The 72,089-nt window shown below is 35.3% G+C and overlaps 3 protein-coding genes across 4 annotated transcripts; 1 reads left to right on the top strand and 2 right to left on the bottom strand.

Annotated features, from left to right (window-relative positions):
* Positions 1–21,827: 21,827 nt before the first annotated feature.
* Positions 21,828–22,443, bottom strand: LOC133294310 (uncharacterized). The gene is made up of 2 exons (XM_061492967.1): positions 22,187–22,443; positions 21,828–22,077 (listed from the first exon to the last, which is right to left on the bottom strand). The coding sequence occupies exons 1-2, from the start codon at positions 22,296–22,298 to the stop codon at positions 21,950–21,952; spliced, it is 240 nt and encodes a 79-aa protein (XP_061348951.1). The 5' UTR covers positions 22,299–22,443; the 3' UTR covers positions 21,828–21,949.
* Positions 22,444–24,871: 2,428 nt separating this feature from the next.
* LOC133294308 (probable proteasome inhibitor) lies at positions 24,872–32,001 on the bottom strand. Its single transcript, XM_061492964.1, has 9 exons — positions 31,784–32,001; positions 31,508–31,679; positions 30,881–31,021; positions 30,228–30,317; positions 29,223–29,300; positions 29,056–29,090; positions 28,895–28,961; positions 26,014–26,091; positions 24,872–25,349 (listed from the first exon to the last, which is right to left on the bottom strand). Exons 1-9 carry the CDS (start codon positions 31,956–31,958, stop codon positions 25,271–25,273), a joined length of 915 nt encoding a protein of 304 aa, XP_061348948.1. The 5' UTR covers positions 31,959–32,001; the 3' UTR covers positions 24,872–25,270.
* Positions 32,002–56,195: 24,194 nt separating this feature from the next.
* Positions 56,196–68,375, top strand: LOC133294309 (protein NRT1/ PTR FAMILY 5.6-like). 2 transcript variants are annotated; one of them, XM_061492966.1, is made up of 5 exons: positions 56,196–56,219; positions 61,320–61,422; positions 65,420–65,637; positions 66,730–67,277; positions 67,369–68,375. In XM_061492966.1, exons 1-5 carry the CDS (start codon positions 56,196–56,198, stop codon positions 68,240–68,242), a joined length of 1,767 nt encoding a protein of 588 aa, XP_061348950.1. In that variant the 3' UTR covers positions 68,243–68,375. The 2 variants fall into 2 exon arrangements, with proteins under 2 accessions (XP_061348950.1, XP_061348949.1); XM_061492965.1 differs by lacking the exon at positions 56,196–56,219 and having other exon boundaries at positions 61,059–61,422.
* The last annotated feature ends 3,714 nt before the right edge of the window (positions 68,376–72,089 follow it).

The raw sequence follows: 72,089 nt of genomic DNA, 5'->3' as shown, positions 1-72,089 counted from the left end.
GTGAGTCCATTCTTGACTTTTCCTTCTTGAGGATTGGGTTTCTTGGCTCCTTCTGGTTTTTGTAGGTACACATTTTGGGAAGGACGTACCAAAGGATATATTATAGAGGAAAACCTCACCCATCATGACCTTATGCTATATGATCTTATCTTTTTATCTAGTCGGACCCAAACAAGAAGTGCTTCTTTGCTCTTCTTCGATCCCACCTTAAAATAGGTAGCTCAGATTTGTTGCTAAAGTTTCAAGTCATATAATAGGAAAAAGAGAATGGAATGATTCGAGAAAGGAAGCCATTTGGAGGAATTGAATAGACATGGACATCGAGTCTGCATTTGGAATTTGAAAAAGGCACACTAATAAGATAGACAAACGATAACATTGTTACCATATCAGATTTAGAGTTGTGTTGTCTTTTTGTTTATGTTCTTATGCAAATATAAATATTGTTACACATTTTTTATATGAACCTGATTCATTGTTTAATGTTGTGCATGAGAAAGTGATAAATTGTGAGATTTTTTTTTTCTCTTTTTCTATAGTACTAATCATCCAAACCTGTTTAACTAAGATTCTTGAAGCTCACATGTTAAGTTTCTCGAATAATTAATAATCACGTAAATAAATGGGAAAAGAAAAACATTATGATCTAGTCAAGCCCACTTTTTTTTTTTTCCTTCTTAACCAAAATCATCCTTTCGTTTCTATTATTTTTCTTCGTATAAGAAACAATGGCACAGTTTTAAGAGGGTTGATGTGCCCTTCAAAATCGTTCGTTGACAGGCAATAAGGTTCATACATGTTTTGGATAAGGAAACGGTGTCACATGATACACTAAATGAGTTAATCAAAGAATGGGAGCAGGTTTTGAAGAAGGAAGCTTTTTTCTTTTCTTTTCTTTTGTTTTTTTGTTGAATTTTGGATAAGGAGGTGAAAACATGTCATAGGTGACAAACTTCAGAAATTTAAATCGGGATAAGTATCGATACATGGGGCCAATTGGCAATAGAAGCAAACTCAATGCCAATAACACAAGATAGCAATGAGAAATGAGATATTTTGTTCAACAAATTCCTAAAAAGAGTGATAGTCAATGACTTGGTTGATTAATTAGAGTAAGCAAGGTTAATGGTGGAAAGGGGTCCCATTGGCACCGCATAGCAAATGGTGACACAAGGATACGTTAAATGAGTTAATCAAGAATGGGCCATGAAAAACAGGTTTTGGATAAGGAAGGGTTTTTTTGTTGTTGAATTTTTATAATGAGGCTAAAAGCATGTCATAAGAGACACACTAGTTGAGAAAATGAAATCGGGATAAGTATCATATATGGGGCCGATTGACAATAGAAGCAAATTTGATGTGAATAAAACAAGATAGATATGAGATATTTTACTCAACAAATTCCTAAAAAAAAGACAGTCAATGACATGGTTGATTAATTAGAGTAAGCAAGGTTAATGATGGGAAGGGACCCCCATTTGGCACCACATAGCAATTATGGTGACATAACAAAAGGGAAGATGGCAAAACAACGGTCCAAATTGGAGGCTTAGTCTCACAAGTACACTCACTACTCACTACTGAGGGTCGCCGCTTGCGATACGTGCTTTGCCAATTTTCCACTTCCTTTCCACATGGAGTGTCGCCAATCTTCATATCTGCACCACCATCATTTGAAATGCATTTTCAAAAAAAAATATAGCATAGAACAACAAAAACCAAATTCTGAAGCACTGGGTCACATAAGCTTTAATATCATATCATGCAACAAAATCAACCCAAAAATTTAAATTATTAAATGAAGATAAGTGAATAATTTTATATTATATTTCTAATTCATAACTTCTTAATTGTTTTATTAAATAATATCAAAGGGAAGTGATGCTAAACGATTCCTTAAGGAGCGTTTGGTAGAGGAGAAATTTCTTTTTATCCGGAAATTACGATTTTCAGGAATATGTTGAGAAAATGAGTTTTTTGAAAATATTACCAAAAAATTGTTTGGTAGACTAACATATTCCCGGAAATATTGGGTTAATTTTCTTGATTCTATGTTTAGTTATATTAAATTTTCTCTTGTCATAGAAATCTTAAAATACCACCTCCTAGATGGTATTCCTGGATGGTTTTTTCATAAAAATTTACACATAAAATAAAATTCTGAAAAAATCATATTTCCAAAAAAAATTTAAAAATCTTGTACCAAACATAAATAAATAAGATTATCATTTTTAGTTTTCCGAAAATCCTTAAAAAACCATCGTATCAAACGGCCCCTAAAGGAATAGGTTGAATTGACGCATTGATGACATGACGTATGTTTTGATGGCAGAAGTGGAATTCGGTAGAGGATGTGAAACTGTGAAAGGGAGTTGGATTTGGGATTTCAAGTTTAGTGGACCTGAGTTAACCTAGCGTTATTGGGCCTAGAAGACCGCTTCATTGTACACTTTCAACGTCTGTGAATTATTTGAGTTATAGGCATGTTTTCATCTAGAGATATAGTATGTCAATGTGACAGTGATTTAATGAAGTAGAATTATAGACCTAAACTTAATAAAAGAATCACCATAATTATTTTCTGACAAAAACTGAGAACCAATGGGGATATGTTGGGTGTAATGGCACTTATGGTTGTATTCGAGCAAAAGTAACAGCAAGGTGAATAGGTATATAGAAGGTATCTCTTCAATGATAGAAGCAGAATATATATAAATAAAAAAGATTTTTCAATCATAAAGAGTTATAACCATTTTGCTCTTATAGACCTCATTAGGTGTGAAGTAATTGTGTGCTTACTTTATGCATAAAGTGCATATACATAAAAACACAATTCAATGTAAATGAAGTAACATTTGTGTCACTTTAAGAATGCAGCTATGTAAGCCTTATATGAGTTGCAAAGACACACGCTTGGAAACTAATAGTTGGTTCTGTCTATTAAGATTTTGGATCTGTTCAGAATGATCAAATTATATCAGGTCTTGTTTTTACTTTTTCGATAATTTTAGATACCATTTTTAAAATTGGATTTTCTGTTATTTAAATCGCATACCTCCCTCAGATTTATCATTCAATGAATAACTGAAAAAAATGATTCACCGGTGTAATTCTAAAGTTTTTTATTTTTTAACAAAGTTCTAAACATTTAAAAATTAACTTTTTTTTTTCTACCGCCGGCTCAATAGAGGCCAGAACAGTTTATAAGTTTTTCTTTTCTTTGTAATTTTTTTTTAATAGAAATATAGTGAACATAACTTACTTTAATAGGCAGAATACAACCCGGACAGTACCTCTTCCCAATCATTCATTTCTGCTGCTAATGGTAGTACCTATTCTATAACTGGTAAAGGATCTCTTATCCTGTCTGAACATCTTCATTTGACTTCTGTTTTGGTTGTCCCTTCCCTTGAATATAACTTACTTTCTGTAGCACAACTTACTAATACCTTGAACTGTACTGTCATCTTTTGGCCCTCATTTTGTGTGTTCCAAGACATTTCCACTCGGAAGACTCTGTGGCTATGGTGTTAAGCGAGACAAACTTTATTATCTGGATGTCACCGGAAAGAGACAGAATAAATTAGGAGAGGTCAATCATGCTAGTGGTGAAGATAAGGCTCGGGAAACAATTTGGCTTTGGCATAAAAGACTAGGACATCTCTCTTTTGGCTATTTGAAAAAATTACATCCAAGATTATTTTCTAGTTTGAATATTGATGATTTCCATTGTGACACATATGAACTAGCAAAAAGCCATCGTATTTCCTATTATTCTAGTAGTAATAAAAGTTCAATTCCTTTTGAAGTTGTTCACTCGGATGTTTGGGGATCGGCTGGTGTCCCTTCCCTATCTAAAGCTCGATACTTTGTGACGTTTATAGATGAATGTACTCGAATGACATGGGTCATGTTGTTGCATAAGAAAAGTGATGTATTTACAGCCTTCCAAACCTTTCACCAAATGGTAGCCACTCAATTTCAATGCCAGATCCAAATTTTACAGTCTGATAATGGGACCGAATATACAGATAAATATTTTGCGCAGTTCTTGAATCACAAGGGAATTAGACATCAGACCTCTTGTACTTATACACCACAGCAAAATGGTTTGGCCGAAAGGAAGAATAGACAACTTATGGAGGTTGTTCGTGCTTCTCTCTTTGGCATGAATATGCCCCGTTTTTACTGGGGTGAAGCTGTTTGCTCTGTTGCTTATTTGATTAATCGTACCCCTTCTAGTGTCATCAACTTTGTAACTCTGCGACAGAAGTTTGAATCACTACTTTTAGTTCCCCATATTCCCAATCTTGAGCCTCGTGTGTTTGGTTGCACTGTTTATGTCCATATTCCCAAAGTACTGCGTAACAAACTAGATCCATGTGCTAAAAGGTGTGCGTTTGTTGGTTACTCTGATGTTCAGAAAGGATACCGGTGTTATGATCTCCAACAACAAAAAGTACATATCACTTTAGATGTCTCTTTTCGGGAATTTGAACCTTATTATTCAGGGGGAGTTTCTGGGTCTCCTCTTCAAGGGGAGAGTTACTATGAAGAGCAATACCAATTAGCCACCTTGAATGGAGGAGGAACTGAAGCAACATATACAGGTGTGGAGAATGTTGAAGTCTTACACTCTGACTCTCCGATAACAACAAAAATACCTTGTTTAACATCAAACACTGAGGGATCTCTCAGGGACCACCATAATCCAATAGAGGTAATTTCTAATCCTACTCCTCTTGAAGAAAATATCTTTCAGAATATTAATCTACCCACTGAAAGTGTCATTGTGTTTCCTGATATTTCTACTGAAACCATGATTGATTCTGGTGACGTAACTCTCAGAAGATCACATAGGATCAATAAGGATGTCCCAAAAGAACTGTATGAACCTGACCCCAATGCTAAAGCTAAATATCCTATTAGTAACTATGTGTCTAATCACAGGTTGTCTGAGTCATATGCTCTTGTTGTTGATCAATTGTCCAGTATATCTGTCCCTAGTAATGTGCAGGATGCATTGGAGGATCCGAATTGGAAGAAGGCAATGAATGATGAAATGGAGGCCTTGCAAAAGAACTCTACATGGGAGCTCGTGCCCTTACCGTATGGCAAAAGAACCATTGGATGTAGGTAGGTGTTTACTGTAAAGCTCAAGGCAGATAGAAGCATTGACAGGTACAAAGCTAGATTAATGGCAAAAGGATACTCGCAAAAGTATGGAGTAGACTACCAAGAAACCTTTGCACAAGTAGCTAAACTCAATACAATCCGGATAAGTATGTCCATAGCTACAAATAGAGATTGGCCACTACGACAATTTGATGTAAAGAATGCATTTTTAAATGGAGACCTCGAAGAAGAGGTGTACATAGAGATACCTCCAGGCGTCAAACAAAGTTCTTTTAGTGAGAATAAAGTTTGTAAATTGAAGAAAGCCTTATATGGACTTAAACAATCCCCTAGAGCATGGTTTGGGAGATTTTCTTCTGCAATAAGGAGATTCAGATATAAACAAAGTAATGCTGACCACACCTTGTTCATTAAACACAAGGAAGGAAAAGTGACCGTATTGATTGTCTATGTAGATGACATGGTCCTAACAGGAGATGACATATATGAGATGAAACTTCTGCAAAAGCAACTAGCAAGTGAATTCGAAATGAAAGATCTAAGAGACTTGAAATACTTCTTGGGAATTGAGATAGCAAGATCAAAACAAGGTATTTATCTTTCACAAAGGAAATATGTACTAGATCTCCTCACTGAGACTAGAATGCTCGCGTGTAAGCCAATAGAAACACCGATTGAGATGAATCATGTGCTTGGAATATTTTCGAATCAAAAACCAGCAAATATTAGTCAGTACCAAAGGTTGGTTGGAAGACTGATATACTTGTCTCATACGAGGCCAGATATTGCATATGTCGTAAGTGTTGTAAGTCGCTTTATGCACAAACCAAGCGTCGATCACATGAATGCAGTGTACCGATTTCTGAGGTACTTAAAGGGTGCCCCTGGCTGAGGATTGTTGTTCTCAAAAAACAATGTCACATGTGTTGAAGGTTACACTGACTCTGATTGGGCTGGAGATAAAACAACAAGGCATTCCACATCAGGCTATTTCACCTTCGTGGAAGGTAATTTAGTTACTTGGAAAAGCAAGAAACAGAAAGTAGTAGCAAGATCAAGTGCAGAAGATGAATTTCGAGGAATGGCTCAAGGAGTATGTGAGCTATTGTGGGTCAACAACATATTAAAAGACTTGGGAATTTGTTATGACAAACCAATGAATCTCCACAGCGATAACAAGGATGCCATTGAAATAGCAAATAATCCTGTGCAACATGACCGAACCAAACATGTGGAGATTGACCGACATTTTATCAAGGAGAAGCTAGATCAGAAAATTATACAGTTCCCATTTGTTAAATCTGAAGATCAATTAGCTGATATACTTACTAAAGCTGTTTCCGAGAGAGGTTTTCAAGGTGCAATTGACAAGTTGAACATGATTGACATCTATGCTCCAACTTGAGGGGGAGTGTTGAGTTGTATATTTTTTATAATTGGAAAGATTTAATTTCTGATTTGATTGACCAATTTATGTAGTAATTAAAGGGAATCCGTTACATGGAGTGATTGTAGGAATTATGTGGAGAGATTTTAGGAGTTTTAATTTCCTGATTATTTGTAATTTTCTTCCTTGATTTATGGCTGATTTGTAGCCTGATTTATGTCTAATTTGTAACTCTAGGACTTTTTATATAATGACCTCTATTGAGGTAGAAGAAATACAAATGAATTACTATTCTATAGAGTTCTTTGATTTCTAACAGGGTCTTTAGCCTCTTATTTATAAGTATTGCTTTTATAGAATTGGGCCTTTGAGATCTCCTAGTTAATATGAAACCTACCTTGATTGATTGGGATAAGGATCTTATCCCTTGATCATCTCTAAATTATATGGTTGTGATATCTCTATCCAATCTTGCTAGTAATAGAGTTGTTAGGATATAGATTTAGTCCATAACATTTGGATAAGTTGAAATTTTAGAAGGGGATATTTCCTCTAATTGCGTTCTTAATATGCCTAAATGGAATCTATTGAAGCATAATTTTCATGACTGATATTTTTCCAATAAAATGTCTTGGAACTAGTGAATCAATTTACTATTTTTTAAGGTATGGACGTTTTTTTAAAGATAAAACGTATTAAAAATAATTTTATTTCATAGTATTAACTCACATTCAATTTGATAAAAGAGATTTATATGGAATTATTTTTTTAGTGTTTGATCATCTCCAGTATTATCTTTGCGAGTTGTTTAAAACTTTAATTTTGAAATCCGCCCCGAATCAGATTAATCTTGAAGCGATAAATAGATTCGAATATCTATAAAAAAAATTATTTTTGGTATTTTTTTTAGCCCCGAAACTGAGTGCTATATAACTATTACAATATTATAATATATACTTTCTGAAGAAAAAAAATTATAATGTATACTGTGTGAGGATAGTGGAACTAGCAATTCGAGGGGTAGATAGGCTTACAGGTATTTGTGAGGATAACGATAGAGCGCCAATATCTTAATTTTATAGTTAGTCATATTATCTTGTCACGTAAGTCATATGCTATCTATGCTTTTTGAAACAAATGCAAAGTATATGTGAGTGGAGCAAAGTTGACGCACGTTCATGAGGCTTTTTAACGTAATTTTGTTTCTTTTAAAATTCCAAATTACCTTTTTTTCTATCATTTTTCAAAATAATCTTAAATTGCATTAACGAGTCGGTTCTTACCAAACTGTCGTCCAAATGCTTCTATTTCCTATTTTTATTTTTTGAAATGTCATTGGAAAATTAAACTAGGCTTATGTCAAGCATATCCTATCGGAATGAGAGTGCTTATTGATATAATTATATATAATAATAAAGAAAATAATAATCATATTAAATAGCAGTGGTAGATATCCGTGTTAGCAACTTGTTAAACCTTTTCATAAAGTTTTGTGCAATGTGTCATTATCCACTATCATGATATTGAAATTGCATTTTTTATGGACTAGCGGTCAGCATATGCTAGTTTACGGTGAGAGATGCATTCATTAATTACAAAGGAAGAATGATCCACTCTTGGCCATTTCACCCTCTATAATAGCAAAGCAATTGGGAGTAATGTTTTTCTTGCCATCTTGTGTAGTTCATAGTGTTTTATTATGGTACAGAAATATCTAATCGAAGATTAGTATATTAATCTTGGATTTAGGGTTTTTCAAGTATCTATAAAAAGATACTCTTGAAGTAGCATATCAGTGTGCACAGAGTAACGAAATAGCCAAAAAGGTAATGTGTGTGCACAGAGTAATGGTGTAACCAAAGTGGTGGTGTGTGAGCATAGAGACAACATATATAGGAGAAAGAGTAAGTGTCATGCCTATAAGTTTACATGTGGATAGTGAAATTCTAGATCTTTACTGCCTTTTCTAGGGGTCCGATGCTATGTCCATAACTGTCGTACTAGGATTAGTGTCGATCAACGATTCTTTTCTTTATTTCCTTTAATTTCCTCTTTCTGTTGCCCTTTTTTGGGCCTCCTAGAATATGTGTCTCTCATACTAGCCCAAAACATCTACCAATAGTGTTATTGTATATTTTTCATACAACCAAATATCGTCAAATTTACCAAGAAATGGTTTGCACTACTTAAGCATCCAAAATAGTCAATCAAATAATTTTTTTTTTAATTTCTCCAGCGCTTCATCGATTATTCGACTAATCCGGTCAAACCAAGTAGGACTACGAGATGAAAAAGCTCCCTGTTGGAAAGAATATCTTTATTATTTGTAAATATCTATTTTCTTATGTCATTATAATTTGGGTTAAGTCTGGGTTAAGCTCATTAGTGTTTATATATATATATATTGTATACTCCTGTATCAATTCAATGTACATATTTATTTTAATATTCCTTTCATCTCTTGTTATTGAACATGATATCTAGAGCCTAACGAGAAGAATCCTGATTTGTTTTTTTTTTTGTGAAACCACTGTTCATCGTCTTTTCCAAAAAAAATCAGATATTGTCTCCTTGTTAGTTTCCGGAGATCTATTTTGTTCTTGGATCGTCTGTGAACCTTTTTCTTTGTGAACCACCGTCGAAAAACCTTGACCGTAGCTCCTCCGCCGTTGACCACCACCGTCCAGTAGCTTTTTTTGGCGAGCCACCTACCGTTGTACTCGTCTTGTCCATGCACTGCCGTCTGTCTAGGTCTCGTCCCAAGAGCGTGTTCTTCTATCGCTGTTGCTTGGCACCTCCTTTCCGGCGGCGATCGATTGGGTTTTTCTCTAAGACGGTTCTGGATCTGGTCTTGTTTTGGAGTTTTGACCTCATTATTGGTGATGCACAGATCCCCTCCTTCCGATTAGTTTTGTGATCTGACTTTCTGATTTTTTGATCTTTTTTTTTCTTTTTTGGGTGATTATGGAATCTCCTACCTCTTCTATTTCAGGGTCTCTGGCGAGCCCCAAGTCGGAGTCTACTATTTTTACCAATTATATACTTGCTCTGCTGAGTGTGGATAAATTGGATGGGTCAAATTATGATTCTTGGTCGTCAGATCTACAACTTTGGTTGGATGGACATAATTATATGTCTCTCCCACTACTAACGTTGAATCTGTTGCGGCTAATGAGCGTACACGATGGAAGATGATTGATGTTCAGTTGTGTAGTCTCATCAAATCCACTCTTCTTCCTTCCATTAAGCAGATTTTTTGGCCTGCAAATACTTGTGAGACTGTTTAGAGTCAGGAAAAGGCTTTTGTACACAAATGATATGCAGCGACTCTGTGATGTGTGTCAGAAATTAACGTCTAGCTTTGCCCCTCGTGATTTTGATTGTCTTATGTTTGAGTACTTGGGGAAAGCTCAGAGTTTACTTCATGATCTCAATGAACTTCTGCCTCTTACTGGTGATGTTGATAAGGAGTGGGAGCAACATAGTACTCTTTTTATGCTATTAATTCTATATAGTTTACCTTCCCATTTGTCTGCCAATCGAGATCAGATTTTGGGATCTGCTACTGTTCCTACACTAGCTTCCGTGATGTCTATATTGCCTGGGATTTCACCTAAGCCCTCTGCATCAACAACAACTGTTATGCACCATGTTTCTCTGATTGACACCTCTGACTCTTCTGCCCTTGCTGCTCAGGGCTGTAGTCGTGGATGTAAACCCTTTAAGGGTCGGCTACTCTGCATTCATTGTAATCAAACCAATCATATTATTGGTCGTTGTTGGAAGCTCCATGGCAGGCCACCTCAGCCTCTTCAGAGTGCTCATGTTGCTCAGGCTCCATCTAGTGTTGTTGATCTAGGGTTACCTTTTGCTGCACAACCTCTTGCAGCTCTTCTTAATGAATTTGTGAATTGGTGGTTTGAGAAGCAATCATCTGGCATTACTACCTCCATTGCTTCAACTGGTAATTCTTTTGCTGGAATCTCTCAGTTACAATCTCTAGGCCCTTGGACTGTTGATTTTGGGGCTTCTGATAATATTTCTGGTAATAAGTCCTTATTCACCTCTCTTTGTTCTACTGGTTCCTTTGATACTATTACTATTGCCAATGGGTCTTTGGTCCAATCCCATGGAATCGGCACGGTTCTTCTCTTCCCCAATTTATCTCTGGATCATGTTCTCTATGTTTCAGATTCTCCTTTTAACTTACTTTCCATTAGCCGTTTGACCAAATCCATTAATTGTGTGGTTTCTTTTACTATAAATTTTGTCATATTGCAGGATCGAAGTTCGGGGAAGGAGACTACCAATGGATGTGAAACTCATAGCCTCTATAAAAAAATTTCTTCTTCTTTAGCCTGCTCTACTATGGATTCATCCCTCACTATCCATGCTCGTTTGGGTCATCCAAGTCTTACCAAGCTTCAGAAGATGGTTCCCCATTCATCGTTTCTTTCTAGTTTACATTGTGAGTCGTGTTAATTTGAGAAGCACACTCGTAGTACGTTCCCAAGTTGTCTTAGTCGTCAAGCTTTTTCTCCTTTTTTTGTGGACCGCTCTGATATTTGGGGGCCTAGTCGTCATCCTTCTACTTTAGGGTTTAAGTATTTTGTTACATTTATTGATGAATATTCTAGATGTACTAGGTTATTTTTAATAAAAAATCGTTTTGAGTTATTTTCTGTTTTTCAGCTATTTTATAATAAAATCAAAACTCAGTTTGGTGTTTCTATTCGTACTTTTCGTAGTAATAATGCTTGTGAGTATTTATCTCATCAATTTCAGCAATTCTTTTCGTCTAATGGCATTCTTCATTAAAAGTCTTGTCCTCACACACCCCAGCAAAATGGTGTAGCCGAATGCAAGAATCGTCACCTTGTTGAGACTACTCGTGCATTATTAATTGATGACAATGTTCCTTATAAATTTTGGGGTGCTGTTATTCTCACTGCATGCTATTTCATTAATCGCATGCCCTCTTTGGTTCTTCATAACCAGGTACCTCACTTTATTTTGTTCCCTTATCAACCTTTATATCCTTTGACCCCACATATCTTTGGTTCTTTGTGTTTTGATCATCATCTTGGTCCAGACTTGGATAAACTAGCTCCTAAGTCTCATACATGTGTTTTTCTTAGTTATCCTTGATCTCAAAAAGGTTACCATTGCTACTGTCTGACTTTACGTCGATACTTTATCTCGGCAGATTTCTTCTTCTTTGAATCAATCCCATTTTTTGGCTCCACTATTGCTCTTGTGGACCCTGATCAGTCTTCTCTCCCTGTCGACTCCTTTGAATACCTTCCGCCTCTTTCTGTCCCTATGTCTGACTTTCATTCCGTCAACTCTTCTCCTGATTATTTACAACATGTTTCACCTGATGTTTCTGTGGGCTCACATCCGAGTGCATCTCCTCCCTTAGCTTCGGTCCCATCTTCTGCTAGTGACCTTCCTATTGCTGTCCGAAAAAGTACCTGAAATATTCATCCTTCGGCCAGGTATTCAGTTAATATTAGTTACCATCGTCTATCTCTATCATATTTTGCATGTCTTTCCTCCTTGTCTTTTGTGTTTATTCCTAAAACTACAAGTGTAGCACTTTCACATTCAGGATGGCGACAAGCTATGATTATGGTATCAGAGCTGTTTCACCAGGACGTTCGTTCACTGATTTATTACTTAAGTGTTAACTACCTATAGATTGTTTCTTTGAGTGCTTTGATAATGCATATGTCATCACTTGTATGAGCGTAGCTAACTCATTCTGGGTGTAGTTGTGAGCAATTATCATGGCTCCTCAAAGAGGGACCCATCGGGTAGTTGAGGATCCAACACCGGATCCCGTAGCAGCTGCTCTAGCAGCTCTTCAACAGAATTTGAATACTGCCAGTGAAGCTGGTCTGCAGAGGTTGGCTGAGGCCAGAGAGAGAGACATGGAGCACATGAGGAAGACCGGTGAGGATCTCATGGCTCAGAACAGATTGGCGAACGTGGAGATGATGAGACTATTATTGGCTGAGTTCGAGCAAGACCTCCACTATCTCCACCACCACCACCACAGCAAGACATACAGGAGTATTATAGGACACGAGGTAAGGATACTGCAGGCAAGAGTCTCCATAGGAAGAGTACTCCCTGGAACAGGAAGAGCAAGGGCTTGCAGGTGAAGCATAACGGAAACAAGTCTAAGAGAAATAGGAACTTTAAGAAAGAAAATGGAAGAGCTGAGAATGGGAAGACTCCTACTTGTGCTAAGTGTGGGGTGTCTCATTTTGGTGTTTGCCGGATTAGGTGGAATGTATGTTACAATTATGGTCAAGTAGGACATTTTGCTAAAGAGGCCCGAGGAAAGGGGGACAAGTTGCGGCTATTCAGGCTGCTCTGATGTAGGCTATTCTGATTTCCACTACTATTCAGGAGCATCTAGTACCTTTAGTTACACGAGTTTATGCAGTTACCCAGCAGGACACAGAGAAATCTCCAAATTTGATCAAAGGTACAATTTTCGTTGATGGCCATGATTTTGATCCATTGTTTGACTCATGAGCCACCCACTCCTTTACTTCGAGTTTTGTTGTGAGTGGTTTGAACTTGCCTATGTATGCATTTACGCCTCATATGGTAGTGAAGACTGCCACAAGATACTTGGTTTCCACTTCTTTGATGTGTAAGGAAGTCAAGTTCAGTTATGAAGAGAAAGAGTATGCGGTTGATCTGATTGTGCTTGAGGGTATGAATCTGCTCATCATTCTAGGCATGGATTGGCTAGTCAGACATGGAGGTATGATTGATTGTTGTAGCAGGAAGAATTATAAGAAGAACTCCCCATATTTATCAGTGTTGCAGATGATTAAGGCTCTAAATGCAGGAGACGCATGATATATCATGTTAGGAGGATTGGTTGGTGTCTCTTAGGAGCCAACTTCTAGTATCCCGATTGTATGTGACTTTGAGGATGTATTTCCAGAAGAGATCCAACATTTTCCACCTGAGAGAGAGATTGAATTCTTAATTGACTTAGTACCTGGTGTGGGGCCTATCTCATTGGCTCCATATAGGATGTCACCAGTGGAGCTAGCAGAGCTGAAGAAGCAGTTAGAAGAATTGTCCCGTAAGAACTTTATCAGACCGAGTGTATCCCCTTGGGGTGCACCGGTAATCTTTGTGAAGAAGAAAGATGAGACTATGAGATTGTGCACTGATTACCGACAGTTAAACAAGGTGACAATGAAGAACAAATATCCTCTTCCACGCATTGATGATTTGTTGGATCAACTCAGAGGTGCTTCTGTGTTCTCGAAGATTGATCTTCGTTCCGGATATCACCAAATCCGAGTAAAGGCTAAGGATATCCCGAAGATGGCATTTCGATCCAGATATGGGCACTATCAGTATCTAGTGATCCCATTTGGGCTTACTAATGCCCCGGCCGTGTTCATGAGTTATATGAACCAGATTTTCAAACCACATTTAGATCAGTTTGTTGTGGTATTCATTGATGATATTCTGATCTACTCCAAAAGTAAAGAAGAACATGCAGAGCATTTGAGGATAGTTCTACAGATTTTAAGGGAGCATCAGTTATATGCCAAACCATCCAAGTGTGAGTTTTGGTTACATGAGATCCAGTTTCTTGACACATCATCTCATCTACAGGAGTGGCTGTTGATCCGAGTACAATTGAAGTTGTACTGGATTGGGAGAGACCCAAGAGTGTTACTGAGATCTGGAGTTTTTTGGGTTTAGCCGGATACTATAGGCGGTTTATTAATGGATTCTCCAGAATCGCCTTGCCGTTGACTAGGTTGACCCGAAAAGGGGTGCCATTTACATGGACCCTTAGGTGTGATATGAGCTTTCAAGATTTGAAGGATAAGTTGACTACCGTACCAGTTTTGATTCTTCCTGACCCGAAGTAGAGATTTGAGATCTATTGTGATGCATCCAAGTATGGATTAGGGTGCGTGTTGATGCAGGAGCGAAAGGTAATGGCCTATTCTTCTAGCCAGTTGAGACCCCATGAAGAGAACTATCCTACTCATGATCTTGAGTTAGCGGCTGTGGTTTTTGCCTTGAAGATATGGCGGCACTTCTTGTATGGTGCTACTTTCACAGTTTATAGTGACCACAAAAGCTTGAAGTACTTGTTCGATTAAAAGAGCTTAATATGAGGCAAATGAGATGGATGGAATTTATGAAGAATTATGAGTTTGACCTTCAGTATCACCCTAGAAAAGCCAATGTGGTGGCTGATGCTTTGAGCAGGAAGACTACGAGTGTGGCTAGCATGATGATTGCAGAGTATGAATTGATTGAGAAGTTCAGGGATTTGAGAATTTCAGTTACACCACTTGAGACTTCATACTTCATGGCTTTGGTTGAAGTCCAAAATTCAATGATAGAGAAAGTTAAAACGGCCCAAGGGCTTGATGAAAGGATCCAAATGATGAAAGAGCAAGATTTTGTGTTCACCGGTGCTTCTAATGTGAAATACTACAAAGATCGGTTAATTGTCCCAAAGGGGCCAATGGTAGAAGAAGTGTTAACAGAGAGCCATATGGGTAAGTACACCATTCACTCGGGTGCAACTAAGATGTACCAAGACTTGAAACAAAATTTTTGGTGGTCTGAGATGAAGAAAGACATAGCCCAGTTTGTGAATAAGTGCCTTATTTGTCAGAATGTAAAAATTGAGCATCAGAAGCCTTCTGGTTTGTTACAACCATTAGATACTCCGGAGTGGAAGTGGACGAGTATATCCATGGACTTTGTTGTTGGATTACCGAGAAGTCTGGCTGGATTTGATTCCATATGGGTTGTGGTTGATAGGTTGACTAAATCTGCCCATTTCATTCCAGTCAAGACGACTTTCTCCACAGAGCAGCTAGCCAGACTATATGTCAGAGAGATTGTGAAGCTTCATGGCATTCCCGAAAGCATAGTCAGTGATCGGGATCCGAAGTTTACTTCACGCTTCTGGGAAGCGTTACATGAGGTAGTTGGTACTCAATTGAGATTGAGTACTGCATATCACCCGCAGATAGATGGTCAGACAGAGAGGACCATTCAGACACTGGAGGACATACTGAGAGCATGTGTGCTTGAGCAGGGTAATGCTTGGGACAAGTACCTGCCGCTGGTTGAGTTCTCGTACAACAACAGTTATCATGTCAGTTTGGGCATGGCTCCTTATGAGGCCTTGTATGGATGTAGGTGCAGAGCACCTACTTGTTGGACAGAGATTGGAGAAAGACAATTATTGGGGCAAAACATGGTCCAAGAGACTACAGAGCAGATTGAGATGATCAGAGATAGGTTGAAGAAAGCCCAGAGTCGTCAAAAGAGTTACTATGATACCAAGCACAGACCCCTTGAGTTTTCTGAAGGAGATCATGTATTCATCCGACTATCACCTACTACAGGTGTTGGGCGTGCCTTGAGAGTGAGAAAGTTGAGCCCACGGTTCATTGGGCCCTACCAGATAATAAAGAGGGTCGGACCGGTGGCATATCAACTTGCTCTACCTCCCAACTTGGCGAATTTACATGACGTCTTTCATGTGAGTCAGATCCGCAGATATATATCTGATGTTTCAGACATTGTACATCATGATGACATAGAGATTAAGAAGGATTTGAAGTTCGTTGTTGGACCTTCTAAGGTTCTTGCTCGAGATGAGAAACGGCTTCGAAATAGGGTCATTCCCATGATCAAGATTCAATGGGAAGGATTGACACCTGAGGATGCCACATGGGAGCGGGAGGATGATATTCTCCGGCGATATCCCGACTTTGATATCAGGTATGATCCGATTTTGAGGACAAAAACTTTTTAAAAGGTGTGGTGAATATAATAACCCTAAATATATAATTTTTAAATTAGAGGGTTATGATGAGGACCTTATGGTCATAAATTAAATGAGGATGAGATTCTAAGAATTTTGATACCCATATTGAGGGTATTATGCATAGATGAATTTTATACTGTTAATTTTGACTGGTGACGTAATAACAGTCAATAGAATAGCTCCAAGTTAGCAAATTATATTTAGAGAGCTAATCTAATGATATAAACATCATGAATGAGGTTAGGATATGATTAGATGAAGATTGATACCCATATTGGGGTATTTTTGAAAAGTCACTTCTGCCGGGTATTTTGTACTGTTGTAGCAGCAATCGGTAGAATCCCGGAAAGGGAAAAAGATGAGAAAATAGAAATAAAGACCAATATATGCCTAACAATTCGTAATTAGACCAAAAATGTTAAAGTTAAGAAGATTATGAAATTCGGGTACAGTTAAGAATATCGGTAAAGACTACAGTGCAATTAAACAACTGTTAGTAGATCTGTGATCTACTAATCAAATTTTTAAGTTATGAACATGATAATTAGACAAAATTAATTTTAAGTACTTAAAGTTAGAGTCTTGGAGGTTTTTGGATAAAAATTTGACGACGGTGCAGATAAAAATTATACCGGGTCTCACTAAAGGACGAATGGTCACTTAGTGACATGGCACCCCCACATTAGGGCACCACCTTCCCTTGGCTGACCAGAATTTGCAGCCCCCCTTCTCTTCCTTCTCTTTAAAATTCAACTTTTGAAGACTCTCTCTCTTCTCTCTAAGATTCCATCACCTAAACCTCTCCAAAACACAAAACCTCCTTCATCAAAGTTGTTCCTCTCACTCTCCTCTTCAAAACCATACCATTTTTATGGTGTGAAGCCAAAATTTCGTGGTCCTTAACCCTTGGTACAGCCACGGTTTTGAGTGGATTGAAGGCCATGGAGTTGTGTTCTTGAGCTTCCTTGAAGAACCACATTTGCTTGCTTGGTTCCTTTGATTTTTGGATAAGTCCTCTTGATTTTTTTTCATAAAAAACCTCATCTTTCTTCTTGTGTTCTTGAGCCTAACTCATGAGCATGTTCATGAAGGTTTGTCCTTGCTTAAAGGAGGGTTCTTGGTGGAAAAAGGTGGAGACTTGAGCTAAAGGAGGAACCTTGAACATGTAAGCTCCCATTTGGGAAACATGAACCAAAAAGCCTCCCTTTTTCTTGTTGAGTGCCTCGGTTTTGATATGTTCATGAGGATAATGTTGTTTAAAATTTTGTAAAGTAGTGGTTTGATGAAGATCTTTAAGGGTGTTTTGTTTTGAACCATGGAATCATGGATTTGATGAGTAAAGGTGCCACCTTTGGACTTTTGTGTGTTGTTCATGTAAAAAGATGAACATGAACCCTATATAGACCCTTGATGATTCAGCCATGTCATGTAATAAAAAGGTTTGATGACAAAAAAAATGTGATTAAGTTGTTAAGTGTGGAAAAATGATTAAAAAGATTAACTAGGTGAGTTAACTCTAAGTAAAACTCACTAATCATGATTAATAATGACTAAAAACCCTAATTAAAATAGCTCATCAAATATGCCCCATAAAGTATATAAGGGTTTAGTTGTGTTAAAATTAAGGAGATGATGAATTAAGGGATTAATTAAGGGTAGGATTAATTAACAAAAGTAATTAAGGATCTAACTCTAACATTGGACTAAAGTAGGGTTTAGGTACATTAATTAAGTAATTAGTAAAATTTAAGTATCATGACATAATGGGACTAAGGATATCTCATAATGTGACTTAATAATAGAAAAATTCAAGAATTAATGGGAATTAGGATTTATAATCAAAAGTAATTAATATTTGTTAAGTAAACACATTTAAGGCTAAGTAACTAGTTTTTAGGCGAAATTGGAGAGAGCATATCTTCCTCCACAGAAGTCATATAGGGATGTGACTTATATCAAATTGAATCTTGAGATGTTAGCTATGTGGTGTCAAAATTTGGTATCAATTGAAGATGTATTCCATTTTTTATGTTCGTTTGAGTGAAGACTGCACAGGGAGGCCATGTGGAGGGGCTGTACATGGCTGAAACTTCCACAAATTGTTTCTCCCTATGTGCTTACTCAAATTAGGCTTATAATATGTATAATTAAAGATAAATGTTTCTAGTTGTCTGCATAAAATTTGAGAGCAATTGGTTTAATAGAGTTTCCAGAATTTCAGAAATGGTAAAGGATGTTTAGGGCCATGATCGGAGTTGGCAAACAGCTTTGCTTGTCCAACTTCAAATGGTGATAACCGGAGCTAGGAAACTCCAAATGAGGCATGTGATACCTTTTTGGAAAGGTAATTGAGTCTAGATTAACATACTAAAATATGAAAATTTTATAAGAAGTGAGTCGTTCCTAGTAAATAGAAAATAGAAGCATGTACAATTATGGAAAAACCGTAAAAGTGATATTTAAGCAAAGTGGGCTTATGGGAACCCTTAGTAACTTATAATAACCATAAATATGGCTTGGATGAGTTGAAAATAATCAAAGTTACCTAAGTGAGCCTTGCATGCGATTTTAAGCTATGTAAGTAATTGAAGATTAAAGTGGCTTGTAATAATGCACTAAAATATGTAATAAGTAATAATTGGTCTAGACTTGTAATGGGCATATTATTGGCATATGAGTATAAAAAGTGGAATCATTAAATGATTAAGTCGTGGATATGACTTGATTAATTAATATGTAATTAATAATGTGAATGGTTCCTACTCTATGTGTGCCTAGAGAACCGTGCACTTGAGGACTTTGTTGGAGCATACGTATTATATTGGAGTGTGGGATTGTGCTAAGCTCCCTAAGGTAAGCTCCTAGTTCTAGTTGACTCCTCTCTCTTGTGGTCCCACCATGATGTTGGGCATTATGGATGTATTGTATGAAAGTATATGGTATGATGTATATGTGCATTCATTCACATTCATATAGATGTTATATGATCTTGATGTTATGATGATGCACTGATGATATATATTATGAGGATCCTAGCCAGTGATCATGGTATGTAGGCTGCCTATGACTTGACTCTGGGAGCTATTTCATACTGAGGTTGTGTTGACTGTCTATGGTTTGACCCTGGAAGTCACACATGTGTAACCGTCTATGGCTTTGACCCTGGGGTTACACAAGGATGATATGATGATGCTATGTTTATGTTGTATGCTTGTATTATATGCTTTATATCTTTGTCATGCAAGAAGTGGGCTCAGGGGATTAGAGGATCCTCTATGAACCTTGAGCTTACTGAGATGTTGTTATCTCACCCCGTTTGGGGACATCATTTCAGGTACCCAGAGTAGTGGTAATGCCTCTAGGGGCAAGGCCCCCGCATTGGAGTAGTTGATGATGCAGCTGATGATTTTATATTATGTTTAGACTTGATGTTGGCATGTAGACTTGTTAACCTGCTTAATTATTTTATGGAGATTATTGTATGTGCTTATTTAGGATCATGATGGTATCCTTAGAGCCATGGATTATTTACTGATGCTTTTATACTTTGAATTAATATAGACTTGATGCATGTATTCAGTTAATTTGGGCATGGAGTCTTATCGTTTGTATTGATCCATTGAGGGGATTGGAGTCCGTGTGGGACCCATGTTCCCAGTTATCCGAAATACAGTCATTATGCTGTCCATAAGACTCCGTCAGGAATGACACTTGATGTCATATCTTGATGGTCAATGGCCACTAATACTGGCTCATGGGATTAATTAGTAGTTGTATGTTTAGATTTACGCTTTCGCAATATCTCACGTGAACGTTTTTAGAAATATTTTCAGAAAATATTTTGGAAAAAGTTTATTCGTATTTTCACAAGACTTTTCTTTAATTATTTAATCAAATCTTCCGCTGTGTACGCTGTAATATCATGAGGTTAACAACCGGAGTACTACGGGGTATTACAACATTCAGGATGGAGACAAGCTATGATTGATGAAATAAGTGCTCTTCAGCACAATGGCACATGGGATGTGGTCCCTCTTTCATCTGGAAAATCTGTTGTTGGTTGTCGCTGGATTTATACTATTAAGGTTGGTCCTAATGGTCAAGTGGATCGTCTTAAGGCTCACTTGAGGGTTTCGCTCAAGTATTTGGACTGGATTTTGGTGACACTTTTTCTTCTCTGAAGATGTCTACTGTTCACCTCTTTATTGCCATGGTTGCTATCCGTCATTAGCCCCTCTTTCAACTTGATATTAAGAATGATTTTCTTCATGGTGATCTTGCGAAGGAAGTTTATTTTAATGTTCCTTTCGTCTATTGTTATTTAACACTCCCTAACAAGTTTTTATCACAATTGCATATTCAAGACTCAAATTCCTCATTATCAATTAAGCTCAAACAACTTTGTGCTAATTCATCAACATACTTATATTCAATCAAATATTCTTTTAGCTTGATGAGTTGTGATCTCAACGTATCAGTAACCAAATGTTGCATTGCGAGCACCCATCTTAATAAATCATTTTATGAATGTTCCTAATAGGCAAAGTTACTTTGAATTGCCTTCCATTTTTGCAATTTATGCTTTCTTATAAGAACTTTTTATCTGTAAAACCAAAACAGAGATATAAATCGATTGATCTGCTTACACTAAAGGCAAAAGTAAGTGCAGATTAAGTTTGAATCAAGCTTGCACTTATTCAAGGAGATCATTGAGAATGGGCATTTATGTGACCCTTTTAACTTTTGATATTTTTATTTGTAGTTCTTCTTTGTGAAAAAAATATAAAATCATTGATATAGTCTTAGTACGGTGTTATTTGCCAAAACTAGTTTCTAAGGCATTGTTGTCTTTTTTCTCCAGATTGTTTGTAAGCAATGAAAGTGCAAGAAAAATCTCAAACATAAAGTTTCTCTGATCCTTTCAAAATATAGAAAATGATCAAAAAAATTTCCACTTGCTTCAAATACCATATCTTCATTCAATATGCATAACAAATCATCCTCTATCCCAAAGATCATGTGTGATTTAACACATACTGAAAAAACTTCAAACCAAAAGTTTGCAGACTTTTATCTATAGAGTTACATTTTATTTCGCCTAAGAAAGGAAATAGAAGGTTTATACTTTATAGTTATACATATTTTCATTCAATCGCAAACTAAGGAAATTATTATCATTTCATTACCAAATTGAAAATCTATTTTCTTCCCAACAATTTTTGCTATTTCCACTTGTCATAGTCAGGATAGTAAAATACATTTTTCAATGAAAGCCTCCTTCCCTTATTCTTCTATATATTAAAGTCAACCATAACTACACTACAATTATTTATTTTGGAGTTAATTTTAAAGTACAAATAACAAATAACAATGGACATGCAGTCATCATATATATATTCATACATTATTGCTATAGACTAGCATATTTCAAATGAAGAACTATGGATACTTCTAAAAGTTCATCACAAATTCAAACTGTTCACATTACACAGAACACAGATTACAAACTGTTTAATTTTATATGATTTTCTAAACTTAGTATACAGCAAATTGAAGACTAGAAAAGATAGAGAAGACAACTAGTGTGATTTCCAAGGAAAACACTGCAGGTTATTGCAAGATTCTGTCCATGTACTAGTGCAGGTACCTCCAACTCCATCACAACACTTGCAAACAACTCCAAGGGTTGCAAAAATCTTCTTGTACCCTGCAAATATTGCATCATATACAAAAGAACAAGAAAGAAGCACACAATAAAATAAGCAAATATATAAACAGAACCTTTGGGAGGAAGAAAAATTCTGAATACTAATTACCTTGATCAGATATTAAGGAAAGTGTCCTTCCTTCTATAACTGATGGTTTCTCTGCAATTGAAACAACCATGATGATTAGTAGCATGAACACATGATGTTTGTTCATACCCATATCATGTAGCTTGACCCAAACTCTTTTTAAGTGCTTAATCTGGTGAGCTTCTAAAACCTCAGAGTTAGAGGTTCAAGAGCTATGGAGCATTGCAGAGTTGGGAGCATTAAAGGACTAAACTTGCAGGATGGGGTGTTTCCTAGAAAGTATGTGAGCCATATGATTGTTATCATTATATTCTTAAAATATGAAAATGAAAAATAAAAAGTGAAAGTGACATCCATAGTTTTGTAACTTTTTATTAATGTGCTGTGGGAAAGAAAAATTGGTTTTGGAATTTTATTTTATTTGGATTGGACGATAGCTTGGGAGAAGACGTGTTCAAATATTCTATCTTCTTATATAATTCGAGACTTTCATTAACATATAATATATGACACAAAATATCAGTATACATGTCATTGTATCATGTGTAATATATGGGGCAGGTTATATTTATAAATTTTTTTGTTTACAAACTACATTAAGTACAATTGGTTATACTTTAATCATGCAGTGTACGACCGGTCATACTTAGTATAATTTACAAAAAAAGTTTGTAAACGGATCTTATCTCATTATATAATAATATTTAAATTAAATGTAAACTGTTGAAAACATTAATATAAGAATAGAAATTATGGGTATGTTTGAATTTTGTTTTTAACAAATATTTTAAATTTTAGAATAAAAAAATAAAAAACTTATTTAATAAGTTCTATTTTTATAAAAATAGTTCTAAATATTATAACTAGGAAAAACTTTAAAATATTCTCTGAGTTTTCCTAATTCTCACTTAACCCCCTCACAAATTTTTTGAATCATTTATATCCTTATTTAGATTTTTTTTATCACTTACCCCATGACTTAAAGTTTCTTTATCATTTACAGTAAGAGGTTAAATGATAAAAAAACTTTAAGTCAGGAGATAAATAATTCAAAATTTTGGGGAAGGGGTAAATGATTCAAAACTTTAATTTTTAGAATCAAATTTAAAAATCATATATTAGTTTGTTTTTTTTGACTTTTAACTTTCAAAATAAATAAATAAAACACAAAAAACACTTATTTCATTAACTATTCTATAAGATAGTTTTAAGAATAAAAAAAATAATATAAAAAAACATAATCTGTACCTCTCTGTTCTTAGTTCATAATAATTTTATTTTTTTTGAACAGCTAGTTAATAGTATTTTGTACTCTTGATTAACAGTATTTTAATAAGAAGACATGAAAGTTGCTGGAAGAAGACACACAGCATACCACACGTCTTCCGCTTTGTTACGTCTCTTTGGGGGCTCAGAAGTGAGAAATCGGATGCCACTTTCCTTTGTTACCTTTTGGTTTTAGTCCACATTGAAGTCAATTTGTGTCTTTTTTTTGTTCTGGATAAAGGACAAAACTTATAAGATTGTTCTTTAGCTCTCTAAATGTTGAAATTTTGATATTGTTTTGCATTTTCACACTTTCCACGTAGCACGACCACTCCAAACAAAATGAAATGTTACTAAGTAACATCCTAGAGGTTTCTTTTTTCTTTCTTTTTTTCTTTCGAATCAGCGCGAGTATAAGTGAAAATGAATAAATGATAAGAGAAAATGAAAATCGATGAGAACCTGTAAATGAGGACTAATCTATCTGTTGATATACTATATGAGCTACTCTTTTTCCTAACATTTTCTTTAAATATTCCTGTATTTATCTTAATTAAATTATTTTTCATTAATTTACTTTAATTGATCTCTTTCTCACATAAAATAATAAAATCTTCCAAAAATCAGACATCACTTTAATTTATTAATTATAGAAAGTAACATTAATTCAATTTATATATATATATATAAAACACCAATTTAGTCGTCTAATCATTAAAAGTACTATTTGTTTAATTCCAAGTTTTATAGTCCTCTATACAAAAATAATTTTACTGTTAGTTTCTATAATTAAAATACTAAATTAATGTTCAATTTTTTTCACAAGATAAAAGTGATAACAGTTAATACTTTTTTTTTTTGTAAACATAACAGTTAATACTTTAATTAAAAAGGAAGGTTACTATAATTGATATTTTACCTACATATTAATAATACGCATAAAAACCCTAATACTAAATAGAAGTTACGAAGCAAGATTTTCAGAATATTTCCTCGTTTGACGCCTAATATACTTTCTGAAATTGATTTTTATTTGACTTTTAAACTTTTATTTTAAATTAAAAATTAACATCAAATAAACAGATGTCATTTTATTTAAGAGGTACGTTCATCTTCAAGTAGACGTCGTTGAACACCTCAAAGACGAGAAAATTTAGTCCAAGAATGATTACGTCAAGCGTGTGAAAGCATCACATCACATATAAATTAAACGCATACTTATAGTTAATTATTTTAAAAAAAAATGTAAAACCGAAATGCTAAATAAGTAATTAAGTATGTAAGATCATAGAAACCAATACTAAAAGAAAAAACAAGTATCAAAACCTAAATAAATAAAACCAAAAATTTAAACAAATAGAATGATCCGAAAACATTTTTTTCTTTCAAAATTTCCCTAAAAAAATCTGGTTAATAGTTTTTTTTTTTGCCACAAAATAAACTGATCCAAATATATACTAAATACATTTTTTTTTTTTACAAATTTACAATCATCCGATTAACATATCAGCAATCATCAAACTAATAATCCTCAGATACGCAGGGAGAACTTATTAACACATTAGATTCAAGAGGTGACAAAAATGAAAAACCTTAGCAAGGGCAACTCAAAACCACTCCATGTGCATAGCATTTTGGTATTTTCACTTCTAAGTTTACAACAATATCTTGAGGACATTTACATGATCCAAATCCACTTCTCCAGGGAGCACGTAGTGATGCATAACACCAAGAACAATATGATTGAGCAGAACTTGCTCAATGTTCATTATTTTTCCCCGAGAAAAGGGAATATTGACAGAACAGGGGAAGGAAAGCAAGGTGGTGATATCATTACAACTATATGTAATCTGAGTCACCATCTCTCCGGAAATGTTGCAAATCTGGATGAGGGTCATATCCTGGCCTCCGAGGATTCCTGCAAGACGTAAGAGAAAAAAAAAGAGTCTGTTTATTTCATGTTATATTTCACAACTCATTTACCTTTGAAAAAACTGCAGTCTAAGACCACTTTCTTAGTTATTTGGGCACCAATTTTACATCACCAATTATATAATTTATTATCAAATCATACCCACATCTATCACATATATATTCATTAAATGAATTCCTAAAACAAATTATGCAAGAGTTGTTTACAAAATATGATGTAAAACTATTTACCCTATATTGAAATATCCTGATCAAATATACAAGCAGGAATGGTATCCATTTCAAGCAATTGAGTAGAGACATCAAATTATGCTCTAAGCATAATAATTTTACCAGCTAAATATCAATACCTTAAAGCCATAGCTAACATTTGAAATCATTATTTTCAAGACCTATCCATATAGTTTACCGTAGAAAAATGTGCTGCTTTTTTTTTTTTTTCCTTCTACCTTGATCACTACCCCTTTAACATTAATCCAAGTTTAGACTTACACCCCATTTCGCTTTCAGCATCCTACGTTAACAAAGACATAAAAAGAGAAATATGAAGAAATGCAAGAAAATGATAGGTAAAAAACAAGGGTCAAACATATAAATGACAGAATTGCTGCAACATACTGTATGACTATATGATGTCTTTTCCACCATACCTTGCAAATCTGTTGGGTTCAAAACCAGGAACACCAGGCGGACCATAGGGATCAAATCGAGCACCCGGAGGAACACCCCTGTTTAGATAGATTCATACCCAAATATAAGCTTCAAAATTAGCCACACAACGTAATCAAAGGAAAAAGGCACCCTTAAGGGCCAAAAGAGACTAGGAGTTCTTGATGCCTTGAGGCAAGAGGCGCAAAAAGCCAAATATCCCACTGAAGATAGACGCTAATAATAAAGCAAGAGTAAAATAAAAATTGTGCCACCCCCTATTTACACATTTCTCTTCTCCATTCTTTTGCAGCACTACTACTGCTGCCATTTTTGTTTGGAAAATATTTTTATAAATTGTTATTTTAAATTAAAAAAATGTACAAAACACATGCAGATTGATAGAAACGTGGTTCCAAATACAGCTCAGAATGCGGAGACCAAGCCAAAGAAGGCGGCCTTACAAGTATATTCTAGAAGGCCTACTCAAAGCCTAAATGTAGTAGGATGGAAGGTATGTGTCGAGCACGTGAGGGGAGGGACAGTTAGTTATGGTGGGACAAATTGGATCTGACAAAAGGGAAATATTTCCCTTAAGAGGTCATTTGGTTTTATAGTTTTTGAGCTTACGGCTTGGGAAGGCCTAGGAAGTTATAGCAGTAGCTCCAGAGCTAATGCTATTATATTTTGTGTATTCCAGTCCTCAATTTCCGCTAATACAATTTCCTAATAGTTTTGGCTCCCATCAATTTGCTGTTTTCATTGAGAATCTTCTTGGGAGAATGAAGATAGTGCATGCGAATCAAAATGACATCCCAGAGATTAGACGCCATCAATGAGCGTGTAGGTGCTGTTGAGTCCTCTCTCAGAAATCAGGAAGCATTGCTGGTGAATCAGGATCAACTAGTGAGGTCACATGACACAACACTGAAGGAGCATGCAGCAAAACTGGTTGACCGTTCAGCAAAGCTCAGCTCCTTGATTCTGAGGTCGTAAACATCACCAAGTCTATTGCAGCAATGCTCACCAGAGATGAGAGAAGGATTCCAGCGCCAACAGCAATCTCCAGGGTCACCATTCAACGTGTCTGGAAGCGACAGAGTGCAGAACCACGATAACACCGAGATTCAACTGTCGCACATCGATGACTATCATCTTACTGCGAAGCGTGTTGTGTTACCGACCTTCTCCGGTAACAATCCCTCTAGGTAGGTGATGGGCCTTTGCAGTTTGTATATCAGATAAGGAAGCCAAAGAAAAAGGTCCATGACGAAATGATCGTTGTGGAGGTTGTAACAAGGATAACAGAAATGAGGAAGTGGAAGGGAGAGAAAATGAGTAAGTTATGGGAGATTACAGGTGGCAAGCTGTGAATGGAGAGAGGAAGTTAGCTGGTAGTGGAATTGAGAGTGGAGTTGATTATAGTGTGGAAGGGTATGCAGGAATTGAGTCGATTCTGGAATAGGGAATTGGGAACTCTTGGGTGAGTTTGTACACTTTTAGAGAAATATAAAACTATTAATGTAGCCTCACTCGTCAACTTAAAGTTTTTTGGGTTGAAATGATTCTTTACATAGTATCAGAGCCAACATGACTATTCGATCCGCACCGCCCCCATTTAATTAATAAATATTTAAGTATTATAGAGTTTCTAATTACAGGTAGGTGAACTTGTGCGTTGTCCATCCCTTTAAGCTCAATGGGCTTTCGTGTGAAACGGCATGTTAGAGAAATATAAAATCATTAATGTAGCCTGTTTGAACTCCTAATTGCAGGACGGATTAGCCTCCCTTAAGGAGGATAGACCTATTCCAAGTCATCCAAAGCATACAAATCTAGGCCAACTGATTCTGTAGTTCGTGCAAAGTCCCTTGGATGGCAAAATAGGCTTCAGCTTTGGAGACATACTGATGGTACCAGATATGTATACTACTAAGAACGAGGCAACTAGAGACTAGCTCCTTTCAAGATTCAATACAATAAAAAAAAAAAAAAAATACTCCCCATTAAACCCGACTAGCGAGTGTGGGTGGAAGCAATCCGTGTACGCAGCCTTACCCTTGCATAATTGCAAAGAGACTGTTTTCTAGATTTGAACGCAAGACCTTTTAGTCATGAAAGAACAGCTTTACTACTATTCCGGTTCACCTCCCTTTCTCAGGATTCAATACAATACAGAGGAAAAATAAGCACTAAATTCAGAGACTACCAATTCGACAGAAAAACAAATGTGCAGGGTTCTTCATGGAGAGACTAAAAGAGGAGATAAGGTTGGAGGTTTATGCCATAGAGCCACCTAACTGTTACAAGATGATCTCCATTAGAAAGACAGAGAGGAAGGTAGTTAGGGAAGGTTCGACCAGGACCCCAATCACGTGGTGGAGGCAGTTCTTCCTCATGAGATGGACATAGAGGACCCAAATCCAATCAAACCAGAGGCTATCTTGGCTACTCATGAAGTCACAAACAAGGCCAGCAGGTGACAGAAAGGCTAATTATGTGGAAGTCCAAGCCTATTGAGGAGGCCACATGTGAAGAAGAGAGCAGCATTAGAGCCCAATTCCCCACCTTCTGCCTTGAGGACTAGACAGTTCTTAACAAGGGAGGTTGTGCTAGAACAGTGGTTCCAAATACAGCATTTGTTACATAACTTTAACCATTGTATTTTACATGAAAGCTGATGCTTTTTATGCGCTGGGGTCTGTCAAGCCCAGTACTTATTAGTCAGGCGCTCTTGAAGAAAAAGCATCCATGAGAAGCTTGACAATTACCCTCCCTTCCCTCACCTTAGAGCCCAAGGCATGCCTTGTGGGTTGTTGTGGCTTTGACTACATTGATCAGTCAAAGAGCAATAATGAAAAGAAAGAGATGTAAACAACTTACGGCAATCCTCCAGGAAAAGCAGGCTCTCCACCAATACCACCACCAAACCAACGGGGGTCATTAGGCCCTGCTTCCAAGTGTTGAACTCAGCATCAACAAATTTGGTACAGCAAAAATGATGCACGCTTACATATCATTAAATTGGAACATGTTAAACATACCTACAAGCATGCTCCCACCAAAGCCATGATCACCCCTGCAACCCAGTGAGGAAAGTTTCAAAGGATATAATTGGTTTTTTATTTTAAACACAAAGGATATATTTGTTAAAATAGGGAATTAACAACTGTGCTAAGAGACTGAAAAAGTAATATAAGGAAAAATATACCTTGAAGGATACACTCCCGCAGCAGGCCCAGGAACAAGATCACTACCAGAACCAATGGGAACTGGAGGGAAAATAATTCTTAAAAAAGAAAGACAAAAATATTAAAACTCAATTAATTAGTACAAAAGCAAAAGTACTTATATGCACACAAAATTAAAGAGAGCGATCATAAAGACAGCATTACATACACGCAACTGGTTGCTCCATTTTACAAGAAGAATCAGCAAAAACAGTTCTTATGAAGACCATACAGATCAAAAGTTAGACACATACTGAGGTTAAGTAACAGTACATAATTCCTTTCTACAATGTGGGAAGAAATAGTTGAATTCACCATTTTCCAAAGACTGGTCACATTAGCCCCAAAAAGTATGCTCATTACTCAAAATACTCAAAATTCACAATGAAGAAATTCACCTTTCATCATGAGAGATAAATATGGTATTTTTTTATCGTATACAGTTTTTCTTTTTTTAAATATCTAAGCAGAGCAGGCAACTAGGCATGGGGTACATGTGAGGGCATCCTTATAGAACATCATTATTTAAAGTCTGTTAGGTATCTGAAACTAAATCTGTATTATTTATGTATAAATTGTCTATATGTGAGCTCTGGCACTGTTACACAACAAGATATTGGTCAAGAGACAAAGTACAGATTCACGAAAATAAGAAAATACAAGACACTTCATAAACTTCAAGGGACCTGCTTCTGCCCACCCCAAAACCAACCTTACTTTTCTCCAACTCCCACATCCATCCACACCAACTCCCACCACACAGCAACACACACATACATACAGACTGCCTTCATAATTTCCAAACAAGGACCATCAACTATGTAACACCTTGATATTTATATCAGTGAACCTTGATGCTCAAAATAGCAAACAATAAGAGCGTGTAAAATCACAAAATTGCCAATCAATTCACCGAGCAGCATCAAAATGTGTTCAACAAATCTCATTGAAATGGTCAGACAAACATAGCAATAGGGAACCCTTACCCAGAAGGATGATTTGGAGGACCAGCGGGTTCACCAAATGCAGCACCAGGCCTATATATCCCTTGCCTTGTTCTGTCACTTGTTTCTGAGCTGTAAAAAAGCAATGTAACAATTTTGTAAAGAGGGTCCTAGTTCATAAAACCTTATGGCACAAAAACCTTCATATACAGGCAGTGCCATAGCACTATAGCAGTTCATCGCAACTACCCAAAATTAAAACAAATGTAAGCGCCAAATTTTCTCATATAACATTACTATAATATGAACCAAACAGGAAGCTGCACATAGATCCTTCAAAATATTTAATCACATAAAAACTAGTTCATCTCGCTATACTCTATAGTAGTACTACACTACTACTAACAAACATTATCCACAAAAATGATCGTGAGATTATATATTCATCTACTATCAGTTTCAGTTGAACAGTTCTTATATAATCACTAAATCACGCATTTCCACATAATTGAGTGAAAGTATCAAAAACTTTAAACTGATAATTTTCATCCACTATCAGCGTAAAAGTTTTAAACTCTTAAAGTTATATAATGGCCCGATTCATAAAGTTTCAATCATTTAATCTCAAATTATTTAAGGTCTGCATTTCCAGATTACATTGAAAAGGACACAGAGTTCATAAAATCCAAATTTACCTATTACTTGACGAGCTGGCATTGGCAGAACCATCTAATTTAGACAAGATATCCCCATCCATACTCTTCACAAGCTTCTCCAAATTCTTGAACTGCTGAGAATAATTGCTGCTCCCATCCTCTCCAGCATAGTCTCCAACACTGCACATGAAACAAAATACACCCATAACCCCGTTTTCGAAGTGAGCATTATTCAACACAACAAAGAAAACCCAATTGCAAAAATCCAAACTTTACCACACAACAACGCAATTTTTTTTTTCCAAAAACATAAAACAAATCCTTTACTTTAACTCAACGGTGTACAGGCTCCAAATACCCTCCAGACCATAACCCCATTTTTCCAAAGTAACACAATTTAAAGCAACAACTAAAACCCAGTTGCAAAAATCCAAAATTCTCAACACATCATCTAAAAAGAGTAAAATTTTCAACCAAAAAAAAAAAAAAGAACAAAGAATTTACAGCATAAAAATAAAAAACAAAAACAAACCCAACATCCCCATTTTCCAAATTAGCACAATTCAACACAAGGAAGAAAACCCAGTTGCGAAAATCCAAAGAACATCAAATAATTAAAATTTCAAACCAGTAATACTAATAATAATAATAATAATAACCAATTACTTAATCTCAAGGTGTAGAGGCTCCGAAGACCCTTCAGACAAAGCATGAACGAGCAACTTCTCGTTCATCACGAGGCACTTGACAAGCACTTTCTTCGAACCCTTTTCTGGGTTTGTGTAAACGAACGCATACTCATCGTTTAGCTCGTTCCAGTGATCAACGGATACCTCATCTACACACAAAACGCAGTACATGAATAAATATCGAAAAATTAAGCAAAAAATTAAAAAAAAAAAAAAGTAGAAAAAGCAAATGGAAAGAGGGTATTTTTATAACCATTGGAGGAGATTGAAAACGCATTGTCGGAGAGGGCCTCGGGGCCCGTGGCGATGAGGATATAGCCGGAAGCGAGGAAGGAGGAGTGAACGGCAAAGGCAATTTTGTCGTTTTGGTTGCGGAAGGTTGGCCTCGCAGCCCTGATCACCGCCAGCACCGACTTGTCACTCGCCATCGTCGTTTACGATTTTAGAACTAGACCACCGTCTTAAAGAAACCTGTAGAGAATTATGTATTTTTAAAATATATAATGAGATATGCATGATGAATTTAAAACAATTTAAATTTACAATTTAAAAAGAAAACTAATTAAAAATGACACAACTCATTCTTTAAAAGAGAAGAAAGAAAGAGACAAAATTAGAACTTACTTTAATACTTTAATGCACTAATATTGCTTATATTATAGGAGATAATATTATATATTAATTCTTATTTTTTGTGTGGATAAATCCTTTCTTTAATTCAATATATAGAACTGAATTAAATTTAAGAGTCTAATTTTCTATACTTTCTCTATTGTTCTAGAATCCTTTAATTATTGAATGTGATTTAATTTCAATAAGGCTCTTCTAGATTTTAGTAAATCTAATTTTGGATAAATTGTCTCTTTAGGCGTATCTCTAAAACTTATTTCAAATTAAATCAAATTTTTCAAAATTACACATGAAAAAAAGGAAACTATAAAATTTAAAAGGAAAAGATAAAATACGAAAAATTTAGACAAAATTAGTTAAATCGAGAAAAACAAGTAAAAATCTTGATGATAAAAATACGAGATAAGTTATTCTTTCTACTATTTTTTCTGCTTACTACTCTCCAATACTATTAGATTAGAATTATAACTAACATTTATCTTTCCCTCTCTTCTTGAGATTCTGATCTAACGGTATTGGAGAGTGGTAGGCAAAGGTAGGCAAAAAAATGGTAGAATAACATATCCCTAAAAATATACCATATGTTTTAATTTTTTTTTTTTTTGTATATAACCATATGTTTTAATTTCGTAACACATAATGCATTTCTTTTTTAGTTTTATTAGTCTCCTTTCACATAAGATAGTTATCTTATGTTGTAGAGATAAAATATGTGGGTTCCACCATTACAAGAAAAAAGAAATAGGTGTCTCCAAGAAAAGCATATTTCAAGGTATGAGGTAATTACTTCAATTCTACTTTCGATGCTCCAAGGGTTGCATCATCACTCTTCTTTACTATCTCTTCAGTCGATGGCTTCGCGTCTTCATTTGTAACTACTGCATTGGTTTCATGAATGACTTCTTGTAATAAATTTCCTTCCAATGACTCTAATTCCATTAAGGGAGAGCTTGCTTCCTCAATTGCTTCGTCTACAACATCTTGGATAACATCAATCTTGAAGCAATCTCCTCCGTCGGCAGGATGTTTCATAGCTTCAAAAACATCAATGGTCATCTTCTCATCATCTACTCTTAGCATCAATTTTCCTTCTTCAACATTAATCAAAGCTCTTGCAGTAGCTAAGAAGGGTCTTCCAAGAAGTAGAGGCATCTCAACGTCTTCCTCCATGTTTAATATCACGAAATCTGCGAGAAAGATAAACTTGTAATGCCTGACGACTTTCATGATCAGTGACTGTTTCCACAAATTAACAGAAGACTTTTTAGCATGTTTTATCCTCACTTACACATTTCTTGAGAAACTTCTCAGGAAGTCATTCATCCCATAATTGCTCCAAGTCAAGAACGCTTAACTATGGAGTTCTTCTGTTATGGGCTACCGAAAAGTAAATGTATCTTGTTAGTATAGGTAGCACATATTAATTCTTATAAGTCATTCTTAACTGTACAATCCCATACTGACCAGTCTCCGGATCCCTCTAATTCGGGTGTTGATTCGATTCATTCATGTACCTCTCCCGCTGAAACATTATAGTTAGCTCTTCCACTAACAATACATTTGATTGCACATTAGTTCTTCCACTAACCTACAATCATCAGCGTCCAGATGTTTCATAATATGTAGTAAAGTTTGTGAGAATTGTATTATCTAAAGTAAGGGTAGCAAACACACCCAAAAGTTTTTAAAAAGGAGTAATTTGGGCAATTCTTAAAAAGTATTTCAAAAGGTGATTCCTTATTAAGAGTTAGTAAAGGTAATTGATTTATGATGAAGGTAACAGAGAGGAAGGTGTCTCTATATACATATATATGTATATATGTGTATACATACACGTGTGTGTGTGTCTATATATATATATATATATATATATATATATATATATATATATATGTATTTTATATTCTACGGGTAGTACATAGTGTATTTCAAAAATTGACTATGTATTACGGGTAGTACATGATTTCTGAAGAGAGAAAAAAACATGTACTATCCTTAGTACATAGTTAATTTCTGAAATATACTATGTACTATTCGTAGTACATAATTATAATTTTTTGATCGACCCAATCTTTATATACAGTGATATTATACATCATTTTTCCTATATATATATATATATATATATATATATATATATATATATATATATATATAAAATAGGTAAAATTATTTTTCCAGCTGCTTGACGACTTGCTTCTCAATCTTCAAATCCTCCAAAAGTTTCCAAATTTCATCTTCAGGAATTGGACGTTTCAGCTGAACTTTTTCATAAATAGTAGTACTTTCTCTAAGAGCTGCAATACCCTCTCTAAGAGCTCCAACAATACCTTGGAGTGCCACTTTTATCCCTTCAACTTCTTTATCCTTTGACCTTTTAGCCCTTTTAGATTTAACCTCCTGACTGCGAGTATCTTGTACTTCAGGTGATGTAACTTCATTTTCATTGCCAACCTCTTGAGCACTCTCAAAGGTCACCTCGATGGTTTCTATTGACTCAGATTCTCTAGGAAATGACTGTTTGTTTGTAATGTCTTTGGCAGTCTCAACATGTTGTCCAGTGACTCTATCTCCTCCACACATGATCATCAACTTGTCTTAATTATGTTTCGACTATCCCATTCACTCTTTTGCTTCAGGCTTAGCCTATAAAATAATAATTATTGAACAAATATTATTAAGCTAAAACATGAAAGGGATGAAAAAAAAAAGTTCATAATGTACCTCAATTAGCTTTTGCCAAACTTCAAGCTCAGCGCACCATTTTTTTGTAATTGGGTCCCAAGCAAATCCACTCAAGCCATTCTTGAACAAGTCATAACACTTGGAAAAACATCTCTTTACTAATTTCCAACAACACTTCACTTTTTTTTTTTCTCAAATGGGCTTCCATGTTGCAACTCCTTTGTGATGGTTTCATAAGCTTTAGAAGTGAAGGAACCACTAACTTTATTTCCATCATTCTGTTAATGCAAAAAAGCATCAACAAGAGAATCATCCATCTCTTGTATCCATGTCTCTCGCCTAGTCTCCGACTTAGACATGATTCCTAAATAAAACTTTAGCAGTATAGCAATTGAACATTAAGCATATGTAAAATTCAGCATTACGTAGAATCAGTGGCTATAGGGCCAGAATTGAAGCTCTCAATTTCTAACATCATGTGTTAGAATATAAAGGGTTTTGGCAACTTGTTCCTCTATACTTACACATTGGGTTGATTAGAGACCAACCTCTCGTTTTAACATTGCACACAAGTTCAAAAATGCTATAGACCCCATTCTTATTATCTTTCAACCTTCACTACTAATAATTCACTTCATTATTTTTTCGCGTTCTCTCTCCTTCTCCAAAATCAACATACGATCAACTATCATGCTTTGAGAATGAATTTTAATCATGTAGTAATAAACTACAATGCATATAACATGAACAATAGCCATTCGACGTCTTTCTCTCCATATAAACAATGCAAGATTTATCTTTTCTCCTGGATTATCGATCTTTAGTGGAAATTGAGCACTCTACATGTAGCAACAATGCTGATGTAAGTATGAAAGATAAACCTTTTAATTCAACTCTACATAGTTATACCAACAATTAATGGCAGCATATTCCTCCTAGTCACTTTACTACCTATTTTCAACCTTTCATAGGCCTAAGCATTTGGCAAAACTTTGGTCATATAGTCCTATACTCAAAATTTGTAGCTTAAAGACAAAATTATCGTCGATCTAAGGCATAACTAATAACAAGCCAGTAAAATTGATAATGACATGGTTATTGGAGAAGCTGCTCAATGGGTGGGCTTGGCCAGAAAAGGGCTATGAAAGCATGAAACAGTGATGGGAATTGTGCAAGCATTGCATACTTCAGTGGTGCAACAAATTAGTAAATAAATTTTTACTAATTTATGCTAATTAAGTGGACTTAAAAATTAATGGGTATTATAGCATGAATTATAAATCAGTGAAATTGATGGCACAGTGTGTTGGTGATTCAGAAGCTTGTGAATGTATATGTTTTGTTTTTCACTAAATTGTAACAAAATATATGGGTAGTTGCAGTAGTTTTGAATCAGTATAGTAAAAGTTGGTATATCAAACTATATACTTCTTTCTTTTTAACTTGTGTTTGTTTCGGTTATTTTTCCATTACAATTCTCAACTAAAAAATGGCAACTGGGTTCTCTGCTGTATGCACAGTTTGGTTTATTTTATGAATGATGTATCAGGATCACCCTTGCTTTTTTGATCTCACTTTTATCACCCCAAAATTAAAAACCAAAATAGAATATGAGTGAAAATTTGACAAGTCAATAAATAGTTTAATTCATCTCAAAAAACTCGAAACTGAACTTCCCTAGATGGGAGACTGTACCTTTCAGTCCAATATAACTCGTGAACTCATAAACTGGGCCTCCCAAATTTAAGGCTATGTACCCCTAAACCGAGTAATACTAGGCCCAACAAGCCAAATGGAGAGCTCGATCTACACCAGTTTAACCTAGATTCTACTTGGCCTAAGGTGGTGCCTATGTGTCTTGCATAGAAATTAAACTATTCATATTAAACTATTCAAGAAATAAAATGATACAAGTGAAATACAAGAAGTAGGAGTTGGGCCATTGGCTGAAACAAGAATTGAGGCCCAAGGAGAAGAGGAGAATAACAATGCAACAGATGACAACATTGCTGGAAGGAAAATCCAAGAGATTCACATGTACTGAGGTGTAATTGGTTGTGGTTCAAAGATAGTCAAAGGAGACCATGTTAGTTAGTAGTTAGTGTCACCCACATTGGGTAAGAAACAGAACATGTATAAATAGGAATCCTTGTAACTAAGATGGGTTGTTGAATAAAGATTGTTTTCTTTTCTCATCTCTTTCTCTCGAATTCCTTTCTCTCTTCCCTGTTCGAATCTATATCTCGAATAGGTTCAACCTATCATAAAACTACATGAAACGGAAGGACAAAATCTAGCTAGATAAATTAAGAGATGTAGAAGTATGGTTATCATCATATGCATACGTATATACAATGGCGGACCCAAATTTTTTTATTTATATCTGTATAATTAGTGATTGGGTTCGGGGGAAGCGTCCCTGATTCTTTTTTAAAATACTATGAATAGTTTTGTATATTGTAATTTTTTTTAATAACCATAAAAGTAAGCTGCTTCTAAAGGGAATTTTTTTGGTGCTCCAGGTCTCATGTGATCCTTCCATTTAAGGAGTGCTATTTGGACAAAAAATTATTTTTTATTTCTCCTCTCTTATCTCTCCTCAATAATTATCTGATTTTGATTGATCCGGACTACTGAGTTAACGGTGGTCCGTGAGCATCAAAATTTCTCTCCTTCTAAAGTTCTAGTTATAGTTTTGCATCTCCTTTAAAATGTTAAATTTTTAACTAGTGATTTGTTGTTGTGATATTTAGCCAAATCGAGATGATAAATAGGCAAGAATTGAAGCAGCTGGAGGAAAAGTGATACAATGGAATGACCATTCACTAACTATTTTTTTTTTTTCATAAACTTGCAACAATATAGCTCCCAATTGATACAGCAACAAAATGATGCTGCCACTCTTTAAAATTCATATAGTAATGGATTTTATTGCAATGGGCAAGAGTGAATGACAACCACAAATTGATTACATCTATAGTAATGGATCCCAATTCTTATGTTCCTGACCAAGTATATCATCCAGTTCCAGAAAATCATCCCTAACGAAGTTATTAGTGCTCCGGGTAAATAAAATAAATGATGTATCAGGATACCTTTTCAGTATATATAAATGTATTTCAAACCTCACCCCAAAATCAGTGGAATAACAATTCCAATATACTATTTACTAATTACTGGTGATTAGTAATTCATATACATTCAATTCTATTGCAATGTCCCCGTTCTGTGAATACTATTCCAAACCTCACCCCTAACATCAATTATATTGCAAAAAAAATAGAATTGCTTCTATTATGTGAATACTAGAACCATCCATAACAGTTAAAAAATCAATCATCAATAAGATGGGATCAGCTAGGTTCTCCAAAATTTAAAAAAGATTTTTTTTTTTTTTATTTTACAAACCTCCAACTGCAAGTCATAACATTCATAGTGCTTCACCGAGAAGAAGTTAATTCCTATGATAGATTGATTTGGCACCGCATGCATTTTCCAATTAAACTGTATTTGAATTTAATTTTCAAATAGATGAACAAATCACATTGAACATGTAAAACACAAAAGCAGAGCAATAATAAAAGACTAAGGATTGGTAAAATTTTAAAAGCAAATGCAAACACAAAAGATGGTCTAAGGAAAAATAGCAGTATAGTATAGCACTCACATATATGAAATTGTTCTACGCGCTAGGTTTCAATTGTCAAACACTGTTATTATCAAAATCCACATCACATTTTTACCATCCCTAAAAATTTACACACGATATTGAGCGAGTGAGGGTGAAGGTGTTTTGATTTTAATGGAAATGATAAATAAGTAAATTTGAATATTTTACATCTTTAAACCCCCTAAAATGGGAACTTAAATTTTAAGAACAATAAGAGTTTTGGAAGATTTTGTAAAAATCCTCAATTGCTTCCTTCACTTTTTTAAAACAATAAACAAAGAAAGAGATTAATAAAATCTTTCTTTTCCTTCTTTATTTTTCTCCCTAAGGGGCCGTTTGGTACACGGATTTTTTCCGGATTTCCGGAAAATTAAAATTTTTAAAATTTTAAATTTGTAGATATTATAGTAAACTGAATGTAAAAATCATATTTTTGAAAATCGAGATTCCTGAACAAATAAAAATTTCTCTTGTACCAAACGCCCCCTAAAATTAACTCCTAAACAAGCCCTAAAAGATACTTTTCTGGATGCAATTAATTAACAAGTACTTTTAAGAAAGCTGAAACTGACATGTTTATGCGTTTAGTTGCTGTTAAAGTAAAATATGATAGATATAATTCATTTGTTGTAGTGGCAAGGTGGGTCAATCGGACTTTAGCTCATTGCTGCTATGTTCCATAGCTAACAGCTAAGGTGCAAAATATCAAATAGCAAAAATGCTGATAACTAAATTGATCTTATCTTCAGAATCTCATTGGTGGGGCTAGAAGATCTAACACGGTAACCCAGCCGTAGGGAGCATATCTTACAATAGAGAAGTACTTTAAACAAAAGATTTTTCTTTTTTTCTTTTTCTTTGGAGATTGAAAAGCATTCTGGAAATGATAACAATGTCATAAACGGGTTAAATTCACTCTCCAAAAGCTTTTTAGTGTCACGAGTCAGCATATTTAAGAACTCAATTACAAAAAGAAGAAAAGGTGCTGAAGGACAAGGGAATATACAATGGATTCGTACCAATTTTTCTGTGTTTTCAACTCAAAACTAACATTCATATGTAAGTTCACTTCCCAGGATATGTCCTTGTGTCAACTGGTTGAAAGGCTGTCTACACATTTGCCTCTTATAATGGAGCAATTAGACGTTCAGCGTTCTCATGTCTGAAGCAATCTAAACTTTTTGCTTCTTCTTTTTTAGGAAATATTTATTTTTGTCCATCAACTGTAAATATATGATCCATCATAATGAAATGTGTTTAAAAACAAACGACTAACCTGATATAATATATATTTTTGAAAGATCTAAACCGATATTAACTTAAACTCAGTTTTAGCATCACATCAAAACTCTTCTTCATAAACTTATAATATGCCCCAGAAATTCATAAGTAATTTTGCACATTTATTATCTCTATTTTTTTTTGTAACAATTATCTCTATTTATTTTCTCTTTTGAATGCTGTTTAATTGTACTATCCCAGATTCCAGTGTCAATTATTTAAAAAAGAAAATTGTATTGATTGACATGTAAGGGAAAAAATGAGAGAATAAAAGCGGATGAATAATATAAAATTGAGAAAAAGAGATCTAATGTTATTTTAGACAATCTGTGTCTAATGTTCACTTAAACAACGTCATTTTGGATTTGTAAAATAAAAAAAATTAGAATCATAAAGACTATTATAACCCAGAAATAAATTAAAATTACAAACACACCATAATTTTCGTCCTAAAACGACATCGTTTCGGTGAACATTAGACAAAGTTATCTAAAGTAACTTTAGAAAAAATGAACCATGTATTACATGTATATTGATTTAATCTGTTATGATGTAATTAGATGTGATATATATAACCTACAAAACACTAATTCCTAATTATATTAATATGAAACTCTAAATTTTAAAATTAAATAAGAAAATAAATTATAAAATCTAAAAAAATAAGTAAACTATATCATAAGGGATCATAAGTTATTCAAAACTATTCTAAAATACAATCATAATTTTAATACTCTCGCTCAAGCTAAAATTTACAAATTTTTAATTAAATAAAAGAAAAAGCGTGTATAATTTTAAAGTATGTAAAATTGTATCATTTTAAGTGAGAGAAAAAAATAGATAAAGGAGGAGAGAGTGAACAAAAAAAATAAAGTTGTGGATCTCACCTCTTTGTGAGAGTAAAATGACACAAGTTGTGTCATTTAAAAAGACAAATACTTTTCCCTTAAATAAATTCTCTGGAAAAGAAAAAATAATCAAATAATATAATCAGGCGTGCATTAAACATGGTTATGGGATGCGTAACATGTGGGTATTGAAGAACTATGATTAAAACTAAACAATGGGTCAAGAGTGATTGGTCGCAATGAAGATGGCCACAAAACTGTGCGATGAAGGCACTTAGGGTCCAGTAATATAGGCTGACAACCTTGAAATCCAACAATGAATATTGGTTTCAAATCTATGCGATGAAGGCGCCTAGGGTTCAATAATGAAAGTTGGTGAATTAGCCATGAAGGCTGACAACAACAGAAAAGAGTCCCTATATTGGGAACTCAAAATGCGTTTGGGACAAATAATGACAAAGCCAGATTGCATGTGGCTATGTAGGTTATTGACAAATATTATAATTTCATGTCGAAATTATAGTGATCTAAGCAGCGAAGGAAGTAAAAGGAGAATAAAGACTAAATTAATAATATGAAATTGCTATTGATTTGATGTACTATGATATGAAATATATACAAATTATTAAGTACTACTCCCTATTTATATTAATATTAGACTCAAAGTTTTAATTAAATAAGAAACTAAATAATAATTTATTTTTTAAAAAAATGTAAGAAATTAATCATTCCTAATTTTTATTGCAATTTTGGTTTCCTTCGTCTTTATATTTTTCGTGTTTTTATCTAGATTTCTCTTCTTTTATATATGATAGATTTTATCTTCATATATATTTGTCTTTCTCTAGTCCCTTTGTTACTTTTTCTGATTCTATAGAACTCTTGCAAGTACAGGAGATATTTAGATCAAGGGAAATATTACTCTCATTTCACATGAGACATCTTATCTCATTTTCTCTCACTTCTATTTTCACACCCCACCTTTTTCTTTTTCTTTTTCTTTTTTCTTACAATGGTAGGACCCACCCATTTTCTCTCTACAACATAAGATAATTATCTTATGTAAAAGAAGATTAATAAAACCCTTAGATCAATTATGTAATGGTCAGACACCATTTTCAAGCTATTACACTGTTGATGTTTGTTTCAGTTGGGATAGATGCTTAACCATCGTTAATATTCAAGCCAAGAACAGAGTTTTTTTTTATTTCTAGATTTCAATTCAAAGTATGGACCATAATTGTTTCTTTCTTTTACTAAATTTGGTGTTTCTTAATCAATTTAATTATAAGTGTTGTTAACCTTTTATCAATGTGATAATTTATTTTCACCATCAAACAACAAAAAGCAAATATTGCAAATAAAGTGTAGACCACATAGATTATCTTTCCTCACGTTTTTAAAAAGCACATATTCATATGAAATTGTGGTCGGCTAAATATTTCAAAGTCAATAGCCGTAAAGCAGCAGACAAATTATAGTTTCAACGATGAATTGAAATTTACCCACTATAAAAATAATAATGTGATTGTATATATGATGCATGCCCTTTGAATATATACGCCCCACTGGTCCAATCACAGTGGTTAGAGATGGCAAACTGGACGGCCCGCCCCGCCCTGTCTCACCCCGCTATCAATCCGTCAAAAAATGAGCTAGCCCACCTCGCCTCGCTTTTGAAAGTGGGTTGAAAAACTCAGCCCGCCCCGTCCCGTTTGGCGGGTTGGCTCACCAGCCCGAGCCTATTTTACACTGACCCGCCTCAACCCACCTATGTCCGCCATCAACCCGCCAAAAAATGAGCCCGCCCCGCCCCGCTTTTCAGATGGGTTAAAAAACTCAACCCGCCCCGTTCCGTTTAGTGGGTGGGGCGAGTTGGCCGGCCGAGCCGAGCCCGTTTTACCATATCTAATAGTGGTAAATAATGCAAGCCACAAAGCATAGGAATAGTAAAGAAAAGTGTAAGAACCCGCACCGTTAATTAAGGTATTTAATTAATTAATTATGCAAAAATAAGAAATGATTCCATAATTGACCTTTTCCCTTTCATTTCCCCCACTTCTTCTTGTCCCTTTATTTTTTACTTTTATTTATTTATATATACATATATTGTTATTTTATTTTATCTTATTTTATATTTTTATTTTATTTGTTTATTTTTATTTATTTATTTTTGGCTTTTTTACTTTTTTACTTTTTTTATTTTTTTTATTTTTTATTTTTTTTTATTTTTTATTTTTTATTTTATTTTTTAACTTTTTTTCAACCGTTTTGTATCTTTCATGTGGATTCATCTACCACCGACCCCAATTAATTTGGGATAAAGGTGTTGTTGATGTTGTTGATGTTGAATAATCATAATAAGTGATTAAGAATGCTGAAAGTCGCTTTTCGGAAGAAAAGTGCAGATACTGGTTCTGCTAGTCGGTATAATTGTGTACCAAAAAAGTATCCCGGAAAATTAATGTAAGTGCATGAAAATTACTAGGATAATATGTAGGACTTTTAAAACGAGTTTCAAGTCCAAATAATGAGAACTGGTGCTAGAAACCGGTACTGACTTGGAAAAGCGCGTACCGAAAAGTTGCTCAGAAAATTATAAGAAAAATATGATAATTCTTAGAAAATTATGTAGTTTCAGAATCCTAAGTTTGGGATTAAAATTCTAAGCGTAGAAATTAAAGTTAATACTGTGTGTTTAAGTGTGTTTGGGCTATAAATACTCCTATTATGGGCACAAAACCCTAGACTCTTTCATTCCTGCGTGAGTGAGCTGATCAGCTTGGGAGGGAGCACTGTTCCATTGCTTTCTTCTCTTGTTCTTGACCAAAACTCAACCTTGAACCCATTTTCTTGGTTGTTTCATCATCCTAAACACTTGGTGTGAGTGAGAGACATCATTGTGGGTGGGTGAGGGTGTTCTTCAGTGGTACTCCAGCTGCTGTTGGTGAGAGTTTTGGGGCTGACTTGGTTGGCTTGTTGGTGGAAGCTTGAGTTGGGCATTTTGTTGCTTAAAGAAGCAACCTTTGGGTAGAAAGGTCAAGTCTTGGTGTAGCATTTTCGTACACCATATTTTCAGTAGTTGTTGAAGCTGTTTTGGGAGCTTCTTGAGAAGTTGAACCTCTGTTTTGGCCTTTGGTATGTTGTACCAACCTTTAACTTGAGTGTTAAGGCTTAAAAATGGTAGCTTGATGCATGTTAAGGTTAAAAGATGATAACTTGTTGTTGGGTAATGTTGAACACGCCTAGAAATGCATGATTAGGTGTTTAAAATCGGTAAAAGGGAACCTTTAAGGGATATCTTCACGAAAATGCAGAAACTGCATTTTGCCCGTGGAATATCCGGATATGGGATATCCGGATATGAAATCCGGATATGTGTATTCGGATATGGGGTTTTGGGATATCTGGATATTGTTTATTCGGATATGGGATTCTGGATATCCGGATATTGAATATCCGGATATGTACAGTGAGATATCCGGATATTGCATATCCGGATATGGTCCCGAGGAATATCCGGATATCCTGGGATTTCGCAGAACAGTAGTTGTGCTGTGCATACAGTAGGCTACTGGGGGTTTGTAGACCCTAGATTGATGAAGTTGAACTTCTGTATTTAATGGACTAAGCCAGAATCATGGGATTAAGGGCTTGTGGCTTTGTTAGAAGCTTTAAAACTTGAAAACGTAATGAAAAGGCGTTGTCTTTAATTTGTATGCATGTGGTACATGTTTATTGATTTATGTTTGGTCCATATCAGATTGTGATCTGCTGTGATTGGACTTTGAGCTTGTTGCATTGGATAGCTAGCTTAGAGGTAAGCTTTCGTGTCCTCGGTTTAGCCATGTTGTGGTTCCACCATGTCCCATGGGGATATGGTATATGCATGCTGTGTTACATGCTTTTGATGTTTTGGAAATGCTGTTGAGCTATTATATGTTAGTGCCTTGTTGATATGCATGGAGGTGTTCCACCTATACGGTAAGTCTGAGTATGTAGAACATACAAGAGGGTGAGGCTGTGGGTGAGGTGCAAGCGGTGTTCCTTGTACTACATGTAGGGAATAGACGTATTCCTACATTTCTTGGCCAGTAGATAGTGATTACACATGCCATAGATATCTGTTGCACTACATAGTTTTGGAACTGATAATGATATAAATGCTCTTTGAACTTATATTGCACATGTAAGTGAGCTTGGGGTGGAATATCCTTGAGGACCCCTTGTCTTACTGAGATTTATAGTTTAGAGATCTCACCCCACGTTTGGGGAATGCTTATTTCAGGGTCAGGTAATGTTGAGACCTCAGGCGGCAGGAGGCCGGAGCTGAGTTAGATTGCTGTTATATTATGCTGCCATGATTGGATGCTGGATTTGCATGCTGCTTATGCTTATAGCTTCAGTTTATGTTTATGGAGTTTTATGTTGAGACTTGTTGTTTACTATGTTATTTGGTGAGCATGGGGATTGTCCATGACACATAGTATTTTTATGTCTTGGTTATGTGAGTCTTTTGGAGTTGTAATAATGTACCAGGATATTGTCCGGATTATTTGATGTAATGCCGTGATTTAGATACACACTTTATCTATATATTAAGGTATTTCAGTAGATGTCTTATTGCAATTTACATACAGGCGATATTTTATGAAATTGATTAAGTAATCAAGTTGGTAATTGATAATGACGTCATAATTGAAAAGAAAAAGAATATTCCGCATTTTTAATTAAGCACCGCTTAATACGATGTAATGTTAATATTCCGGGTATACACGAGGTGTTACAAAAAGTAATATTAAAGATGGATTCAGATTTTTCTAAACCTTTAAAGTGCTTAGCTTTGCATTAATATTACACCTTAGAGCATGTCTCATTGCTTTCATAACCCACATTTACGATCCTCATGAAATAACCGGAACTAACCCAGTTTTCATATTCAATTTCTTTCTTATGAATAGAACGTTGGGGTAGTTCCTCCATTAATACTAGTGTAACACCTCGTGTATACCAGGATTGTTATCATGATACGATATTAAGCGCAGCTCAATTAAATGTGGAAGCTAACTTTTCCTTTTCAGTTATGACGTCATTATTATTAACCAAGTTGATTACTTAATCCTTTTCAAAATATTGCTTGTATGTAAATTGCAATAAAAGCTAACTACACTGAATAACTTCATAATATAATTAAGTGTGTATCTAGTCACGGAACTACAACACGTAGACCGGACAATATCCTGATACAATTATACAACTCAAATCTAAATAGACATGGTCAAGTCAATGTGGCATGGACAACCCCCATGCTCACCAAATAAACAACATACTCATCAAGTCTCAACATAATAGTCATAGTAGAAAAGTCAGACATAATCATATAAGGTAACTAAATCATCAAGTATGTACTAGTCAGCTCAGCTCCGGCCTCCTGTCGCCTAAGGTCTCAACCACCAACGTACCTGAACCTGAAATGTGCCCCAAACTTGGGGTGCGATCTCTAAAAAGAAATCTCAGTAAGACAAAGGGTCCTCAAAGATCTCTCCACCCCAAGCTCACTTACATGTGCAATATAAGTTCTAAAACAGTAAACAATATAAGTTCCAAAAATCTGTGCAATGCAGCATATAATCATGTCATGTGTGTCAGAATCATACTGGCCAGAGAACATGTAGGAATTACATACGTCTACAATCCACAATAGTACAAGACACTACTTGTACTCCACCCACAGAATCACCATCTTGTATGACGCTACATACACAGGCTTACCGTCTAGGTGGAACACTACATACATATCATAAGGCATTTGCACATAACAACTCAATAGCATTTCAACAACAATAACTTAACGAAAACACATGCATATAAACCATCCCTCCATGAGGTATGGTGGAACCAACAATAGGCAAAACCGAGGACACAAAAGCTTACCTCTCAAGCTATCAATCCAAAATGAGTCCACCAGCCCACGACACCAAACAACTCACTCACAGTCTATTTATAATAGAAACATTATCAACATTCCACCTCTAGAATTTCATTGCATTACGATAACGTTCCTTTTTCGTTTATATCTTTTCTAGTTCATAATCATCAAGCATTAAGCCCCACAATTAAAGGTATTACTGTTTCCCAACAGTAACACTGACTTCCTAGGGCATCATGCCCAAATGGGGACTTTCCCACGCATTAAAATTGGTTTCTGTTCATTCTGACAGGTGGTAATCGATTACCAAACACTTGGTAATCGATTACTGCATATGGTAACCGATTACCCAAAACAGAGTAATCGATTACTGCACATGTTAATCAATTACCAAGTGAAAGGTAATCGATTACTACGCGGACAGGTCAGCAAACTGTAGAATTTTCCTGCATAATCCGAAGTGGTAATGGATTCTCATTATCCAAGGTTCGGTTTTGTCACAAAATAGATGTTCATTATCACTTATTAATCCTAGATTAACAACCCTTAGCTTGAATGATTAAAGTTATCTCTTTTCATGACACAAACAAGCTATTTTCATGAAATTTCAAAAGGAATGTTCAAGGTATACCTATGGAGTACTTGAACTCAGAAAAGGAAGAGCCTTTGATGATCAATGAAGTGCCCTAAGCCTTTGTCTTAGTGATGCACGAAAATCACCACTCAAAGGTAAGTTCTTTCCCTCCAAAGCTTCGTTCTTTAAGCTCCAATGGAGGTGGAATACACTCACACTCCCATAACCAAGGAGGCAGCCCCCACACTCAGAAAAATAGAACCCAAGCTCCCATGATCACTCTCCCCACACCTCCAATGCTTGCTACAAGTCTACACAATGATGGGAAAGGATTTTCAAGAGGAAAATGTGGAGTCTTGGGCTTTGAAATGGAGAAAAGCTCCAACTTTGCAAGGAAGAAGAAGGTGGCAACCAAGAGGGTCAGAAATCCCACGTAGAAGAAATGAAATTCTGACCTAGGGTTTTGTGCCCTGGTATTTATAGTCCACTTAAGTTTAATCTTACTGTATTAGCACTAATAGCTAAGCTTATCATTTTAATCTCAAATTTCATATTCCGAATGTAAGAACTTTCACCGTTAATTTAAGAAATTAATTAAATAAATCTGAGAATTAGAAAATAATTATATAATTGATCCTAATAATTATGAGAAGGCTTAAATAATTATAGTAAGTGTTTAAGAATGCTGAAAGTCGCTTTTCTGACGAAAGGTGCAGATACCGGTTCTGCTCCACGGTATAAATGCGTACCGATGAATTATCCTGAAAAATTATGAAAATTATGTATATGTCACTAGAAAAATATATAGGACTGGAATAACAAGTTTCAGGTCAAAATAATGAGAACTTGTGCCAGAACTGATACTGGCTATGTAAAAGTGCGTACCGAAAAGGTGCTGCGAAAAATAAAATAAAAATATGATAAATCTTAGAAAAATGAGTAGGTTCAGAATCCTAAGTTTGGAATTAAAATGCTAAGCATAGCTATTAGTGCTAATACAGTGCAATTAAGACATAAGTGGGTTATATAAGGGCGTGACACACACTTCTAGGTCAGATTCTTGTGCCTCCTACGTGTAGTTTTTGAAGGAGCTACTGCCACCTTCTTCCATGGCCTCCCTTGCATGAAAAACTCTCCAAGTTACCACTTTTTCCTTGATTTCTTCATCTTTAAACTAGTATACACTTGAGAGCTAGCATTGTGAGGAGGTGTGAGTGCATATTCTGAGTCTTTAGCCACTGTGTGAGGTGTGGAGGGCTATTAACTTTGGTTGTGGGGTTGGAAAACCATTTTCTTTGGCCTTTGAAGCTCTAAGGAGCTACCTTGTGGAGTAAAAGTCCAACCTTGAAGCTCTTTTTCGTGCCCTTGTGGAAACTGAACCTTTGGAGTTGATTGGTGAGCTCCAAGAGCCATCGTTGATGTGTTTTGAGCTTGGGTAAGTGTCATCAACCTTGAGCATGAGTTTTCTTAGTTAAAAATGAAGTCTTGATGCATGTAACAAGCTTAAGATAATAACTTGAGGTTGAGTAAGGTTAAACACACTTAAAAATGCATGTTTACGCTTATGGAATCGCTAAAAGAGCAACCTTTGGGAAGGAAATCTCGCGAAATGCAGAACTACATTCTGTCGCGAAATATCCGGATATGATATCCGGATATTGATATTCGAATATGATATCCGGATATTGGTATCCGAATATGGGCTCTGTAGATATCCGAATATGGATATCTGAATATGACATCCGGATATGATATCCGGATATGGATATCCGGATATAGCCCGACATATATCCGGATATTCTGGGTTTTCGAGAATAGTAACGGTACTGTTTATACAGAATGCTATTTTGGGTTTGTGGACCCCAGATTGGTTAAGTTAAACCTCTGTAATGAATAACTAAGTTAGAATCTAAGTGATTAAGGACTTGGGACTTTGTGAGAAGCCTAAAGACATGAAAAGTAAAGGAAAATCGTTGTATTTTGTCGCATGCTTATAGAGTATGAATATTAATATGATTGTTGGTCTAAAACAGATTGTGATCTTGCTGTTTGTGGACTTGAGCTTGTGTGGACTCTTGGCTTGGATAGTTAGCTTCCAAGGTAAGCTTTTGTGTCCTCGGTTTTGCCATTGTTGGTTCCACCATATCCCATGGGGGAATAGTTTATATACATGATGTGTTTTCATGTATTGTTTTACTGAAATGCTATTGAGCGGTTAAGTGCAAATGCCTTATGACATGTATGTGGTGTTCGCGTAGACGGGATGTGATCCTGTGGGCAGGTATGACATGGGCGTGTACCGTGTGGGTAATAGACGTATTCCTGCATCTCTCTGGCCAGTAGATTAGTTATAACATACATGACATGATTATCTGCTACATTGCACTGGTTTTGGAACTTATACTGTTAAACTGCTTTTGGAACTTATATTGCACATGTAAGTGAGCTTGGGGTGGAAGATCCTTGAGGACCCCTTGTCTTACTGAGATTTCTGTTTAGAGATCTCACCCCACGTTTGGGGCACCATTTTCAGGTTCAGGTAACTCAGGGGTTGAGACCTCGGGCGGTAGGAGGCCGAAGCTTAGTTGAATGATGTTTATCTGCTTATGCTGATTATGCTTGGATGCTGGGTTATGTCTGTTGCTATTATGTGTTTAGCTTCATCTTATGGATTATTGTGTGGAGACTCTGTTGGGCTTGTGCCTATTTGGGGAGCATAGGGATTGTCCATGCCACATTGACTTGACTTTATGCTTTAGATTCGAGTTATATAATTGTATCAGAGTTATGTCCGGTCTACGTGTTGTAGTTTCCTGACTTAGATACTCACTTATTATATATGAGGTTATTTAGTGTAGATACATGTCTTTTGCAATTTACATATGATATGCCTTCAGCATATGGGTAAAGTCAAGCCAAAAAGAAGAAGATTATTGGCTAATCCTGAGTAAAAAGGCAACGTTTATAGTTGCTTTGCTGAAATTCCAAATCCAGGATTGTTCAACTGACTTTATGCTGATTTTGTAGGAAAAGCAGACAAAACTGGAGTAAAATGGAGACTTGCCAAAATGAAGATCCACGCTCATAACGTGGATTTCACGCTGATGGCGTGAAGAACCATAAACTCCCACGCTCATAGCGTGGAGTTCACACTGATGGCGTGAAACCATTCTTTCTCCCACGCTTATAACGTTGATTTCACACTGATGGTGTGAAGATTCAGAGGCAGCCACGCTCTTGGCGTGGATCTGACGCTGAGAGCGCCAGATTGCGAAATCACAGACCGTGCTTCATAAAGGGTAATTTTGGAAGATGAAAATGAAGATTATAAAAAGGAGGCTCAGCACAGAATTAGGTATTCTGGACCTAAGGAGACCGTCGTGCGCCAGAAGGAGAGCTTCGGAGAGAAATTCTTGAACTTCTTCTTCTTATTCTTCTCTTTTACTTTATGTTTTTATGAATATTGGATTTTTAGCCTTGATTATGTTTGGCTAGTTTACTTTTTATTGTAGTTAGGGTCACAAACCCTATGTGAACCCTTGTTACGACGGATTGGTTTATTTCTACTCGTTAATATAAAGTTCTTTATCTTTACCTTGTGCGAAATTTATATTCTCTTTATTAGAATTGATCAATCTGATAGTTGAGGATAGTTTGAGGGTTAGAACCTTAAATAGGAATATTGGGGTTTTCATCCTGAAAGGGGGTAGGATAACAGTTTGTATGCATGCTAGGAATAGATGTGTATTGAATTGCAGATGTTTGAATTATCGTGTTCATTGCTTAATTCTCATGACAGGTTGCTAAGGGATTAGGATTCCAATTGAGATTAAAGGGTTAAATTGCCAAGGGATTGTAATTTAACTAATTAATTTTAGATGATAATTATCTGAGTATCTATATAATTGAATATTTTTAAATCAATCCAAAATAATAAGTGGGGATCATAAGGTGAGTGCGCTCTAGCTACAATTCTTTTCTCACATTTACAAAAATCAATTCTCAATTTATTGTTCTATTTCTCATAAACAAAATTACAAAAAAAACAAGTCTTTATAATTAGTTCTCACTTTTACACAAATCGACAATATTTGTCAGAAACCATTGGAACTCATCCATTCTTGAAAGGAATATTAATTGATATTCGACCCAATCCCTGTGGAGACGATACTCTACTTACTTTCTATATTACTTGTGCGATCGGTATACTTGCCGGAGAGCATCAACATACATGTGATGAATTTATGAAAATGATTAAGTAATCAACTTGGCTAAGGATAATGGCGTCATAATTGAAAGTAAAAAGTTATTCCGCATTTCTAATTAAGCGTGGCTTAATACGATGACATGTTAACAAACCGGGTATACACGGGGTTTTCAACTGAACCTAGCCATTTTTCTAAGATTTGTCATATTTTTATTTTAATTTTTCGCAACACTTTTTCGGTACGCGTTTTCACTCTGTCAGTATTAGTTCTGACGTCAGTTCTCATTATTTTGACTCCAAACTTGATATACTAGTCCTAGATATTATTATAGTAATATATACATACTTTTTTATAATTTTTCGGGATACTTCACTGGTACGCACATATACTGTGAAGCAAAATCGGTATCTGTACTTTTCATCAGAAAAGCGACTTTCAACATTATTAGGCCTTTATATTAATTATTTAAGTCTCCTCATAATTATTCTAGGTCAATTATGAAATTATCTCCTAATTTCATAATTAAATCATTTAAATTCCCAATTTAACGGTGCGAGTTCTTACATTCACCCCACCGTTTAAGAATTTGCTCCACAAAATTAGAGACATACTTGTCCCTAAACTCGGGGTATTGCAGGAGAAACTCGTCCTTCCTCTGCCAAGTACACTGCTCTGGAGTCCTTCCTTCCCATTGCACCTTGACCATGGGAATGACTGTGCTTTGTAGCTTCTTCTCGTCACGATCAAGAATCTTGAGTGGTCCGACGGGAGTCTTTAAGTTCTCCCGAACCTCCACATCATCAGGTTTCACCACTTGCGAAGGATCTGCTATGTATCTCTAAAGCTGAGACACGTGAAACACGTCGTGGATGTTGATCAAGTTCGGAGGCAAGGCAAGCCGGTAGGCAACAGGCCCTACCCTACCAAGAATCTGGTATGACCCTATGAATCTCGGGCTAAGCTTCCTCACTCTAAGGGCCCAACCAACATCGGTGACAGGTGATAGTCTCACAAACACGTACTCACGCTCACAGAACTCCAGTGGCTGATGCTTAACATCATAATAACTCTTCTGGCGATTCTGTGTCTGCTTCAGCTTCTCCCTAATCATCTGGATCTGCTGGGTGGTCTCTTGAATAAAGTCCAAGCCAAATAATTCTCTATCTCCAATCTCAGACCAACAGGTAAGAGTCCGACACCTCCTACCATACAACGCCTCGTAGGGTGCCATGTCCAGGCTAGCATGGAAGCTGTTGTTGTACGAGAACTCAATCAATGGTAGACACTGATCCCATGCTGAGCCCTGCTCCAATATGCAAGCCTTCAACATGTTCTCCAATGTCTGGATGGTCCGCTCAGTCTGTCCATCAGTCTGAGGGTGATAGGTTGTACTCAATCTCAACTGAGTACCAAAAGCTCCCTGCAGCGCCTCCCAGAACCGAGATGTGAACTTCGGGTCCCTATCACTAATGATACTCTCGGGCACCTCGTGAAGCCTCATAATCTCGCGAACATATAGTCTGGCTAATTGCTCAGTAGTGAAGCTCACCTTTACCGGAAGAAAATGGGCAGACTTAGTCAATCCTGTCCATAATGACCCAGATAGAGTCACAACCAGCCTGAGTCTTAGGAAATCCCACCACGAAGTCTATGAAAATGCTCTCCTATTTCCACTGCGGTATCTCAAGAGGTTGAAGCTTACCAGACGGCTTCTGGTGTTCAATCTTCACTTTTTGGCATATCAAATACTTGGACACATAAACAACTGTCTTTCTTCATGCCCGACCACCAGAAATTTCTCTTCAAGTCTTGGTACATCTTTGTAGCACCAGGGTGGACAGTGAATTAGCCCTTATGAGCCTCTGCCATCACCTTTTCAGTCAAAGGACCTCGAGAAATCACAATCCTCTTCTGGAACATCAGTAATCCGTCCTCATTCCAAGACACTCCCTCTTGGTTCTTCACATAATCAAGGCATCTCTTTGCACCTGTGCCTCTTTGATCTTCACCATCAGCTCTTTTTCCACTTGCACCGTCTCCCTTTCAAGAAGTGCACCCCCAAATAAAGAGGTCACTGTCAGATCTTGAAATTTCTCAATCACATCATAGTCACCCATCGTCAAACTGGATAAACTCATAATTTTCCGACTCAAAGCATCAGATATACCATATTGGCCTTGCTAGAATGGTACTTCAACTCAAAGTCGTAGTCCTTTAGAAACTCCATCCATCTATGTTGCCTCATGTTCAGCTCCTTCTGATCAAAAAAATACTTCAAACTCTTGTGGTCAATGAACACGGTAAACTTCATGCCATAAAGACAATGCCTCCAAATCTTGAAGGCAAACGCAATAGCAGCCAACTCCAAATCATGAGTCGGGTAATTCTCCTCATGAGGCTTCAACTGCCTCGAAGCATAAGCAATCACTCTATCAGTCTACATCAATACACAGCCCAGCCCCTTTCTGAAAGCGTCACAATATAGCTCAATCCGCTCCGAAGGATAAGGAAGGACCAACACTGGTGTAGTCGTCAATCTCTCCTTCAACTCCTGGAAGCATTTCTCACACTCGTGAGTCCACACAAATAGGGATGGTAAAGTGGGCATCCCGTCCCGCCCCACCCCACCCCACCCCGCCAAAAAATGAGTTAGCCGCCCCGCCCCGCCCCGCTTTTGAAAGTGGACTGAAAAACTCAGCCCACCCCGCCCCGTTTGGCGGGTTGGCCCGCCATCCCGAGCCTATTTTACACTGACCCGCCTCAGCCTGCCTATGCCCGCCATCAACCCGCCAAAAAATGAGCCCGCCTCGCCCCTCCCTACTTTTCAGATGGGTTGAAAAACTCAGCCCGCCCCGCCCCGTTTAGCGGGTGGGGCGGGTTGGCCCACCGAGCCAAGCCTGTTTTTCCATCTCTACACACAAACGGAGTCTCCTTCCGGGTAAGGAGAGTCAATGGCAACACCATCTTGGAGAATCCCTCAATGAACCTCCTATAGTAACCAGTCAAACCCAAGAAACTCCTTACTTCAGTAACTGTTTTGGGCCTCTCCCAATGCAACACAGCCTCAATCTTGTTCGGATTCACAACAACTCCTTATGCAGAAATCACATGCCCAAGGAATTTCACTGACTTGAGCCAAAACTTACACTTTGAAGGTTTAGCATAAAGTTTTTTCTCCTTCAGCACCTGCAACACAATCCTCAAGTGCTCCGCATACTCCTCCTCCGTCTTGGAGTATATCAGAATATCGTCAATGAAGACGATCACAAAGCGATCCAAATACGGCTGGAAAATACGGTTCATGTAATCCATGAACACTGCGGGTGCATTGGTGAGTCCAAACGGAATCACCAAATACTCATAATGACCGTATCTCGAGCGAAATGCGGTCTTAAAGACATCATCCAGCTTGACCCGAATCTGATGGTATCCGGACTAGAGATCAATCTTCGAGTTCACACAAGCACCCCTAAGCTGATCTAATAGATCATCAATACGAGGGAGGTGATACTTGCTCCTGATTGTCACCTTGTTCAGTTGTCTGTAGTCGGTGCACAATCGCATGCTCCTATCTTTCTTCTTAACAAAAATGACCGGTGCTACCCATGGAGACACACTCGGTCGGATGAAGTCTTTCGCCGAAAGATCCTCAAAATGCTTCTTCAACTCTGCCAACTCTGGTGGAGACATCCGATATGGAGCTAATGAAATAGGCCCACACCAGGCAACAAATCAACGAAGAACTATATCTTCCTCTGTGGCGAAAACTCAGGAATCTCCTCAGGAAACACCTCGAGGAATTCCCTCACCATAGGAATGCTAGTAATATCCTCTTGTGTCCCACTCACCAAACCTACCAACATGACATATCCAAATGCCCTTGCTCTCAAGGCTCTCCTAGCCTGCAGTACTGAAATATAAGGCGAGGAACTGGCAGTGGAATCACACAGAGACATCACCACTCGCTTTGCACAACAATCAATCATCACATAATTCTTGGACAACCGGCCCATGCCAATGATGATCTCTAAGTTAGCCATCGGCAATCTTATTAGATCTACCGAATACTCACGACTATCCCACTGAAAGCACAGAACTGGGCAACTCAAGCCCCACAGCAATTGGAGTTGCAATAAAGGAATGGAATGTGTAGCCCCGAAATCGAATAATACATCAACAGCAGAACCACCAATAGAAACGGTACCTCTCACAAGGTTCGGAGCTCTGTCCGACTGCTGCCTATCCAACGTGTAAACTCGGCCAGTGGCAGGTGGCACAACAGGTGCCGCTGTAGGTGTGGTAGGAATCATCTGCAATAGAATCGCCTGAACCGCTGCAGCTCTCGCAGTAGACAATGGACAATCTCTGGCATAGTGGCCCTCCTTGCCACAGTGAAAACAAATAACCTGCCCGGTGGCACACTTAGTCAGTTCTCAGTATTTTGACTCCAAATTTGACATACCAATCCTAAATATTATTCTAGGAATATTCATACACTTATTATAATTTTTTGGGATACTTCACCGGTACGCACTTATACCGTGAAGCAGAATCGGTATCTGCACTTTTCGTGAGAAAAGTGACTTTCAGCGTTATTAAGCCCTTTTAGTAATTATTTAAGTCTTCTAATAATTATCCAAGGTCAATTATGGATTTATTTCTTAAACTCATAATTAATTATTTAATTCATAATTTAACGGTGCGGGTTCTTACAGCGACCTGAAGGGTTATGAGCTTCAATAAAAGAAGGTCTAGTTTGAAGAATAGTCTATATGGGTTGAAATAAGCACCTCGATAGTGGTACAAGAAATTTGAATCCTTCATGATTGAGCACAAATTCATGAAGACAAAGGCCGACCACTGCGTATTTGTTAAGAGGTATGAGGCCACATATTTTTTAATTATGCTTTTGTATATTGACGACATGCTTATTGTAGGGCAAGACAAGTCAAGGATAGTCGCCCTGAAGAAGGCGTTGATCTCATCCAATGCAATGAAGGACCTCGGTCGTGCATAGCAAATACTTGGATTCAAAATTATTAGAAATTGACAAAGAAAGCTACTATGGCTGAGTCAAGGAAAATACATTGAAAAGATTTTGAAGGGATTTAGCACGTAAAAAGGCAAGACAATTAGCACCCCCTTAGTCGCACACATAAAACTAAGCCAAAAGTAATGTCCGATGTCTGGTGAAGAGAAAGATGAGATGATGAAGACCAGTTCGTCATTGGAAACTTGATATATGTTATGTTATGTAAGAGACTCGGCTTGGTGTATGCTATTAGAATGGTGAGCCGGTATCTGTCAAACCCTGACAAAGAGCATTGGGAAGCCGTCAAGTGGATCTTTAAGTATCTCAAAGGAACGACAATTTTATGCCTTCATTTTGGAGAAGGTAAGGCCGAGCTACAAAGCTTTATAGATGCTGACTTATGGGGAGATACCGACTCTAGGAAATCGACCATAGGATATTTGATGAATTTTGCATGAGAAGTTATCTCAAGGCAATCAAAATTACAGAAATGTGTGGCACTTACGACAACCGAAGCCGAGTACATAGCCGCAATTGAGGCTTGTAAAGAGATGATTTGGATGAAGAAGTTTCTTTTATAACTCAGCCATAATCAAGACAAGTACGAGCTAAAGTGTGACAACCAAAACATTATTCATCTAGTGAAGAACTCAACCTATCACTCTTGTAGTAAACACATTGATGTGAGGTATCATTGGATCCGAGATGTGGAGGAGGATGGATAGCTCGTACTCGTCAAAGTGCACACCGATCTCAAGGTCCGATATGATAACCAAGCCGGTACTAGCAAGAAAACTTGAAGACTGTTGCGAGGGTGCTAGCTATTGCTAAACCCGACATATTAAAGTCGAAAAGGAAAGATTTGTTGGGGTAGTTCTTCTATTAATGCTGACATGCACCTCATTTATTGGTACATGGCTCAATGTCTGCCCAACCACCATAATGATTGAAGAAGATTCTGGAAGAAGGCAGATGGTTCTCCTCACCTTATATATACACTTGAAGACCATTGTAATTTAGGTTAGAGATTTTGAAGCTTAGAGCTTAGAATTTGAGAGTATCTCTAGAGAGAAGTTTGAGTGTGGCCTCTTTAGAGACATTTGAGATTACCACCATACTTGGTGAAGCTTGATTGTAATTATAGTGTAATTAGGGAAGCTTGACTTTTTGTAATCTTTCTTTCCTACATAGTGAAAGATTTTCTGGACTAGTGTCCCGTGATTTTTACTTCTTCACACTGAAGAAGGTTTTTCACGTTAAAATTGGACTGTCTCTCTCTCTCTCTCTCTCTCTCTTTCTACATTTTTCTATTTTTATGTGTTGGCAGACTTGGTGACTTTAAGCCGACCTCTGAGTTCCGAGCTCGACGTGCCGACTTGCGATTCGCTTCCGCTTTGATTTGAGGGACCGATGTCCCAACATAGAAATGCCAAAGGCACTGAATTTGGTTCAAATGTTGACAGCACATTTGTAAGCCTATCCATAACTAAAATGATCTGGAGTTTATTTTGATCACATGAGAATGTATAATCATATAAAAATGTCATTAGTTCTGTCGAAGGATGAATAATGTTTAATTATTTATTATTAATAAAATGAGGGATAGCGATGATCGAACTAAAAACTTAGTCAGAGAAACTCGTATATAATATAAAGAATCATTTCAATTCAAAAGTTTATGCGCTTAAATAAAGACATATTAATAATTCTATTTATATTATATTTATTTAATAAAAAGCATGAAAATAGAAATTAATTGTCCTAAATTATTTAATTTGAATATGAATTAATTAAGAAAAATTAGTAGAATAGATTATGGAATGGTAATGAGAAAATTTATCCATTAACGTGATGATTTTAGCTTAAATTCCACTTCAATATAGCTTTATTTTTTATTTTATTTTTTGAGAAACCACATGTATCCTTCATGGGAGGCAATTCTGTTCGAGCCGGAAACATCCATATTGTGGTGGTGCTAACTCTCTCAAAGGGAATTTTCTGCATTTCCAATAACTTGAGCCCAAGACCTTACTTAAGCGGAATAAAGTATATACCACTTGAACCAACCCTCTTTCATTCGTTAAATCATTAATTTGTTAGCAATAATACTAAATATCATATAACAAGATCTATTGCATATGTATATTCTCCAAAATTAATTACAAGTAAAAGCAATTTTATCTTGAATTTCAATCCACTTAGAACAAAAGGATTGATTGAAAATATTTCAGGAAAGGAAAGAAACTTGAGTATGGTTCAATGCTGAGCCCAAAAGCAACCAATAGCAAGCAAAGCAAGGAAGAAAACTTAATTAAAACAAGCCAAATGAGGGAAACGTGTTCATTTCATTCCAATATAATTTTACTATTGACAACCTCTTTTTATAAGAGCATTTACCATAAGGAAATTTAAGCATTGACATCTTACACTTTTGAAGATTCGCACCTTGTTGAATGGTAATGGTTGAAAGGTGACTAAAGCAGGAAGTATACGATAAACCATTTGCAGTTTGGACATGAAGCACACAAATCATAACAGTTTCCCCCATTAATTCCCATATATACTTTTTGGCAATATCTCATTTTGGGCATGACACACACCTTTTTCTTGAAGTGTGAATACCTTATTGGCATTCAATTGCACTATAAATTTTAAGCTTTTTGTTTGGTAAAAAGGCATGCTGCTTGTTCTCTTGACAAGGATGTATAGAATTAATATTACCAAAAAAATAGAGGAATAAAAGATACATAATTGTTGAAATATCATGATTTTTTTAATATACAATTTATTTTTCTCTAGTAACATTTTTTCATACTTTTTAAGTGTGTAACTAAGGATGTGTATGAAAACTATTTTGTTTCCTTATACTGTTTCTGAAAAAAAATATTTTTATTTTTATTTTTTTGCCTTGAAATAGTTTCTAGAAAAAAAATGTGTTTGATAACATGTTCTATTTTATTCCAAGAATGAGAATTGTGTTTGATAACACAACAAATAATAGAATAAAAAATTATTCCTATTAAATATAAAAAAATTTCGAATCATCACTTTCCTTTTCATATGATGTGGTGGTGGCAGTTGTGGCATAGTAGTGGTGGCGGCGGCGACGACAGTGGCTGCGAGGATGATAGTGGTGGCGTGGTTATAGTAGTGGTGGTGGTGGTGACGATAATGGTGATGACATGGTGGTAGTGGTGACGACAACAATGATGGTAATGGTGGTGAGGGTGGGGGTAGTGGTGGCGTAGTGATGATGGTGTGGTGGTGGCGAAAGCAGTGATTGCGACGATGATGGTGGTGGTGACGATAGTGATTGCGACGATGGTGGTACGATGACAACAACGACGATGATGGGATGATGGTAATGGTGGAGAGTGATTGAGAAAGACAAGTATTTCTCATTTTGTGTCCGGAAACAAAAAAAATTAATTTTTTTATTCTTTTTTGTGTTTTCCAACACAGAAATTGAAATGGTTTATTCTTGGGAACAAAAAGAATAAACCAATTTTGTTAAACACTCATTTCTATCAATTTCTGTTCCTGAGAACAAAAATTAAAAAAAAATAATTCTAAAAAGATTATCATACACTCCCTAAAGTGCTGTCGATGAGCTTTGAATTGAACTATGAAAATTAGCTCATGACTTTTTTATATGGGAAAAAGAAATATCTTTTTAAAGGATACAAGTTTGTGTCCTTTTAGGTGATTTACACAAAGTATGACCAGTCATACTTTGTATAAATTTGAAAAGTTATTTTTTTTTCTCTCTAGTCACATCACTGACGTGTAAAGTAAAAAAAAAATAACTTTTCAGATTTACACAAAATATAACCGGTCAGACTTTGTGTACGTCACCAAAAAAACACAACTTACATACTTTAGAAGGACACACGCTAAACCCTTTTTATATACCATCGGTGTTCTGATTTCTTTTGTATCGTATCAATGGTTGAAGAAATATTTGGGTATACAATAAGTTTTGCACGGATATCATTTTCTTAAAATTTGATTGAAACCAGGAAAAAAGACAAAATAGATTTCAAAATATTTGAAATATAAGATGATTTTTCAGTTTTTAAACATTTCAATTTTTTTATAGTAATGATATCTAAAATGTTTGGAAAATTGTTTTTCTTCTTATTCTTCTTTTATCTTTTTTTTTTTCTATTTCATGGCAAAAACCACCCACCATGGGTGGGTTAAAAATATAAGCCACAAGAAGGTTTTTAAAATTTTCTTCAAAATTAAAGATATGTAAGTAAATTACAATCTAACCCCAGATATATAATAAATCTAAGATAAAAAAATCCGCCAGATACGTATTCAGATTAATTTATTTTAAAATCAAAAAGTTTTTTTTAAACAAATAATAATTTTCTTAAAAACAACTATATATTACCAAACATGCACCTAATATAAATGTTTCGAGGGCATTAAAGGCATACAAATATAAAGTAATAGTTTGGTGTGATTGGCTGAGATGTAACTAATTCAGGTGCACTGTGTAAATGCAATGCAGTGCGGTCCCATGAAAGTTAATGGGCATAGGGAGCGCATTTTCTAGACCCTCTAGGCCTTCACCAAATAAGGATCGCATTTTCTTTTAGTATAGATCCTGTATTGGGACAATAATGTTTGCTTCTCACAAAATTGTTCCGGATGAAAGTTTATTATCGGTTGACACTGATATAAAAAAAAAATTCTTTATTGTATAATGAATTAAAAAAGAAGCAAATACTCCCTCTATAAAAGTGGTTCTAAGGTAAAGGTGCTCAGTGCAATAGACACATCTAGCTCTCATATTATCTCCTTAATTAAGGAATATTTGAGCTTTAGCTAGAAAGACAACTATTCTAACTAGCTGCATCAAGCTAGCTACTCAACCAGCATTGCAAGATGAAGAAGATCAGTGTGGAAGTAAAACCTGGAGAGGCTGATGAGATGAAATGGGTTCATGATTCTTCAGTGGATCACAAAGGCAGGGTTCCACTCAGAGCTTCAACTGGTTCTTGGAAAGCTTCTCTCTTCATTATTGGTAAGGATTATTTGCATGTTGCTTCAACCTTAAATTATTGCATTCAATACTAGAAGGACAACTTTTGTTGTGTGTCTGTTTTCTTTATGCTCCTTTTTGTTCTCAATTAAGTGCTGGAAATTAGCCTTTTCCTCAAACTTTTTCACCTATATACTTATCATCTACCTCTCTTGAATCATTCCCATCATGCATCTGCTTTATTATTGAAGAGTGGCTCCTTTCATTTAATTTGCTGAAACCCCGTTCTGGATTTTTAGTTGATTGATTAATTTTCTGTTTCACGTATGCAAATGAATGGAGACTATATGTGTACTTAAGTTATTGAGCCTTCATATGGTTTTTATCACTCATGTATAAAATTCTCAATAATCTGAATCATTTGAGTAGAATAACTTCTGATTCATGACCCTAAGACAAAAAGACTAGATTGAGGACAAGGTTCTCAAAGCCGTACGTGCACATCGCTTGGTTCATATGGTTGTAGACAAGAAGTTGAAATAACAAGCATCTACTTTCTATCTTCAGATGCTCAGATTTTTATTTCTATGTTTTGATTGCGAAGAAAGTAAAAAAAAAAATTGTATATGAAGTTTGATTTTTTTTTTTTTAAAAATTGTTAAAACTATAAGTAAAAGATTTAAGAGATTCAATTTTAAATTTAAGCCATTTTCAAAAAGATTTTAGAATATAACTTGGGTTGTAAGTTATTTCGATAATAAATAACCATATCGATATGTTGAGTGGGTGCGTTGAAGCTTTAAAGTATTTACTAAAAATGAAAAGAAAAAAAGGTCAATAAAAAAGCATACAGTTGATTAAGGATTTGATTCATATTTTATAAGAATTTGAGTTAGATTCTCGTTAACTGATGTGAGAGCCTCATTGATATATAGTGTGATTTGCAATCCCTTTTAGAAATCTTTAAAAAAGTTGGGATCTACCCTAACCAGCGTCAAATTTCATGTAAACTTTCAGAGCCTCTTTGGAGCACCTGAACATAGAATAAGATAACTTATCATAGTATTTTCAAAAAAAAAAAAAAGATAACTTATCATATCCTACTTTTATCTCTTGTTTGGTGGGTCAATAACATATGATTAGCTTATCCTATTGTCTCATTTTATTCTATCCAATATATGATTTCTTATCCTATGAGGGAAGCTGGGTTAGGATTCAACATGATAGAATATCAATATTGGATACCCAATATATCCTCATGCTACCCAATATATTCCAACTCTACCCAATATATTTGTATTTATTGCATTGTATTTTGTTTTTTATTTCTCCTTCTATATAATCTTATCATGCTAATGCTCATCAAACACAGGACATGATATAGATTTATCAGCCTCATATCATATCCTACCATTATTAGCCTCATATCATATCCTACTCTTATCCTATCATGTTCACCAAACGAGCCTTTTACTCCAAAAACTATAAAAGGATAATTATTATGGTCAATTCCCTTGAACTCGATACTAGATAGGTCAAGAACAGTATGACCATGAAAAGCGGTGGAGGCCCACAGACCACTACCCACAAATAGATACTCTCCAAAGAGCATTATGTTATGATAAATGATATCAACCACACAAAGCCTAAGGGTCCCTATTACTAAAAACGTTACTATTAGTAGTGATTCTCCTTTTTAAGATGCTGACCCTTGTTTTTTGTTTTTTGATATATGCTGACCCTTGTTTAAATCAGAGTATGTATTGGGTTTAAAAGGTTGAAAATATATGTGGTTACTGAAGATGGACCACTGCATGAAGCTTTCATGGCATATATATCGTGCTTCTCCGCAGTGGCCGACCTTATATCCTCTACCACAAAACTAGTAATGTCTCTTGAGAATAATCAAATTATTCAGGACCCACACCTTCCACTAGTTTTGCATATCCCCCTGCAGTATAGTGGCATTATTCATTGAATTCACAATATTGATCCCTTTAATTGAACAAATTTCAACGGATGATTAAATGTGAGTTTCTTAGAGTCTTGTAATATATAATTCTTTTTAAAGTGTAGTACAGTTTAGCTAAAATGTTGAATATTATTTGTTGGATTTATTTAATAGCATTCTTTGTTAAGATTGTTTTTTTTTTAAAAAAAAAAAACTGCTTTAACGCACACTAACTAGAATCATTGTGAGAATTCATTTTAAAAGTTATCTAACTTGAGTTACTCTCAATTATTGAGAGTCACTTTATTTTAATATCTCTAAATTCTAAAGCAAACCTACTCTAAACAGATTATCTATTATCTTTTGTATGAAATCATTTTATATTACCGCACCAAAACTCAACTGATCTTGTGACAATTTGAACGAGGGTTAGATGTAAATAATTGGTTAATCCTAGAACAAAAATGAAATTATGATTGTAAGGACTTGGATCATCTAAGATTATGAGTTCACTTTAGGGGGAAAATTGAGATATTATAGTTTTTAATTAAAAAATAAATTTTAGTAACTTCATAATTTATTATAGGGATTAATATTTCTCATGTTGTAGGAGATAATTTTATCTCCTAAACACACATAAAAATGTGTGGGGCTCATTTTTTTCTCTTCTCCTCATTTGTGCCCACAACTGACTTTTATATGTGTGTAGTATCTCTCACAATATAAAAAAAACGTTAATCCCTTTATTATATGAGTCTAATCCGTGAGATGTACATATTTTCTATAAAATCGATGCATTTTTTCCAGTGTTATAAAAATTGACTTGACCTGGCCGGTTTGACCTGTTAACCCATAAACCAAACCTCCAACCGGTCTGGTTCAGGTATTGAACCAGTTATACATTTGACCCAGTATAAAACTTGTGAACAGATGCGCAAAAAAAGAATTGGTTTTGTGAAATTTAGGATAAAATGTTTGAAAAATATCACTTATACGATTCGAACTTAGACTATATGAATTATAACTTATAGCACTTACCACTAAAATAACTCTAATTATTAACTAAAATATTTTTAATTTTATATTTATTATATATATTTTATTCATGCAACTGACCAATGATCAACGTTAAATCAGCGAGTCATTGACCATTAGTCGATGATAGGTTATAACACCAATTTTTTTCCTTTTGTTTTTTTTTTTTTGGTAATCTTTTCTTTTTGTTTCTATTTGAGACTGAGTTAACCCAATATTCTGTGTCAAAGTACTCAAAAAGAATGGAATTGTACCTGTTTGCTGTCTTGTCCAATTGGCACTTCGAAGAACAATATAAGGGACTAATGGTTCAAGTTTCTTGTTCCCTTTCAAGTAGTTCGACCTCCGTGGTCCTTTGAAATCTGAATAATATCTTCCATATGTACGAGTGAATATTTAGTGATCCCGTGTGCCGGGAAGTGAGGGTGAGAGAGAAGAGAGAAAAGAAAAAAGAAAAAAGAAGATAGAGAGAGAAATAAGGAGACCATTCAATATTTTTTCCATATCTACGCAAAAGAAAATATATTAAAATCATTTCCAATTTTCTATATCAAAAAGTTAATATCATTGCTTGAACTTATATTTTTCAATGGAAATTATTTGTCCTTTTAAATGATATAACTTATGTCATTTTACTTTCACAAAGAGGTGAGACTCATACTTTTATTTTTTTTGTTCACTCTCTTCTTATGATCTATCTCTTTCTCTCACTTAAAATAATATAATTTTACATTCTTTAAAATGATACACACTTTTCTCATTGTTAAATTACACGAAGCTAACAAATCATTGGAAAATTTGTCTGTATTCATCACAAACTATATAGTAGGAGATCTAAATTTGTTTTTCCCTTTTTCCTTACTAGCTTAATGGAATTTGTGTAGCTCCCGGCTCAGTTGAAGAATTGAGTAATGAATATTATATCTTTTAGAAGTCAACTCTTTAAGATATGCTTCTAAAAATAATTTTGATCATAGTTCATAATTTTGAAACAAGTTGTTTCTTTTTTTCATTAAGTCATTAACCATAAGATCTTCATTTGATCCTTTTCAGCAATTGAGTTCAGCGAGAGGTTGAGCTACTTTGGAATAGCAACCAGCTTGGTCCTTTACCTCACAAAGGTTATGCATCAAGACCTCAAGACAGCAGCAAGGAATGTGAATTACTGGTCTGGTGTCACCACTTTGATGCCACTATTAGGTGGATTCATTGCTGATGCATACGTGGGCCGTTACTCCACTGTGTTCGCATCATCCATTGTTTATATCATGGTAAGATCAATTATAAGCAATTACAAGTCCATTAAAACTTTTAGTAATACACATTATCATCATTAGTTGGGTTTATGGTTTCTTGATGAATTACCTCCTGCAACTCAAAAAGATATTGTCTTGGGGTTTAAAAAAAGGTTTAAGTTTTCTTATGTTGTAGGATTGTAGGAGATAAAAAAAGTAGAGAGAAGTTAAATGTGGGTCCCATATTTTATATTAAAAAAAAAAGAAAAATTAATTGGCACGGAAAACGAATTAGTGTAGGAAAATGATGTATTCTTATGTAGCATAAGAGTATTATTTCCCTTAAAAAAAGGGTTAAAGTTTCTCATGTTTTAGGAAATAATTTTATTTCCTATATACACATGAAAATATAGAGGGTCATGTGAGAAAAAAAAAAAATATGAATCTCACACACTTTTATATATGAATAAAAGATAAATTAAATCTTCCATAACAAAAGAAACATTAATCACTTGAAAAAAAAATAATAAAACGCTTTTTAAAAAATTCATATTGCACGATAGAAGCAAAATAGTTTGCCAAAAAAAGTGCATGGAAAGCATGTGTCATGCTCTGCAAGACGCGCATGGGAAACATGTGTGACTTGAATGCATGCATGAAGGTGATGTGTGTCTTATAGTGTGTGACACAAGACAGGCCTTTGTAGAAGTCGCGCATGGGGTGATGCGTAATTTGAACATGCATTGCAGCATTATATTGGTAAATATTTTGTCAAAAAACTTAAACCTATAAATACTTATCAAATCCACAGTAGAAATGTCAATAAGCCACAAACTTAATTTTGAGGAACAAGAGATAACTTTATGGGTAATACTTTTCTTATGTTACAAAAGAAAAGTATTATATCTTACGCTCACATTTTTTAAATAGATCTTATAAGAATTTTTTTCTCTCACCTCCAACTCTTTTCTCTTTCCTATTTATTGTTTGAGTAGGAGATAATAATTTTCTTATGCAACGTAAGAAAAGTATTACTTTATTTAGAATTCTTTTTCCATTATTAATTTACCTTTTATTCTATAAATTTTTAACTAAATAAACTTTGTTCCTGTGGAAAAAAAAACACAGGGTTTGGTTCTCCTAACTCTGTCATGGTTCTTACCGAGCTTAAAGCCATGTGATCATGCTAATATATGCACCGAACCAAGGAGAATTCATGAAGTGGTTTTCTTCCTTGCCATCTACTTAATATCTATAGGAACTGGAGGGCACAAACCCTCCTTGGAGAGCTTTGGAGCTGATCAATTTGATGAGGATCATGTTGAAGAAAGGAGGCAAAAAATGTCCTTCTTCAATTGGTGGAGTTGTGCCCTCTGCAGTGGACTTATTCTGGGAGTGACCCTCATTGTTTACATACAAGACAATATAAATTGGGGTGTTGCTGATATTATCTTTACAGGGGTTATGGCTTTCTCATTGCTCATTTTCATACTAGGAAGGCCATTTTATCGTTATAGGATACCAACTGGGAGTCCCTTGACTCCAATGCTGCAGGTTCTTGTTGCTGCCATTTCCAAAAGAAAGCTTCCATACCCTTCTAATCCTGCTCTATTATATGAGGTTCCCAAGTCTCAATGCAGCAATGGAAGATTTCTGAATCACACTAAAAAACTCAAGTAAGTAGTGTCACTTAGTCATTACAATTTGAAAGAAATTAAGCTTGACTTATATGTTAAAAATATAATTCATTATTGGCATTGTTTTTAGATTTCTTGACAAGGCAGCGATTATTGAAAATGATGGAAATTCAGCTGAGAAGAAGAGTCCTTGGAATCTAGCAACCGTGACTAAGGTTGAAGAAATGAAGCTTATAATTAATATGATCCCCATTTGGGTGTTTACTATACCATTTGGAATATGTGTGGCACAAACATCTACATTCTTCATCAAACAAGGTACTACGATGAATAGAAACATAGGTAAAGGGTTTGAGATTCCTCCAGCTTCAATTTTCACTGTTGCTGCCTTTGGGATGATAATTTCTGTGATCATTTATGACAAAATTCTAGTACCCTTGTTAAGAAAGTTAACTGAAAATGAGAGAGGAATCAACATCCTGCAGAGGATTGGTTTTGGAATGCTTTTCTCTATTAGTACAATGATAGTTGCAGCTCTTATAGAGAAAAAGAGGCTTCAAGCTATTGAGAGGGATCCATTGAAGGGTTCATTATCAATGAGTGTCTTTTGGTTGGCTCCACAGTTTCTAATTATTGGTTTTGGAGATGGGTTTACTCTTGTGGGTTTGCAAGAATATTTCTATGATCAAGTTCCAGACTCCATGAGAAGCTTAGGGATAGCATTTTACCTAAGTGTGATTGGGGCAGCAAATTTCCTCAGTAGTATGCTGATAACAATTGTTGATCACATAACAGAGAAGAATGGGAAGAGTTGGTTTGGAAAGGATTTGAATAGTAGTCGCTTGGACAATTTTTATTGGCTATTGGCAGCTATAACCACAGTGAACTTGTTCTTGTTTGTGTTCTTTGCTCGTAGATATTCCTACAAAACTGTGCAAAAGATTGCAGTGGCTGATTGCTACGAAGGAAAAAGTGATTTTGGTGGTGTGGAAACTAAGGTTTGAGCTCATTAGTTCAGTATTAAATACTAATGTCATTTAAAAAAAAAAGGGAAATGTTCCATGTAGGACTAAAATATTTTATCATTGTACTAAAAAAAAAAAAGTATTTTATCAAATCCCTTTCTGCTGGCAACTTGTGTTTATGCTGCGAACAATTCTATATTTTTCTCCCATCAAATTATTGATAATGTCTTATTTATTTTACTTTATTTTATTTTGCATAGAGGCATGCCAGAGATTTATTATGACCTTTTTTTTAGTAGTTTAAATTTTTATAAAAATTGGTTACCTTATATAATATTATAGTCTTTGTGATTTCGTCACACTATTTTTTATAAAAAATAAAAAGTGAATTAAAATTATTACAGGGCAGATAAACCAAAAAAAAAACTTGTGCATCATTTACACTTGAAATCAGGACTCTTACGTGAAATAATATATTAAGAATACGGGAAAGGTTATAGTTACAACTTATTTTTATTTACAATTTCTTATAATCATATCTTAACTGTTGATTTCCGTTAATCAACAGTTAAGATTTTCGCAAATCAAATTTATTAATTAATTATTAATTCGTAATAAATGATAATCGTTGATTAGCGAAAATCAACGGTTAAGATATAATTGTAAAAAATTATAAACAAAAATAGGTTGTAAGTATAACATTTCCTTAACAATATAATATAAAAAATATTAATGTTTTTATTTTAGACTTAAATCTTTGAAAAAATTGATTATCTTTAGGGTGCGTTTGGTATGAGAGATATTTTTTACCGAGAAAAAAAGTTACAGAGAATATGGCGGAATTTTTTTTTTATTTTGAAAAAGTTATAAAAAGTTGTTTGGTAGGCCAATATTTTTGCCAAAAAAATTGAGTTATTATATTAATGCTATGTTTGGTTGGTTGTGAAATATATGTAAAAAAGTGGAATAAAATTATAAAAGTACCCATCCTGTTCGAAAATTTGTTAAACCATTTCTTTTATAATAGGGTTGTGTGGGTCCAAGATTTTTAAATGTACTTCTTATAGGGTAAGCCAAGATTCTTGGTTCTTAGATAAAAAAAATATCTCCTTTTGAATTGCATTTATTTTTGTCAAAGTCTAATTGAAAAAGTTATCCATGAAAAATATTTTATATCGATATTTTTTAACTTATCTTATATCAAACATGCTAAATCTATTTTTCTCACATCACTTTTCTAAAAAATTATCAAAATCTTTTTACCAAACATTTCCTTGAAGCCACATGAGTATCGTACTTAGATTAAGATGTTTTAACAGTAAAAAGGCCGTGAACGTACAACCACACACACAGGTGTCGGTAAAAATTGCAAACTTGCGTTTGACCAAAACTTTGGGAACCTCACTGCTCTCTCCCTACTGTGAAACACTCTGTGTTTTTGGAGAACAACAGGATGAAACACTGTGTTTCATGTCAACAATCAAAATCTCCTTTTCATTCGAAAACGACGCAGCACTTTACTCTCTTACTCTGGTCTCCAATCTCCACTGTTACTGTCTACTTAAGCAAAATATTTAACATGCACAGTGAAGTTAATTACTGTGTAGATTACTCACTTGTGGAACTTACTCTTATCATTGTTATATGCGCACTGACATGTCATGCACATCACTTTACCATAAAACTTCACCTGAAAATAGCCTTTTCCCAAGCCTCTGCACTATACTGTACATGTACTGTTGTACATAGTAGAACCACTGCTTACGTCAGAAAAAGTTATACGAAAAGAAGAAATATTATAACAATGTGCATTTATTTCAACTGTGCTTATTTATTTTATTTTATTTTTTATATACAGAACTTATATAAGTTTAACTTATATACGAGGAGAATTATCTTATTTTTAAAATAATAATTAAAAATAAATATAAGACTTATACCGATATAAATTAGAGAAATACTTATGTTATGTAACATGATAAGAAACTAATTTCCTACACTAACAAACTTTGGTGGGACCTATTGTGAAAAAAAAAACAAAAAACAAAAAAAATATTAGCACAATAATTCATGTTAGTGTAGGAAATTGGTTTCCTATCATGTTACATAATATAAGTATTTCCCTATAAATTAATATATATAAAATTATAAGATAGTGATTGAATAGCTCCGAGAAGCTCTCTGTGCCAATCAAGCGTTAATTTAAGGCATAATAGGTGTTCCAGATCAGCGACGGATCCAAAAAAAAAAATTATATTCGTACATTTAGTGGTGGAAATTCGGGGGCAGGGCCCCGAATTTTTTTTTTTTGTAAAGAAAGTTTAAATCAATGCTTAAACCCGCTCATAATCTAGTTGCTTTCATAACAAGCTGCAGGCAATAGTTTGACCAATTATTCTCCCCTCTAAATCTTACCAATCATCCAAAACAAATATGAGAATATACTCCAGTACATCTATACATCATCATTCTATTTTATAATGGTGAATAAAAAAGTCAACATTACTTGTACAGAAGGCAAGCAAAATCACAGTGAAGGTCTCGTCTCTAGATATTAACTTATTTCAGAATGTCAGACCTGCAATCAATTATTCCTCTTTTTTTATAAAAATGAAAAAAGAAACAAAAGATGAAGAGAGTATGGGAATGGATACGTGACAGGGGAGGAAGAATAAGTTTTCTCTCTAATCAATTTGCATTGCTACGTTATTTTAATCATCTCCGTACGTTGCTACGTTACTAACTAATATAAGAATAAATATCTTTTTTCGTCCCTAACAAAAAATTAGGTCCCCACTTTAGGCCATTATAAAAAAAATTAGTCACATGGTCCCTATGAAATTCAAAGTGAACCAATTTTGGTCTTTTTGAGGGACTAATGTAGGTCTTTTTAGAATTTATGAGGGACCACAATTTTAACTAAATTGATTCACTTTAAATTTTGTAGGGACCTCGAGACTAATTTTTTTTGTAAGGGATTAAAATGGGGATCATGTTTTTTGCTAGGGACTTAAAAGGATATTTACTCCTAATATATATATTGAACCAACAGACAAATAAGGACCTCCAACAAAGAAAAAGGAAAAAAAACTGAAATAAAATTTTTTATGTCCGCACTTGCGGCATTTGCCCGCAAGTGGGTCTGCCACTGTTCCAGATTATAGTTCGCCATGATTATTTTTATCTTAAAATAAATATGAGAATTAATTTAATCTTACTCAGTCTCAATTTGAAAATTGAACCTGATTATCTAAAAAACTTGGTATAGATTAAGAGTTACTTCAACCGCCAACTTGAGTAGTTAGTTTTGTAGTTATATATTTATTATCAGTAGGGAGGGCTTTTCATTCATAAATATATTATTACCCGTTTTCACTTCTAAATGAAAGAATTTTATCAAATTAAGATTTATATTGCGACATGTAGAATGCGAAGACCCAGCTCTGAAAAAGATTATTCAATCAAATTATGGTTAAGGCAGATTATTTAATTAAATTTTTAGGGATCTCTTTTGATTTTGAGAATGACAAATTATATTATGATTTATTGATATTGTTGTTGTTGGGTTTATGCTATTTCACCTAAAGACCAATTGAGCTCAGTGTGTAAAAAGAGTTCAAGAAAGCCTAGAGCCCAAGCACACTGAGACTATGATACGAATAAGGGAAGTAGAATGAGAAGTGCTCTCTCATGGAGCAAGGATTTTGTTACCATGTAATAGAGTTACATTAGTTCACTTTACTTGTATTGAATTAAAGCATTGAGTTACTGATATTGTTATGAAAGGTAATTAGTTAGTCATGCTTAGGGTGAGGTGGCAAGTTAGTTAGCATTAGGTGGCTAACAACATTGTTAGCAAGTGGCTGTATATAAGGAAGACACATGG

This window comes from Gastrolobium bilobum, unplaced genomic scaffold (genome assembly GCF_033153095.1).
Source record: "Gastrolobium bilobum isolate Gb01-03AN ecotype WA unplaced genomic scaffold, APGP_CSIRO_Gbil_v1 utg16927, whole genome shotgun sequence".
Lineage (NCBI taxonomy): Eukaryota > Viridiplantae > Streptophyta > Magnoliopsida > Fabales > Fabaceae > Gastrolobium > Gastrolobium bilobum.
This window is presented reverse-complemented; position numbering and strand designations above follow the sequence as displayed.

What these genes read in the sequence shown, in the direction of transcription:
- LOC133294308 (XM_061492964.1), bottom strand. Translation starts at nt 31,958, where the DNA reads ATGGCGAGTGACAAGTCGGTGCTGGCGGTGATCAGGGCTGCGAGGCCA. An exon ending in CCTCCAAATCATCCTTCTGG is followed by an intron (nt 29,301 to 30,227) that starts GTAAGGGTTCCC and finishes TTCTTTTTTAAG; the next exon opens with AATTATTTTCCCTCCAGTTC. An exon ending in TGGTGGGAGCATGCTTGTAG is followed by an intron (nt 28,962 to 29,055) that starts GTATGTTTAACA and finishes ACTTGGAAGCAG; the next exon opens with GGCCTAATGACCCCCGTTGG.
- LOC133294310 (XM_061492967.1), bottom strand. Translation starts at nt 22,298, where the DNA reads ATGGGTATGAACAAACATCATGTGTTCATGCTACTAATCATCATGGTT. An exon ending in TTCCTTAATATCTGATCAAG is followed by an intron (nt 22,078 to 22,186) that starts GTAATTAGTATT and finishes CAATATTTGCAG; the next exon opens with GGTACAAGAAGATTTTTGCA.
- LOC133294309 (XM_061492965.1), top strand. Translation starts at nt 61,284, where the DNA reads ATGAAGAAGATCAGTGTGGAAGTAAAACCTGGAGAGGCTGATGAGATG. An exon ending in AGCTTCTCTCTTCATTATTG is followed by an intron (nt 61,423 to 65,419) that starts GTAAGGATTATT and finishes GATCCTTTTCAG; the next exon opens with CAATTGAGTTCAGCGAGAGG. An exon ending in AATCACACTAAAAAACTCAA is followed by an intron (nt 67,278 to 67,368) that starts GTAAGTAGTGTC and finishes CATTGTTTTTAG; the next exon opens with ATTTCTTGACAAGGCAGCGA.